Source organism: Crocuta crocuta, unplaced genomic scaffold (assembly GCF_008692635.1).
Source record: "Crocuta crocuta isolate KB4526 unplaced genomic scaffold, BGI_CrCroc_1.0 scaffold431, whole genome shotgun sequence".
Lineage (NCBI taxonomy): Eukaryota > Metazoa > Chordata > Mammalia > Carnivora > Hyaenidae > Crocuta > Crocuta crocuta.
In genome coordinates this window covers 2,276,928-2,343,235 of record NW_027528859.1, presented here as the reverse complement: position 1 = coordinate 2,343,235, position 66,308 = coordinate 2,276,928, and the positions used below count along the sequence as shown (strand labels likewise).

At 41.2% G+C, this 66,308-nt stretch overlaps 2 protein-coding genes across 7 annotated transcripts in view; both read right to left on the bottom strand.

The window, feature by feature from the left end:
* Positions 1 to 5,621: 5,621 nt before the first annotated feature.
* Positions 5,622 to 49,572, bottom strand: TRMO (tRNA methyltransferase O). Of its 6 annotated transcripts, none has more exons than XM_077756120.1 (7): positions 49,361 to 49,572; positions 45,249 to 45,423; positions 42,569 to 42,726; positions 38,854 to 39,507; positions 35,518 to 35,773; positions 12,844 to 12,889; positions 5,622 to 5,853 (listed from the first exon to the last, which is right to left on the bottom strand). In XM_077756120.1, exons 1-6 carry the CDS (start codon positions 49,434 to 49,436, stop codon positions 12,871 to 12,873), a joined length of 1,338 nt encoding a protein of 445 aa, XP_077612246.1. In that variant the 5' UTR covers positions 49,437 to 49,572; the 3' UTR covers positions 5,622 to 5,853; positions 12,844 to 12,870. The 6 variants fall into 6 exon arrangements, with proteins under 6 accessions (XP_077612246.1, XP_077612243.1, XP_077612245.1 ...); XM_077756117.1 differs by having other exon boundaries at positions 38,845 to 39,507; positions 49,361 to 49,571; XM_077756119.1 differs by lacking the exon at positions 5,622 to 5,853 and adding an exon at positions 7,630 to 7,651 and having other exon boundaries at positions 38,845 to 39,507; positions 49,361 to 49,571.
* A 4,820-nt stretch (positions 49,573 to 54,392) lies between these two features.
* The window catches only part of HEMGN (hemogen), an 18,758-nt gene continuing 6,842 nt past the window's right edge, over positions 54,393 to 66,308 (bottom strand). Inside the window, exons 3-6 of the mRNA XM_077756116.1 lie at positions 65,078 to 65,202; positions 63,232 to 63,325; positions 57,472 to 58,739; positions 54,393 to 54,565 (exon numbers count right to left, since the gene is read on the bottom strand). Of these exons, the coding sequence (XP_077612242.1) occupies positions 54,459 to 54,565; positions 57,472 to 58,739; positions 63,232 to 63,325; positions 65,078 to 65,156 (1,548 nt within the window). The 5' untranslated portion in view covers positions 65,157 to 65,202 and the 3' untranslated portion in view covers positions 54,393 to 54,458. The remainder of the gene's footprint in view (positions 54,566 to 57,471; positions 58,740 to 63,231; positions 63,326 to 65,077; positions 65,203 to 66,308) is intronic.

Below are 66,308 nucleotides of genomic sequence, written 5' to 3'. Positions count from 1 at the left end.
GTAACCAAAAAAAAAAAAAAAAAAAAAATGTCTGTGATGAAAAGCAATTCAGACAGGGCATGTCTCCCAAAGAATGGGGCTGGAGCCCAGACTGAGGAAGGTGGCAGGAGCCCAGATTGAGGAAGGGGGCAGGAGCCCAGATTGAGGAATGGGGCTGGGGCCCAGGATCACATACCAACTCATTGGGAGAGCCAGGACTCTCATCTCAGTGATCATATGAGTTCTCGATAATAGAAATATTGTGAGTATGTATAGAGCTTCCATAGAGCTAAAGAAAGAGCATGTGACTTACTCACAATCTCATAGCTTTAAGTGTCCAAGCTAGACTAGAATCTATGCCTCCCCCAAGGGAGATTGCATTTGATTATCATCTTAATAAACGGCAATGTGGAGATGGAAGTAATCAGATGGGGGTGTGTTAAAAGCAGGGATTGGGAGTTGGGGTGGAGTGCACCTTGGAAGATTTCCCTGTTAGGGCCTCCTATGGATGAACGGGTAAACTGGGCTGGGACTGATTAAATAAATAGCTTAGAACTACCTACAAGGGCAGCAGTGTGGCTGGTGCTTCTCATCCTAAACTGAGCAATGGCCTAAGTTAAAAACTGAACCAAATTAAAAATGGGGCAGACGGGGGGGTCACGAAGGGTAGGAGTTCCTCAATGAGTTTGGTGCGCGGTCTCTCCCCATCCCTGCCCTCTCTCCAGCATCTTCTCTCCTGAGCTGAGGCCAAAGCCAGCCTTTGCAGAGCTCCTCAAATAGCCTTCACTACTCTACCTCAGGAGAGGAAGCCTGCTTCCTTAAGAATTCCCTGAGCCCCTCTGCTCGCGTCACAACCCCTCTTCCGTGAGCTGAGGCTCAGATTTCCAGCTCAGCCCAGGGTTAACCAGGTGCAGAAGCACAGAGTCTGGGAGGCCCAGGGATCAACTGTCAGCCCCTCCCAGGGTGAGGAAGAGACTGGGAAGCCAGAATCAGGGTGGATCTCAGCCCTGATTTAGAGCCCTGGCTTATCTTGCTATCTGAGAAGTGGAGTGGCTTCTCCCTGGAGTGTGGGCAGAGCCAAGCCCCATGGTGTTCCAGGCATGGAGACACTCACTCAGCAATCAGAGATAAAGTGTGAGAACCAGAGCCTCACAGGGCCTAATTCTCAGCTCTACCCCTTCCCAGAAGCCAGCAGGGGCCTCCCCATACTGCCCTCCCCCCAACCAACTTCACTTCCTGATGTCAGACTTTAGTTCTTTGAGAAAAGGCTTCTTGAAGTCTACAGCAGAAAGCCCAAACTCCTCATCTGGCACTCAGGACCCTTTATGATTCCTACACCACCCCCTTCCCAGCCACCCCTCCCATAGCTGTCCTTCCTGCACCTCTCGGCTTCAGCCAATGCGCCACCTCACTGTTCCCTAGACACGTCTATGTGTTCCTGTCGCCGTGCATTTGTTACCTCTTAGCCCCATGCCACCTCGGGACTTCCAAGGCTACCAACCCAATAGGAGCCTCCGTTATCTCTCTCTTCAATCACAGTACCAGCCTCCTGCTCCATCTACTGCTTCCCTCAGACATTTCCCTTCCAGCAGCCAACATGTGACACAGCTCAAACATCAACAGATTATGTCACTCTCTCACAGAGGTCTGGACCTCAGGACCAGGGACTGAGAGTAGGAGCATGGCATGTCCATGAGCAGCCCTGGGAAAGGTTTCTTACACTGTGGGAAAATTACGTTTAATATGAGCATTTTCAAAATTTCCCCCTCCCATGTAACACTTTCCTTTTACTCTACACTTTCATCAAAGCTTTATACAACTACTCAACCTTATGTGAAGTGTGGTCTGCCCACATTTTTCTATGCAACGGTGCTCAAAGAAAGAATAATATCCTATCGTGGGGACTGGGCACAGGGGTCTTGATGATGGAGCTGAGAGCCATCAGATGGACCATGTTGAGGACAACATATAGGGGAAACTCTGGACAGAAATAAAACAGTACATCCTCTTTCTGCCATATTCAAGAAGATGTACCAGGCACAGCTAGTCATCTACCCAGCTACTTCCCCCTTCTTTGCTCATAAGACCCTGATTTTGTCCAGGTTCCAGTTGGTCATATGTTTTAGGGGAAGACTTACCCCTTGGAGTACCCATGGGCACAATGTCGGACTTGGCTAAGGAAACCATAGTGATAATTCCATCACTCCTGCTAGAAATTACTTAGAAATGGCCACAGAATACTTTCCAAGCCAATGAGATATCCAGAAAAGTATGCTGATGGCTTCTGAGAAACATGTCTTTGTTCTTAAAAAGAGACAAGGGAAGATAAACAGTCCTTTTCTTTCTCTGAATATTGTTTGAGTGTGACTCCTGGAAGTGTGGTAGCCACACTGGACCTGGGAGGTGTCAGCCTAAGAGAATAAACCAACCTGCCAAGGATGGCAGAGCAGAAAGATGGGAAGAATCTAGGTGCCTGATGACATCACTGAGCTGCTGAACTAACGCTGGAATGATTCATTATAGCTTTGGGCACCTATTGCTGGAAATAAGAAATGTCCTCCAAGCTTAAGCTGCTTTTCTTTGGGCTTTTGTGTCACTTGCAGCCAAATGCATACTAACTGGCACAGACGGTGACCTTTAATGGACAGGGGGGGAAAAACTGATTCCTAGTTTATTTCCTTTGCTATTTTTATAAACTTGCAGCTGAAAGGTTGTCTAGTCCCACCCTCATTTTATAGAAGGAGAAACCAAGGATCAGGGAAGGTAACTTTCTATGGTTGTGCAGTGAGCTAACATCTTAGACCCTATCCAAGGCTCTCTCATTGCTGTTCCCCAGCTTCAAGTGGCTCTGCAGGGGTAGGGCAGACTATTTGTAATCCTGATATTATCAAAGAGTGACTGTGTTCAGAGTGTACCAAGCACTTCCATGTATGTCATCCTTTAGGTCCTCACAACAGTCTTGGGAGGCAACAGGTTTCAGCTGCATTTTTTCAGATGAGGCTAAGGAGGTCCCAAGAGGAGAGAATAAGCTCAAGGTCACGCGACCTTGGCATGGGAGGGACTCAACCAATGTAACGAAATCTACAGCAAAACAAATCAGATGTCTGAGGATTCTTCCTTCCTGGATCTGGCAATCAGGAAGACTTGCCTGTTGGCTTTGACCAGAGCTCCAGGGAAAGCCTCTCTCTTTGGGCCCCTGAGTGGGGCGGATCCCCCAGAGGACCCTGACTTATCTCTACAGGGTGTGTGAGGCTTAAAGATAATGTCTGTGAGGTGTGTTGGATCTGGTTGCTTCTGATTCTACAGAGGAGGATGGTTAGTGCTAAAGCTGAAGGGGACTGTTGCTTACAATGAGCCCCACCATGGCAGGCAGTGCCTCCCGTCCCCCAAGCCAAGACTTACCCTCCCAGCTCCGCCACCATTGGTCCCACCAAGGCGCAGGCTGCAGGAACAGGCCCGTAGTTTACGGAACACCTGGGAGAGGCTGTGGGCAGCTGGGTAATTTCCAAATTAATTGTAGGAGAAACCTAACAAAACAATCTACAGCCTAAGCGTCCTGGGAGCGTTGCCGTGAGACTGACAGCCTGGAATCCAGCAAGTACAATGCTGCCCGACCACAGACAGGAGGGCCCTTCCTCCTTGGGGGGAGGAGGGCTGACTTCCTTCCAACAGGGGCCCGTCTGGGCCTGCAGCTGGCCCGATAGGAGAGCAAAACCCCAGAACTGAAACAGTCTTTTCACCCAAATCCTAAACTACAATTAACATAAACAGCTTTCCTAAAACATTAGTGCCAGGTTGACTGGCCCCATAAGTTATATGCCCTGGCAGAAACCTTGCTTCTTAGCAAGGCACTTTTAGGTTTCATTTTGAAAATTTCCTCCTGAATTCATCCTCAGGAAAGCTGGGCTGCCCTCCACTGCCCCCTGTACTCTCTACACACATGCAGGAAATGAACTCAGAGTCTATGGTGTAGTATTAATAACAGTCAAATCTGACCAAGTTTGGTACCTTCCTGTTTTCTGAGAGATTGCCTGCTTTTGTCAGAAAAGTACTGGTTCAAGTCCTGGCTCCAGCACCTAGGCAGGTCTCAGTCTCACCTTCCCTAACAGAAAATGGACACAACACTGCCCTCCCTCTCTAATGCCAATCACAATGGCTAATATTTAGTGAGCTATGTGGCGGGCACTGTTTGCTGCTTTTGGGTTTCCACAGACTCCCCTGGGAGATAGAGACCGTGAACTAGGAAATGGTGGGAGCAGAGTCTGAAGCCAGGCGGTCAGACACCAGAGCTTCTGAGTGATAACACTTTGCATCATAAGGCTCCTGGTTCTGAGAGAGGCACTAGGGTAGAAGTCAAAAGACTCATGGCCTCACCCGTCCACAGCCACCAACTTTGCATGTGATCTTGGGTAGTGTCTTGTCTTTAGTAGTCTCACGCATACCCTGGGTAGACGTGTATGGCTGGGAGCAATCAGGTGGCCTCCTGTGTCCCTTTAGCATAGCATTTGGTTAGTCTGAGTCCCCATTTCCTGAATATGAAATGAGGCTGGAAATGCATAATGTGAAAGTTTTTGGTAATTGTAGTGTGAAAGTTTATTTCCAAAGCCTTTCAGGTCATTAGTTCATAAAGCCCTGAAAGAACCCCAAAGTGAGTGATATGGGGGGCAGAGGGTTAGTGCACTGATTTTTATAGCACGGAGAACTGAAGCCCAAAGAGAAGTCACTGGCAAGTAGGGTGGATCCGACACTAGACTTGTGACATCAGGCTCTGATCTGGTGCTCTTGCTGTTACACTATGAATTTCTGCAAATGAATGGATACCCAGCACATTACTGGCCCAGGTATAATGCTGTGCCTGTCATTGTGCCTTGCCTGCAGTGGTTGCTCACAGCATACAGACTTGAGAAAGTGGCTTGGCAGCAAGGAGGATGAAAGTCAACTCCCACCTTGGTACTCAGCCTGGGTCTAGGGAGGCTTAGGGCTAGCACCTACCCAGATCTGGGCCCAATATTATACGTTAATCAGATCCAGAGTGCCTGACCCAGAGTCAGACCCATGTATAGCCTGAATACCCAAGCCGCTGCCCTCTGTCCACAACCTTCCAGATGGAGTACTGATGGTTATCTCAGGTTTAATGTGCCTCATACCCCATCTGTCCCTCCTACCTGTTCCATATAGTTGTGCAGTGTGGCAGCTTCTGACAAGGCTCCTAATGATCCCATCGCCCAGTATTCACAGGCTGTGTAATCTCTCTCCACTTCAATAAATGTGGGTTGGCCCTAGTGTCTTGCGTCTAATGAACAGGATACGGCAAAAATGATAGGAGGTCCCTTCCATGATTAGGTTACAAAAAGCTGTGACTTTGTCTTGCTATCACTCTCTCTCTCTCCCTTCCTCTCTCTCTCTCTTTTGCTCTAATGAAGCAAATGGCCATGTTGTAAAATGAAGGATGGGGCGGCCCAGATGGTAAGGAACTGAGGAACTTATGAGGAACTGAGACTTTAGTCCTATAGTAAAGAACTGCCAGCAAACAGAATCATGGTGAGTGAGCTAGGAAGTGGGTCCTTCTTAGTCAAAACTTGAGATAACTGCAGGCTTGTGAGTGATCCTGAAGAAGAAGGCCAGAGAAACTGTGAGATGATAAATGCAATTAATTGTTTTAGGCCACTAAGTTCTGGGGTAACTTGTTAATGCAGCAGTAGATAACTGATATATGGGAAGTGATATGACCATGAACCAAGGAACACTAGCAGGCTCTAGAAGTTAGAAGAGACAAATAACAGATCCTCCCCTGGAGCCTCCAGGAGGAATAAATCTTGCCAACAACTTGATTTTATTCCAGTGAAACTGATTTTGGACTTCTGATCTCCAGAACTGTAAGAGAATAAATATATGGTTACCAAGTTTGTGGTGACTTGGTTTAGCAGCCATAAGAAATTAATATAGCTGTCTATAAGAAACTCACTTCTAATACAGCAATATAGGCAAGTTGAAAATAAAAGATCAAAAATATATATCATGCAAACATTAATAGAAATCCAAACCAAAACAGAGGGCTATATTAATATCATGTAAAGTAGACTTCAGAGCAAAGATTACTAGGGACAGAGAGGGATATTACATAATGACAATAAGGTAAATCCAGCAAGAACACTTAGACATCCTAAATGAGTATACACCAAATAACAGAATTACAAAATATGTGAAGCAATTTTTTAGAGCTGAAAAGAGAAAGAGACAAATTCACAACTAGAATTGGAGACTTCAACATCCCTCTCTCCGTTATTGGTAGAAAAATTAGACAGAAAAACAGAAGGATATAGTGCAATCCAACAATACCACAACAGGGTCTAATTAACATTTGTAGTACACTCCACCCAGCATCGGTAGAATACGCATGCTCTTCAAATGTNTTAAAAAAAAAAAAAAAAAAACTCTACAAGAGAAGTGAAATCACATAGAATGAGCTCTCTAAAGTTCTCTGAGAAAGATATCAGGAATATCTCTAAATACTTGGAAACTACACAGCATCTAAAAACTCAGTGGCTGAGCCTGGCTGGCTCACTTGGTAGAGCATGCAACTCTTGATCTTGGGGTTATGAGTTCGATCCCCACATTGGGTATAAGAGATTGAAAAACAAAACAAACAACAAAAAACCAAAAATCTCAATGGGTAAAAGAGAAAGTCTCAGGGAATTTCTTTTCTAAACAAGAAAGTGAATGAAAATGAATGTACAATATATAAAAAGCTATAGGACACAGCAAAAGCAGTGCTGACAGGAAAATTTATAGCACTAAATATACATTGGAAAAAAAGAAACATCTCAAATCAATAACCCTAAGCTCCCACCTCAAGAAAGTAGACAGAGAAGAACAAAATAAACCCAAAGTAAGTAGAAGGAAGGCAGTAATAAATATAAGAGAAGAAATCACTGAAATTGAAAACAAAAACAGTAGACAAAAATAAAGGAAACAAAGAGCATAAAAAAAAAAACAGACAAACCTCTAGCAAAACTGATCAGGGAAAAATAGAGAAGAGACAAATCACCAATATCAGGGATTAAGCAAATGATATAATTACAAACCCCACAGATATCAAAAAGATAAGCGAATTCTACAAATAATGCAAAACACATAAATTTGACAACTTAGATAAAATAGACCAATTCCTCAAAAGATTAAAACTAGATCATTTTAATAGCCTTATAAAGGAAACTAAATTTTTAATTTTTCAAACTTCTGAAAAATTTCCAGGCCCAGATGATTTCACTGGAAGGAATTCCACCAAATTGTTAAAGAATTAATACCAATTACATAATCTCTTCCAAGAAACAGAAGAGAAAGAAATAAGTTCTAATTCATTCTATGAAGCTAGTATTACCCAAATACCAAAATCAATACTGTGGTTTCTCTTCAGATCGCATAAACCTTTTGCCTTTTACCAAATACCAAAATCACATAAAGGTGTGTGTGTGTGTGTGTGTGTGTGTGTAAACAATAGATCACAATTCCTTATAAATGTAGACAGAAAAGTCTTTAATAAAATATTAGCAAATAGAATTCAGTGATATGTGAAAAAAAATTACACACCATGACCATGCAGTTTATTTCAGAGATGAAAAGCTAGTTCATCAGTCAAAAATTAATCACTGTAGTCCACTATATTGACAGGCTAAAGAAGAAAAAAATCACAAAACCTTATCAATCAATGCAGAAAAGACATTTGATAAAATTAACATCCATTTATGATAAAAACTCTCAGAAAAGTAGGAAGAGAAGGGAACTTCCTCAACTTAATAAAGAATATCTACCAAAAACCTACAGATAACATTATACTTAATGATGAAATAATGACTATTTCTTTTTGTTTGTTTGTTTTTAATAGTTTATTGTCAAGTTGGTTTCTATATAACACCCAGTGCTCATCCCCACAAGTGCCCTCCTCCATGCTTCCAGAGATCAAGATCACAACAAAGATGTCCAGTCTTAGTGCCCTTGTTCAACATAGTACTAGAAGTTTTATGGCAAGAAAATGAAATAAGAAGCATACAGATTGGAAAAGAAAAAAATTAAACTGTTCCTGTTTTCAGATGACATGATTATTTACTTTGAAAAACCCAAGGATTCTACAAAAAAAAAAAAAAAAAAGGAAGGAAGGAACTCTCTTAGAACTGAGTCCAGCAAGGTCACAAGATATAATATAAACATACCAAAAAATATATTTCTATGTACTAACAATGAAAATGTGGACATCAAAATAAAAAATGCAATGACTCAAAAAATTTAGACGTAAAGCTGACAAAACACGTACAGAACTTCTATGCTGAAAACTCCAAAATTCTGATGAAAGAAATCAAAGAAAATCTAAATAAAAACATACCATGTTCATGGTTTGAAAACTCAGCATATGAATCTGTCAATTCTCTCAAAATAGATTTATAGATTTAATGTAATTCTGTCAAAATCCCAGCAAGAGCTTTTGTTGATATAGACAAGATTCTTCTAAAATTTTGCAAAGGCTATGGAACTAGAATAGTTCAAAGATTTTGAAAAAAGAATAAAGTAGATCTTAATCAGTTGGAGCTAGTATAACAAAATACTGTAGACTGGGCAGCTTATGAACAATAAAAATTTATTGCTGACAGTTTTGGAAGCTGGAAGTCTGAGATCAGGCTGCCACCATGGTTGGGTTCTGGTGAGAGCCCTCTTCCAGTTTGCAAATTGACAACTACTCATTGTATCCTCCTTATGTGGTATAAAGAGATTGAGAATGCTCTTTGGGGTCTTTTCATAAGAGCACTAATCTCATTCATAAGGGCTCCACCCTCATGGCCTAATTACCCTTCAAAGCTGCCACCTCCTAATACCCTCATATTGGGAGATAGGATTTCAACATATGAATTTTCAGAGGACTTAAAAATGTAGTCCATTGCAAAGTGAGAGGACTCATTTACCCAATTTCAAGACTTCTTATATACTCTAGTAATCAAGACAGTGTGGTGTTAGTAGAGGGAAAGACACATAGATCAATGAAGAAAAAAAACAGAGAAACCCAAATTATACCCCCACAAATATCACCAAGTGATTTTTTACAAAGGTGCAAAAGCAATTCAATAGAGGAAAGACAGCCTTTTAAACAAATGGTGCTGGAGCAATTGGACACCCAAAAGCAATAAAACAAAACAACAACAAAAAACCCCCACTTCAATCCAAGTCTTATACTTTATATTAAAATTAACTTAAAATGGAAAGTGCTCTGAAACAGAAAATGTGAAACTCTAAAACTTTTAGAAAAAAAGATAGGAGAAAAATCATTGGGATGTATGACTAGGCAGACAAAAGGTTCTTAAACTTGGCACCAAAAGCAAAATCTATTAAAAGAAAAAAAAATCACTAAATAGGACTTTAGTAAAATAAGTTTAAAACATTTGTCTGTGAAAGACTCTGTTAAAAGGAAAAAAAGACAAGCTACAAAGTTGAAGAAAATGTTTTCGAGCCACGTATTTGACAGAAGATTTAGATCTAGAATATATAGACCACTTTCAAAACTCAACAGTAAGAAAAAAAATCCAACTAGAAAAGGGACAAAAGAAATATTGCACCAAGGATGATATACAGATGGCAAATAAGCACAGGAAAAGATGTTCAACATCATTAGCCAGTAGGGAAGTGCAAATTGAAACCACAGCGATATATCACTGCGCACTTATCACAATGACTAAAATAAGGCAAAGAATGACAACACCAAATACTGGTAAGGAGTCAGAGAACCTGGATCACTCCTTTATTTTTTCATTTTTATTTAATTTATTTTTTCTTAATTTACATCCAAGTTAACATATGGTGCAACAATGATTTCAGGAGCAGATTCCTTAATGCCCCTTACCCATGTAGCCCATCCCCCCTCCCACAACCCCGCCAGTAGGTTTATTCCTTAGCAATAAAAAGGAATTAATAATCAATATACATAAGAACTTGAAAGAATCTCTAGGGAATCATGCTGAGTGGGAAGAAAAGCTGATTCCAACAGATTATGCACTGTGTAATTCCATTTATGTAACATTTTTGAAATGAAAAATTACTGTAGTAGAGAACAGCTTAGTGCCGCCAAGGGTTAAAGTCAGGGTGAAAGTGGGAGTAAAGTGGATATAAATATAAAAGCAAAACATGAAAGATCCTTGTGGTGTTTGAAGTGTTCTGCATCTTGACTAAATGAACTTCGCTATCCTGGTTATGTTATAATACTGTTGCTTTAGAAGATGTTACTATTGGGGGAATTGGGTAAAGGGTACACAGGATCTCTGTATTACTTCTTATAGGTGCATATGAATCTGGGGTACCTGGTGGCTCAGTCAGCTAAGAAACTGACTCAGGTCATGATTTCACAGTTCATGAGTTCGAACTCCACGTTGGGCTCTGTACTAACAGTGTGAAGCTTGCTTGGGATTCTCTCTCTCCCTCACTCTCTGCCCCTCCCCCACTTGCTCTCCCTGTCTCTCAAAATAAATAAACTTTTTAAAAAAGCTTACAAGTTCACATGCTTTTAAGTTTTTCTTTCTTTTTTTAAAATATAATTTATTGTCAAATTGGCTTACATACAACACCCAGTGCTCATCCTAACAAGTGCCCTCCTCAATGCCCATCACCCATTTTCCCCTCTCCCCCACCCTCCCATCCACTCTCAGTTTGTTCTCTGTATTTAAGAGTATCTTGCAGTTTGTCTCCCTCTCTCTGTTTGTAACTATTTTTTTAAGTTTATTTATTTATTTTGAGAGAGAGAGAAAGCACAAGTGGGGAAAGAGCAGAGAGAGATAGAATCCCAAGAAGACTCCACACCACCAATGCAGAGCCTAATATGGGGCTTGAATCCACAAGCCGCAAGATCATGGCCTGAGCCAAAGTCGGACACTGAACTGACTCAGCCACGCAGGTGCCCCTAAAAGTATTAAGGTTTAAGGTTAATAAAATAATCCTTGTGCCTGCAATAATATCAAAATATATTTCATGGCAAAAAAGAAAAAACCCTCTGAGTGATATGTGGAAACTAATTTGACAATAAACTATTTGTAAAAAAAAGAAAAAAGAAAAAAGAAAAAACCTTCACAAGAAATAAGGTAGGTTACCTCGTAATAACACTTTCCAATCACCAGGAAGATAATTCTAAACTTATATGCATCTAACAACATAACTTTAAAACATAGAGCAAAAGCTTACAAAACTAAAAGGGATTTTAACAAATACACTACACCATCACAGAGAACACATCTCTCTCAATAATCAAAGATAAAGCAAATAAAAGTATCGATAAGGATAAAGGAATATTTGAACAACTCAGTTAATAAACCCAAGATCATTCATGAAATACAGCATCCAACAAAAGAAGAAAATTCATTCCTTGTTTTCACACTTGACACATTTACAAATACTGACCAGGTGCAAACCCACAGAACAAGTCTCAAAGGTGACCACAATGTATCTAAGTTAAGATTCAATAACAAAAAAAAATAATTAAAGAGCCCTGCGTGTTCGGAAAATTTAAAACAATTCAAGACAACTCCAAGAAGAAATCTTATAGAAATAGAAAAATATTTAAGATCAAACCATAACGAAAATATCACATATCAAAACCTGAGGGTTGGACCTGATGCAGTATGTTAAGGGAAAATTAGAGCCTTAATATTTATCTTAAAAAGAAAGAATTAAAAATTAATTAGGTAGGGAGAAGAAGGGGGGAAATGGTGGGGGAAAGGGAGAGAGGCAAACCATGAGAGACTCTTGAATGCTGACAAAAACTGAGAACTGATGGATGTAGGGGGGAGGGGGGATGGGCATGGAGGAGGGCACTTGTGGGGATGAGCACTGGGTGTTATGTGGAAACTAATTTGACAATAAACTATTTGTAAAAAAAAAAATTAAAAATTAAAAAAAAATTAACTAGTAAGCATGCTAACATTAAAAATTAAAAATTATAACAATAATAAATCCAAAAAGTAGAAGATAAAGAGGAGGAAAATTAATAAAATATAAAAATACAATAAAGAGATATCAACAAAAATAAAATCCATATGTTTAAAATCCATATGTTTGAAAAGCTTAATAAAATAGACAAACTTCTGACGAGAGAAAGAGATTGAGAGAGGGAGAGAAGGCTCGAATAAATACAATTAGTTAAGGAAAAGAGGACATAAACACAGATGCAGCATGTGTGCACCAGAAGATGTATACAAGAATATTTACACCAATATGTTTGTGGTACCAAACTAAAAAACCCACAAATGTCCTTCAAAGTGCATAAGTAAGGGGGCCTGGGTGGCTTAGTCGGTTAAGCGTCCGACTTTCACTTAGGTCATGATCTCGCGGTTCGTGGGTTCGAGCCCCGCGTCGGGTTCTGTGCTGACTGCCAGCTCAGAGGCTGGAGCCTGTTTCAGAGTCTGTGACTCCCTCTCTCTCTGACCCTCCCCTGCTCATGCTGTCTCTCTCTCTCTCTCCTAGAAATAAATAAAACATTAAAAAAATTTTTAAAAAGTGCATAAATAAATTATACTCATATAATTCAATAATACTTGGAAGTAAAAATGTATGAACTACACCTGCAAACATCAAAATGGATGAATCCAAAAAACAAAATGTCGAGCATGAAAAAGAAAAGTCACAGATGAACACATGCCTTATGATTCCATTTGCAAAAAGTGCTAAAGGGATGAAACTAAGTAATACCTTTCTAATTTAGGAATTCTACATATAGGAGTAATATTAGAAATATTTGCTGACTATTCAGGCAAGAGTCACAGGCACCAACCAATCAGAGTGGACACCCAGCCAACCAAAACAGACACCAGCTGTAAACAATGGGAGATGCTTTACCTGAGCAACAGGCTAAATGTCAGTCCTCTACACCATCACAGGATAACTACAAAGAAATACAGGAGGATTTATTAGCACAAAACTCTTGTTAGTAGTTATCTTGGACTGGGAGGAATTAGGAAACGATAGGGGAGAGGAATCCCAAGGGATCTATGATAATGTTCTGATCTCTTGTGTTGGGTGGTTGGTTCAAGGATGCTCATTTGGTGATGCTGCTGCTGCTGATGATGTAAAAGGAGGAGGAGGAGAAAGATTGTACCAACTCCTTTTATATGGATGATATGTTTCACTAGAATCTTTTTTTTTAATAACACTGGATTTAGGCTCAGAAATCTTGGGTTTCACATCTATATAAGTTTCTTACTAACTAAAACTCAAAGGTTGTGACCTAACCACAACCACCTAACTACCTACCACCTACGGTAACAGCCTCAAACCTGGCGTCCTGAGTCCAGAGCTCACTCTTCTACACCTGATTCCACTGCAGAGCTTCCTTTAAGCTTCATTCTCTTGAACATGAATGGTTTGTCAACTGTAAAGCTGTTGTACTCAGGCTTCCAGGGGGTACGACCCCAGGGTCACCATGCACACAACTGTTGATGGAACTAGTATCCCCTTGCGAGCAATGCAAGTGTGCTCCTTGGGGTTGTGTAACTTGGTGCTACTAGCTCACTGGTTCTCCAGGAGAACTTCTGGAAGAAGAAATTTGCCATTGGGTTCAGGACAAAAAGATTGTCTATGCCAACAAAATTATTACACAGGAATTTAAAAAGTTAAGATTTCCAAATCCAAACCAACCTCCAACACCCAGGCCACTTTTTTATAACAACTATTGTCATGGCCCTAAATTTACCTTTTACAAAGCATCTTCACACCCATTATCTCAGGTCCACTCAGTCAGTGCTTCCCCTGACATAATTCACATCTAGAATTGGGGCTGGTCTCTTTTGGCTTTGGTAAGCTGCTCAGTGATGTTCCCTGGGTGCCTCTCTCTTCCTGCATGTCTCTTGGGGCAGTCCAATCTGTAACCTACTCACATCCAACCTCCCCCAAGGCCCTCACGGAACCTCCCCAGTAGAAATGGATCTTTGTTACCCCATAATAGCACAACCTTGGGTATCTGTCTCTATACATTTGAAGCATCTAGTAGATTTATCTCCTTACTCTTTTGTTCTTAGGATTCCAGTTTTTCAACCTTGGCACTATTGAGATTTGGGTCCAGACAGTATTTTATTATAAGGACTCCCTATGCATTGTAGGAAATTCCCCAGTATCTCTGGCCTCTACCTACTAGATAACAATACCTACCCCCTTCTTCCCCACCCCTATCCCATTGCGACAGCCAAAAACATCTCCAAACATTACTAAATATCCACTAAGGGTTAAATCGTCCCTTGTGGTGAACCACTGCCCTGGGCTATGGGCACGCTGAGGACAGAGCAGTGACTTACACACTTATTCACTGTATCCCTGTCTAATGTTGTCCTGGCACATAGGCACTTAGCAGTATAGAAAAATCACCTAGCATGTGCCAGATATAGTCTGGCGTATGTCAGTGTTGACTACCCTCTGGTCATTCAAGGCCACATCTTCATGCAACTAATACTAGTATTAACTTGATATTTTCCTTTACATTGACTCATTTTATCTCAAATCAGCCGCCCAACATAGTACCTACATATAGTAAGCACAGCACCTGATACAAAGTGGGTGCTTAGTAATATTTGCGAACTATAAGTGAATTTCACTTTTTAGCTCTTAGTATCAGCTTCACAGGAAGAAACTGATTTCTTGATGGCCTATCTAGTCAGTTAGGGATCTCTGTCTTCTGTAACAAATAAACCCCAGAATTTAAAATTTTTAACACAATGCGATTTTACTGACAACGGTCCACCCAGGGTGTTCCCAGCTACCAGGTGACTCTCCATGTGGCAAGTGACACGCACCACTTACACTCACCTTCCACTAGTGAGGACCACTCCCAAGGCCCCAGCTCAGTGCAAAGGGGCCTGGAAAACAGAGTCACTGGCTGGCCAGCTTCATGCCAGTGATGCCTCAATGCTGCGGAACTAGGTGCTCTGTTTTAGTGGGTAGCTAGCTGGCCCTGCCTCAGCTCATGTAAGGCATTGTCACTTCACTTCTCAGATACTACTTTCTCCTCCATAATGTCCCCTCCACAGCATCCTATCATCCAAGCCAGCTAACTATGCCTCTGATGTGGCCAAGAAGGAACAGTAGGGAAATTCATGTAGACAATGGATTCAGGAATCAACATACTCATCCCACCCTTTCCACCATTTGCCATTAGACAAATGGTAAAACCGAGAGAGAAGAAAAAGGTCTACTCAGGATTACCCACCAAGTCAGGGGCAGTACAAGACTCTGAGTTGTCTGCACCAGGCTGGCAGCAACGAGGCCCATTCACCCAGCTTCAATAGAAGCAGCCCAGGAATTAGTGCTGATGTCTATGCCCCACTCTGGAGTTCCTGACACCTCTTCTTGGATCTAGGCCCTTTCAAAAGGAGCATTTCAAATAGGAGCCATCAACACTTACAGAGGGTGGGTCTTAATCCACAGAGGATCATTAGCTTTACCCAAGTGATGGGACATCCATCACCACCTCCCATTCTTCTACCAATTATCTATCTGCTAATTATCTGGGATTAAGAATTGACACGGAGCGACATGGTCATTAACCACATATTTGCACGGCTTATTCATGTTAGTGGGGCTGCTTGGTCTCACCGAGTCTAATTGGACCTGCCCACAACGCTGCACAACACATTTACATCTACTTGGCTGTCAGCAGCCAATGAAGGACTGCAGGATGTGTTTACTTCCAAAGGGACTTGGCTCTTGGCAAAAGCTTTTCTGCAGGCACGCTGGGTGTCTTGGCTTTCTGGCAATACGGACTGCAACTTAACTCAGAGCACACATTCAATTACTTGTCAAGCATATGTTAGCTCAAGCACTGTCGCAGACACGACACTGGCCCCAAGATATTTCAAAAAGATGAATGAGACACTGTTCCTACCACCTGGAAGCTTTGTCTTCAGTCAAGGAAACCCATGCAAGCAGAGGAAGCAAGAGCCGTGAGAGAAGGAAAGCAGAACGCCATGGGAGTGCAACACCGGGGAAGATCTGTTTGGTCTGAGAAATCAGGGGAGGCCTCACAGAAGAGGTGGCATTTTCAGCAAAAAGCCACATAGAGAAAGGAATTCTAGGTGGAAGGAGCTGCAAAAGCAAGGGTACAGAGATGTGTGAGGAGATTAAGGAGTGACCTAGTGTGGACGGCACACATGCCGCAGATGGGAAGGAGGTGGCCTGGCAGACTGGGGTCAGGACATGGGAGGGAAGGAGGTGCCTAGCAGACTGGGTCATACCATTGAGAATATTGAGTGTTCTGCTAAGGTCTGAAAATGTTTCCTCTGAGTACCAGGAACATGGAAGCAATTTTGTTCTGGTGTGTATGTGTGGGTGGGCATGTTTTAGTAAAAAATTTTTTTGAAAAATAGCATACATACAGAAAATTGTAAACATTCTCCCAAACTGACCACACCTATGCAAACATCACCCAGCTAAAGAAACAAATCATTACTAAAACTCCCCAAATCAGGGCCCCTGGGTAGCATAGTTGGTTAAGCGTACAACTCCAGCTCAGGTCATGATCTCAAGGTTTGTGAGTTCGAGCCCCGTGTTGGGCTCTGTGCTGACAGCTCAGAGCCTGGAGCCTGCTTCGGATTCTGTGTCTCCCTCCCTCTCCCTGTTCCTCTCCCACTTGCACTCTGTTTTGCTGTCTCTCTCTCAAAAATAAATAAAGAATAAAAAATATTTTTAAAAACCTCCCCCTTTCAGGGAGAAAGAGAAAGCACTACTCTGACTTGAACATCATAAATTAGTTTTCCCTATTTTCTTGCATTTGGCTTCTTTTACTAAACACAATGTTTTCAAAACTCATCCATGTTGCTATACATAAATGTAGTTTTTCCTTTACCATTGCTAATATTCCATTGTATAAATGTATCATAATTATCTTTTTAAATTTTTTCAATGTTTTATTTATTTCTGAGAGAGAGAGAGAGACAGCATGAGCAGGGGAGGGTCAGAGAGAGAGGGAGACACAGAATCCGAAACAGGCTCCAGGCTCTGAGCTGTCAGCACAGAGCCCCATGTGGGGCTCAAACTCACGAACTGTGAGATCATGACCTGAGCCGAAGTCGGACGCTTAGCCAAACTGAGCCACCCAGGCGCCCCAAATGTATCATAATTATTAACAAGCATTGCGTAGTTTCCAGATAGGGGCTGTAAGTCTTCTTGTGCATGTCTTTTGGTGTTTTCATGGAGGCACATTTGTTAGCTACCTATCTAGCAGTAGAATTGCAGGTCATAGGGAATGCAGGTATCTGTATGAATAGACACTGTTAGTTTCCCAAAGCCGTTTTGTCCATTTGCACTCCCACCAGGAACGCGCAGAGTTCTGGTTGTTCTATACCCTCACCAACACTTGATATTGTCGGCCTTTGTATGTCTTAGGCTAGTTTGTTTGGAGGGGAGTGACACGATCCTACCTAGGCTGAAGGATGTTCACTCTGGCAGCAGCATAGTGTGGTGGTTAGAAAAGAGGGAGCTGGCACAAGTGGACCAGTCATGAAGCTCGACTGTAAGGTCCAGGAGAGAGGGGTAATGAAATAAGTGGCAACAGAACTGGGGAAAACAAAACAAAACAAAAAAAAACCCAGCTGACTAAAAGAGGCACTGAAGGGGTGGAATACAAGAACAAGAACACAAGGTAAAAGTGGACTTAAGAGGGAGATGGAAGGTTTTTGCATGAGGTGACTGGCTAGGTAAAGGGCGTCAGGTTTGAAGTCAGGAGAAAACAACCTAATTTGGGACACACTGTGTTTGCAAGGTAGGACAAAAGGGAGATGTCCAATAAACTGTTGGTTAGATGAGTCTGTTGCTAAGGGATGAGGTCAAGGCTGGCGACACTGAGTTAGGATGTATCATCACAGAGGTAGGGGTTGNGGGGGGGGGGGGGGGTTGCATGAAATGAAGAGAGGAGGGCTGAAGACCAGCCGCCTACCTTCAGGGGATGAGCAGAGGAAGAAGAACAAGAGACAACATCGCTTCCCTCTGAAATGCTGGCAGGGGCTGTGAAGTGTGAGTCAGGCCCTTTGAGCACCAGCAGCAGTCTGGGGTCCGTCTCACTAGCCACAGTTTTCTCCTGAATGAATTTGCATCACTAACTTCAAAACTGCATTGTGAAATCCGCATCAGATTGCGTACCTCTGGCAGCATCCTGGGGACAATGAGACTCATAGCATCCTGGGGCTGGGAGTCCTCTCCACCTCTACCACATCTCTGCCAATTAGTTATCCAGCACTCCAGGCAGGGAGCTCATACTTCCCACGGCAGCCATTCCACTGTTGAGCAAGTGAGGAGATAAGAAAACCTTTTCTTACAAATGCAATCTCACCAGGTTCAAGTCAAAGGGAAAAATAAAGCTACACTCTAATGATGATGACCCTGGGTAGTATAAGATGCAAAAACTCTTGAGTTCTGGAAAATCTGTTTCTGTTCATGTATCCACCAGCATCTTCCTGCTAGGGTTGGGGTCATGGCGTTTGACTCCCTCCCAGGAAGTTACAGTGATTTCACTACCATTTGCACACTGGATGGGAATGTGCTCATCCGCTTCAGGCATTCTTCTGGCTTCATCAAGCAGTGAGTACTGCCCTGGAATTTGGCCAGTCTCTCAGGACTCAAGCAGTGCATGCCACAGCACAGATCCGCCAGGCTGGACACGCGGGAAGAATGAGCGGCTGAGTCGAGCGAGCCCACTGCAAGCAAGGTGGGCACAATGCCATTCTGTTCCACATATTTTTTCTAAATATGTATCTGCACCTGGCCCTGTGGGGGTCTCTGGAGAAGATGAAGCAAGACAGACATGATTAAAACATGGCTCCCATCCTGGGGGAAATTGGTGGAAGAAACAGACATGCAAAAGAGAAAGGTGGATGAAACCTTTTTTTTTTTTTTTTTTTGCTTTATTTTTATAAGTTGCCAGAACACCCACTTAAGCAGCCTCTGTAGGGTCTGAATTATGGAAATATGGATTCTGGAAAAGACATCAAGGAAAAATGCCCTTGAACCTCAATGGAAAGGGTCTTATCAACCACTGTTAAAACTGACATAGCGGGGTGCCTGGGTGGCTCAGCTGGTTAAGCTCTGACTTTGGCTCAGGTCATGATCTCACAGTTTGTGGATTCAAGTCCCACATTGCGTTCTGTGCTGACAGCTCAGAGCTTGGGGCCTATTCAGGGTATGGGATATGGTCATGGGATACACCACTTAACATCACATATTGCACCCGCAGGAGCTAGCCTCATAGAATGCTGAAATGCCCTTCTAAAGGCACAAGGTACCACCTCTGAGGCAACATCCTGAAAGGATAGAGAGCCATCCTTCAGGATGTAGTATATTCATTAAATCAGAGACCCCTATATGGTGGTGTGACCCCACTAGGAAGGACAGATGGCCTGGGAACCAAGGGGTGGAAGCAGCACTGGCCCTACTAACCCAATGACCTTCAGTCCCAATGACCTTCTGTAAGACTGTGTGCTTTCTGTCCCACAACTTTGGGCTCTGCAGGGTCTCACTTCCATGAATCTGGTTAGTTTATCATGAGTCTTCAGTTGGACTTCTTTTTTTTTTTTTTTTCCAGTTGGATTTCTTGATTGGAACTTATTGTTTTATTAGAAAATTAGTTGATTTGCAGAAATTGATTGCATTTTTATAGACCAATATTGAAGGAACAGAAAGAAATCAAGAAACTGATCCCATCCACAATTGAACAAAAAAACCATTAAATGCCTAGGACTAAACCTAACCAAAGATATAGGAGATCTGTATGATGAAAAGTATAGAAAACTTATGAAGGAAATTGAAGAAGACACAAAGAAATGGAAAAACATTCCATGCTCATGGATCGGAAGAATAAATATTGTTAAAAGGTCATTACTACCCAAANAAATGGATCAAGAAGATGTGGTTTATCTATACGATGGAATACTACATGGCAATGAGAAAGAATGAAATCTGGCCATGTGTAGCAACATGGATGGACCTTGAGGGTGTTATGATGAGCAAAATAAGTCAGGCAGAAAAGGACAGATACCATATGTTTCCACGTATAGGTAGATTAGGAGGAACTTAACGGAGGAGAAGGGGAAAACTAGTTGGGGAGAGGGAGGGAGGCAAACCATGAGAGACTCTTGAATGCTGAGAACAAACTGAGGGCTGATGGGGGTGGGGGAGAGGGGAAGGGGGTTAATGGGCATGGAAGAGGGCACTTGTTGGATGAGCAATGGGTGTTATATGGAAACCAACTTGACAATAAAATATTTAAGAATGAATGAAAGAATGAATAAATAAATAAATAAATATTTTAAAAAAGAAAATTATTTGATTTGCTCATCTTCATTGTGGTGATGATTGCACTGGCATATGTATATGGCATAACTCATCAAATTACACAATTTTTAAAGATTATTTTGAGAGAGAGAGCATGCACACATATGTGTGCGTGTGTGTAGGAGAGGCAGAGAGAGGAGGAGAGAGAGAATCCCAAGCAGGCTCCAGCAGTGTCAGTGCTAAGGACCCTGACACAGGGCTCGATCCCACAAACTGTGAGATCATGACCTGAGCCGAAATCAAGAGTTGATTTCCGATAACCGACTGAACCACCCAGGTGTCCCTAAGTTGTACATTTGAAGTAATTTACATAAAAAAAACTGTAAAAAGAGAGATGCCTGGCTGACTCAGTTAGTAGCGTGTGCAACTCTTGATCTCAGGGTTGTGAGTTCAAGCCGCACATTGGGTGCAGAGATCACTTAAACATAAAATCTTTTTTAAAATCTGTAAAAAGAAAAAAAAATGGAATAGTTATGTGAAAGACATAATCTCAAAAATATTAAGATTTCAATAGGGATTTTGGTAAAAATATAGAACGTAGGTAAGAAAAATCAAGAAACCCTTCATAGGGGAAGTATAGACACGATTCAAACTTGACCAAATATATTTTTGTAATAACTTCAAATGCTCTCTTTAAAAGCGGAACTACCTTAGGGGTGCCTGGGTGGCTCAGTCAGTTGAGCATTGGACTTCGCCTCAGGTCATGATCTCCCAGCATGGAGCCTGCTATGGATTCTCTGCCTCCCTCTCTCTCTGCCCCTTCCCTCCTCTCTCTCTCTCTCTCTCTCAAAAATAAGTAAATGTTAAAAATAAGGTTGGACTACCTTAAGGAGAAGTCATCTCCTACTCCTCAGGTCAGGATGGGTTTGGTTGTGCAGGCTGGGGCAAAGCCTTGGAAGAGGGGATTGCTCTGTAAAATGAGGGGAAAGAATCACCATGCTGGGAAGAGGGGAGGCACCTGGGAGAGAGGGGAAAGGGTCAGCAGGGCGGGATGCTGCATGGGTGGAGGATGGAGGGTTGAGAGGATGGAGAGTTGAGAGCCTTTAGGGGCACAGCAACACAAAAGGGACTTTGGGAGGAAAAGAATTAATAGAGAGGATTTTGAAGTTGTTTGCCATGGTGTGTGCTATGGGCCTCTTTCTCTCTGGTCACTTCTGCACAGTCTTTAGCAAAGGCTGCATTGCTCACTAGCTCTTTTATGTGAAAGGGGATCCTTTTGGGAGTTCTAAAGGGGGCCGGGGATGAGTTGTACACCTGTCTTGATGCAAGGCAAGAACAGGTTGTGCAACGAAGCTGGAGTTAAAGGCTCCCAAGTGAATGAGCAAAAATTTCTTTTTTAGGCCTTTAGAAATGACTTTAGGCCCTCCAAGGCTGTAGATCAAGCTGAGATCTCCAAGGGGTAAAGAAGGACCCAGTTAATATCCAGGTTCAAGGTGAGGGGAATAGGGAGGGAATAGCATGAGGAGGTATACATCTGACATGATGAAAAGATGCTGGAGAATAGGAGGGCACAGAGGAGGGAGGGAGGGTTTAGAAAGAGCTGGAGGTTTGAGGGGTCTGCTGGGCCGAGAGGCTAGGAATTCACCTTATACCTTGTCCCCCCTCAAACCACTACCCTGGAGAAACTGACAACCAGCCTCCAGCACAGATCTAGTCTCCCCACCCCCCCATCCCTCTTTTCTAAATCTCACTTTCCTAAATCAATTATGTTGGCCTAGAGAGACAACTGAGATGGAAACTCTCAGAAAAGAAGAATCACCCTTGTGGGAAGGAAAGGGCTGGAGTAGAGACAGGGGCTTCTATCCAACACCCACAGACCACCATTCCGGGTGCAGTACAGAGGTTCTGGGGAAACCCTAGTCATGCAATTTAGGGACCACAAACTGAATTATTCAGAGTTCAGAGAACCTGCAGAACAGAGTCCTCAACCTTCGTTCACCAGTCTTGGCTCAGCCTTTCCTATGTGTTACAACTAATCTGGATAGCAGTGCTGAGCCTCTGAAAGTTTTTAATCAGGTGCTGTCCTCATGGAGCAGAATTCTACCTTCTAGAGCAAATCCCATTTGAGATTTTGGACCCTTCCTCAGGAGAGGCCTTCCAATTGAAGAAAATCAACTGAGGACCCTACAGAAAAGACCTTTCTCTGAGGTTTAAAAAAAAAAAGAAAATAGAAAATACTTTTATCCACTTTACAAATGAATAAAAGAGAAGGAATGCCGAGCTCCATTAATGCACCGTAGAAAAGTTATCCATGAATAATGATCTGCCTAGAGAGAAAAGAGGAAGAATTGAGTCCAAGCCCCTCATTTGTTTCTTGTCTTTCAACATCAAGGCAGGGGTAAGAAGAAGTGCCAAGAGGGAGCATTTGCAGGTAAGTTTCTGCCAGAACAGTCCAGAGCTCTCAAGAGTTTGACTTAGTCTCTCCTTTCCATGAGACTCACTCAGGTCTACAGTCTCTGAGAATGTCAGCTGCGAGAGCCCATCTCTCTCTGAAAACAAAGCTTTCAGCAGGGGAACTCAGAGGAAGGAGTCAGAACCTAGAATATTTTGGGGTTCTCTGCTAGGCCCACCCAAGGGAATGAAAGAATGAGGGAGTTGGCCAGTGGGTCTTGTCCACTAGGTGGCGGTGTGAGGTGCAGTGGTAGGACTCTCTGGATTTAGGTCCTGATTTGGGACAAACTGTTTAACTTTCCTAAGGCTCATATTCCTGTGGAGATACGCTTGGCCTGCATCCTTCACAGCGTAGTTGTGAGGATCTGATGGGACAAAGTGTAAAGCACTATTCCATACTGGAGCCTGTCCATTTTCACTGACTTATCTTGTATACTAATGCTTGGGGCTCTCAGAGCCTAGTGTCCCAAGACCATTTTACTCAGCCTCCTAGAAGATCCCTTTGCTCCTCCCTTCACCACATGTGACCATTTCTCCTGGTGTCCCAGGTTGGACAGGTTGCCAGAAAGAAGGTCATGTGACAAGGAACCTGCTTGCTCTTTGGAAAAGCAGGTATTAATGAATCTCTTCTCCTTTTTTCTTGTACCTCTGTTCCTAGCATGGCCCATGTGATTCCAGGACCCCATTGCAGCTGAACTTGCATGGAAGGGTGAATCTATAGGGAAGGGCATGTGACAGAAACCCCCTGGTTGAGAAATGAAAGAAGTGTTGTGCAAGGATATAGGGGAATGTGACTTCTGCCAGGCCTGCTGGGTCCCCCATCCCCATTCTGCTCCCAGCTGCAACTTGTACCTCTTGTCTTGTGGAACCATCTGGGCTAACTTCTTAATGGGGACAGCAAGATCCCCGCTGGAAGGATCGATAGAGTGACTGTAGAAGCTGATCTTCTGATGTTTGGGGAGTTTGGGGAAGATGCTGCTCCCTCTGGGTCCACTTTGGTTTCCACATCTCCTCTGCCCGAGGCCTCCCCTCTCTCACAGGCGTCTCTGGGGGATTCTGCAAGCAGTTGCATTGAGGTGGTAGCCTCTTCCCCTCAGCCCTGGTATCTAGGAGCTCCTGAATACACAAGTCACAAAGGGACTGAGTTTCCAGATTATGGACGGGAAAGAATAGGAGGAAGGGTAGTTCCCAAACAATTGAAGCACATCAATGAATTCTTCTGGGACTGCTTTAGTCTCTTCCTGACACACAGGATGCTGAAGACTCTCAACCCTTGTGAAGGAACAGATAAACCAGAGCAATTGCATCGTCTTCAGTTCCCAATCCCCCAACACTGAAGGTGGGGCTGGGGGGAGAAGGCTCTTGGCAGCAGAAATGGAACCCAGCTCTTCCAGGGTCTCCCCTCTCTGCATGAGTCCTTGGGGCTAGTGTCCTGGTCTCTGGAGAGGGTTTATCCCCAACTAGCATCTCCCTGTCTTATTTAGTGTATTCCCTAATGGGTCCAGTTCAAATACAGGCTAAAGAATCCCCACTGACCTGGGGCACCCCAGGCCCTCTTCGACTTTTCTCCCACTCTCTCAGTCCCTATTAGGGCCTGTGGAGTGTCCTTTCCTAGATACCAGGATGAAGTACAGTCACTCATCCCAAGGGAAATTAAATCCCTGGGTTGGCACTTATTGTAGAAGCAGCTGGAACATTTGTGATGTCTGCCCTCTTGTAGTCCAAAGATCTCAAGAAATTTTTAATCCTCCAACTCCCAACACTCCAATGGGGCCTCTTGGTCTTAAGTACCAGGTTCTGCCTTTGCTGGAGAATTTCCTAGCAATGAGATCTGGGGCAACTGCAGCACCACCTTTGAAAACTTCATCCAGCAGTGAGCCCATGTGGCACAAATACAGCCTCAGGGCAAATTAGCAGGGACTTCTCCAACAAAGGGCAAATGTGGACCTTTACAGCCCTCTATCATAGGTGCCAAAGCAGCAGGGAAGGATCTAGGCCAGAGGACAGTGAGGCATCCAGGAAGCTGCCATGTGAGGGGCCTGGCAAAGTGCCAGCTAGGGAGTGCTATGCAAAGACTCTGTAACATAGCCCAAGGAAGGCCCCCTCCCCAAATAATCTAGTATTTAGAAAGCTACCCCATGAGGAGCCTAGGGTCTGATTATGAGGAGACAAAGTGACTTCATATGTCACTCAGGGAATGACTCATTAAGAGCAACTGGAAAACACCCTAAAGATTCACTTGGACAAAAAGTTGGGTAGATATCTCTGGCAGGAGCCCTTGTAGGTGTATGTCATTCAAGGCTTGTTGCCAACTGCCCCCTCCTGTAAAGTACTATAACCAATAGGAAACTGGCAATTTGGCACCTTCAATGAATCAAAACACTGCCTGAATTCCTTCTGAAAGCTTTCCTTCCTTGATTTAGGCATTAGATAAGCACTAGAAGCCCAGGTTATATGGTTTGGAGTACAGCAGAGGTAGAACTTACCTCTCAAGGTCCTTAAGTCCATTAAACTGTTGATAGAGACCAAAACATAGTTTCCCTGGTCTGCTTTCCCTCTCAGCCACACGTGTTTCAGGGATGACTAAGACAAGGTTGCTTGCTTATTAGCTCTTTGAAACAGGGGCGCCTGGGTGGCTCAGTCGGTTAAGCGTCTGACTTTGGCTCAGATCATGATCTCACAGTTCGTGGGTTCGAGCCCCACGTCAGCTGTGCTGACAGCTCAGAGCCTGGAGCCTGTTTTGGATTCTGTATCTCCCCCTCTCTCTGACCCTCTGCTGCTCATGCTGTCTCTCTCAGAAATAAATAAAACATTAAAAATTTTTGAAAGAAACCATTGGGCAAGTCAGGAGACAAGCTGATCACAAAAAAATTCCCTGAATATTTCTTTCCCTGCCCTCTCAGCTGTGAGCAAGGAAGACAGAAGGTCCTGAGATGTTGGTCATGGTTCACACAAGACCTCCAGTCCAAGGAGAAGACAAACTTTCACCCATCATAGACAAATCGTGGCACAATGTGACTGTACGGGGGACAAGAAAGGCAGTCCAGAGTCACTCCCAGTCAAATGATGGCAGGATACAACCTGTGAGTGGAGTTGTATACCATCAGACTCCTACCTTGGAGAAGCAGTGTCCCAGAGGCAGAGAACAGAGGAAGAGTATTTGGAGGGAATCACCGCAGAACAGAGTATCTCCTTGGAGTTTCCACTTTAGGAAAAAGCTACTGGAGATTAAATTAGGGATTCCTTCAAGGGTCAAATAGTCCAGAGAGATAGTGAAGTCCAAGAAGACTCCAGCTCCGATGTCACAAGTGGAAGATGTTCTGAGAATCAGTGAACTGAGAGATGCTCAGAAACTGAACAAGTAGTCAAGGGGCTTCAGTGACCAAGTATTGCCCCCACACTCCAAATGTTGGCTGCCCAAGATATGGAACAGGCAAGCCTTAAAGAGCAGATTGCTGATGGATTGAGGCTCATATTGGAGGTAGGCTGCAGAGCCAGCCTCAGGGCTTTCCCACTGAAGTGCCCCTTGCCTTAGGTAGCCAGCCTACTTCATTTCCTTCAATCTTTAAATCAATTGGAGGAGTTGACCCTTAATGATACTGTGTCTTCTGACTCACAAACCTTGTAGATATCTCCATTTCTTCAATATCCCTCAGCAGTGTCCTATAATTTTGTGTACAGACATTACACATAATTCAAAACATTTTATCCCTATGTATTTTGTAATTTTATCTAAATGGTATTTTTATTTAAACTTCTAATTGCTCATGGCTTATAGAGATAAAATTTATTTTTGTTTTTTGACCTTATATTCCATGACTTTGTTAAACTCACTTATTAGCTCTAGTGGCTTTTTTTGTTGACTTAGAGTTTCCTTCATAGATGTGTTTTCTGTAAATAAGGAAAATTATATTTCTTCTTTTTGATCTGTATGCCTTTCCTTTTTCTTGCCTTACTGCATTTAGTTCCTCCAGTACAATATTGAATAGAAGTGGTATGTATAGATACCTCGTTCTGATCTCAAGAGTGGAAAACATTCAGCCCTTCAGCATTATGATGTGGGCTGCGGGTGTTTTATAGATGCCCTTTTGTCAAACTGAGGAACTTCCCTTCTATTCTTAGTTTTGAGGGGGTTTTTTGTTTTTGTTTTTGTTTTGAACCAGGAATGGATATTAGATTTGGTCAAATGTTTTTCTGCATCTACTGAAACCATCTTTTTTCTTAGTTTGTAAATATGGTGAATTACATTGATTGCTTGTTTAAAATGTTACACCAACCCCATATTCCTGAGATGAATCTTACCCAGTCATGATGTATTATCCCTTAATATATTGTTGGATTAAATTTTCTAAAAATTTGTTTAGAACTTTTGGCAACTATATTCATGAGAGATATTGGCTGTAGTTTTATTTCTTGTAATAGTTTTGTTTGGTTTTGGTATCAAAGTAATTTGGGGCTCACAAAACGAGTTGAAAAATATTCCCTTTCATATTTTTTTTTAGAATTTTTCTTCCTTAAACATTTGATAGAATTCACCAGTGAAGCCCTCAGCACCTGAAGTTTTCTGTGTGAGAAGGTTTTTAATTATAATTTCAGTTTGATAGAAGGGTTATTCTTTGTTAAGCAGATTGCTACTTGGTAGCTTTCATATTTTTTGTTCATTTCATTTAAAATGTATTGACATAAAGTTCATAATATTCCATTTAAATAATCTGAAAAGGGGCGCCTGGGTGGCTTAGTCGGTTAAGCGTCCGACTTTCGCTTAGGTCATGATCTCGCGGTTCGTGGGTTCGAGCCCCGCGTCGGGCTCTGTGCTGACTGCCAGCTCGGAGCCTGGAGCCTGTTTCAGTCTGTGACTCCCTCTCTCTCTGACCCTCCCCTGCTCACGCTGTCTGTCTCTCTCTCTCCTAGAAATAAAATAAAACATTAAAAAAAAAATTAAAAAAAAATAATCTGAAGAATCTATAGAGGTGTCACCTCTCATTCCTGATATTATTAATTGGTGTCTTCTTTATTTTTTTTAATTATTTTAATGTTTTATTTATTTCTAGGAGAGAGAGAGAGAGACAGCCCCATTGTCTTCTTTTTTTTCTAATCAGTCTGGCCAGAAGTTTATCAAATTTTTGATCTGAAAGAACCAGCTTTAGGTTTTCCTCTTTTTTGTTTCCTATTTCATTGATTTCTGCTTTTACCTTTATTATTTTCCTTCTTCTGCTTATTTGGGCTTATTTTCTTTTTTTGCTTTCATTTATTGGGATTTTAGCAGGCAACAGAAACAAATGCATGGGTTCACTCTATATTTATCCAGAAATCAGAGATGTGATTCCAGAGAGGTGGTAAACTCTGTTTCAGTTTGGTTTTCTGGCTTTTTCATTTTTCTAATGGAATTGTCATTTGTAGATTCTCTCAGTATTTAAGACGTCAGTATCTAAGAATGCTAGTTTTGGGGAGCCTGGGTGGCTTAGTCGGTTAAGCGTCCGACTTTCGCTTAGGTAATGATCTCACGGTTCGTCAGTTTGAGCCCCGCGTCGGGCTCTGTGCTGACTGCCAGCTCGGAGCCTGGAGCCTGTTTCAGAGTCTGTGACTCCCTCTCTCTCTGACCCTCCCCTGCTCACGCTGTCTCTCTCTCTCCCCTAGAAATAAATAAAACATTAAAAAAAAAAAAAAAAAGCAGCAGCAGCAGCCATGTGTGGCCTTAAAAAAAAAGGAATGCTGGTTTTGCAGTTTGACTCAGGTTTTCTCTACTAAGTCTTCCCCCTTCCTAGCTATGTGGTCTTATAAAGTAATTAAATGTCTTTGAGCCTCAGTTTGCTCATATGTACAATGGAAAAAATAGTAGTATCTTTCCATTATTTATCTGCTCTTTCATTATTATTATCACAAAAATCTATACTACTGTAAAGACCCTTTCAGCATCTTGGGACTTTTTTCATGTTAATCCCTCCTGTTAGATAAATCAGCTTTCTTCTGGTCCCCTCAAGACTGTGGTACACATACAGAAGCTAGCTTTTGCTTTGTAACAAATTACCCTAAAATTTGTGCTTGAAATAACATTTTCCCTGTTTCTATGTATTGGCTGGGCACTTTTTCTGGTCTAGGACAACTCAGATCTAGGCGATGTAGGGACAAACTTCATTTGTATGTGTGGTGACGAGTTCAGTGTCAGCTGGGACTCGGGCATAACTAGAGAATCATCCAGCCGGTTAACCTGGGCTTGTTCACGTGGCAGTACAAGGGTTCCCCAGAGGAAGAGGAGAGGGGTAAGCCCTGCCGACCAAGCTCCTCCCACCTCATGACCCAGGGGCTATTCTGTGCTTGGCGTCACTAATTTTATGTCAACTGTTTTCCCTTTACAGTCATTTGCAAGCACTCTATACTCATGTTGTCTGACTATATTAAAGGTATCTTTCAATGTGACCTTTTATCTTGGCAAAGATAGGACATTAGGCAAAGAACTAAGAAAAATCAGTTGTTCTTTTTTTATTATTATTAAAGGGTTTTGTTTTGTTTTGTTTTTTTTAGTTTATTTACTTATTTAGGGAGAGAAAAAATGCGAGCGAGTTGGGCAAGGGCAGGGAGACAGAGAGAGACTCCCAGGCAGGGAGTCCTGATAGGAGTCAAGCGGTCCTGATATCACGGGTCCCTGAGGTCCCCTGGATAACCTGCCTCACCCCTCTGGGACTCGGTTCTGCCTTGGCTCTGCCAGTTCTCCCAGACCTCAACTCCACCCCAACCCAGGCAGAGCCTGAGCCTCCAAATAAGTTGACAACCCTACTCCATTCCTGACCCAGAATGGCTCTGCTCTGCCACCTGCCAACAGGCCAGCCTGCCCCTCCTCCTACTCTGCCCCATCTCCACCTCAGCACAGCGCCCTTACCCAGTGGGCACAGCTGATCCCCAGCTCCAAGCTTCTCCTTTCTTGCTGACCGAGCTTCCATTCTGACAGTGAGTAAGGGCCAGCTCTGGGGACGCAGGAAGAGCAATCCCCACCAGTCAGTCTGTGAGCTCACTAAATAAAACATGTAGACAGAGACAGTGGGTGGAGCTGACGAGTGAATGGATCCTACAAGCAGAGACCTATCCCATAGTCCAGACTGGATGAAGTGCGCAGGCTTGGTGAGTGCTGGGTTAAGGTGCTCACCATGGCTTAGCTCTATGCCAGCAACAGCATCCACACAGGTGCCTAGAGGCACAATGCCTTATCCAAAACCCTGTCTCTGGAAGAACAAAAGACGTCAGTGTACCCTTGGGGACAAGCTGTCCAGGTTCCGCCAGTTTGCCTGCCCCAAAGTGGCTCAGCTCCACAGCTGATGTGTGACCTGGGCGGTTTCTGGTTTTGTGATCCATATGTGATGCTCCAGGAAAAAGTAAAAATGTCTGTACCTGCATTTACCAGATTTGGGGGCGGGAGCGGGTCATACAGTTATGTGTTTAGCTGTATAAATCTAACTTACTTAAGTTAGGACATTTTACTCTCCTTATGCTCCACGTATAAAAATAATGTGTATTCATGATTAGAAAAAGCCCACAACATACTGAAGAGAATGAGTTTCCTTCCCCAATGAGCTCCCAGAGACCAATCCTCAGAGACAACCACTGTTGGCATATTTTTATTTATCCCTCCAGAAACGTTCTACATGTGTGTAAACATGGAACTTCATTTTATGCATATAAATAGAATATTTTAAAACATACATGGTATTTATGTCATATTTGTAAGTTTTCTCACATGGCTGTATGACTAGATCCTTTCAAAAACATAGATAATCCCTGATGTAGAAGCACGTAATAGCCCCAAAACTTAATTTGGGCCAAACAATAAGTATTTTCAGCTCTGCAGGCCACAGTCTCTGTCACATCTTCTTGTTTTGTTTTTGTTTACAATCTTTTTAAAATGTAAAGACCACTCTTAGCTCTTACTTAGGCTGTTATATAAAAACAGGATGTGAGCCAAACCTGGCCTTCGGATTATAGTTTGCTGACCCCCGTTGTAAATAGCAGTTAGGTACCAAACTTAGCTCTCAGAAGCTAAACTGACCCACAATGGGTTGCTAAGATGCCTAAAGAGAATATACTTCAAATTGCTTTGTAAACCGTAATCTCTCTACCAATGTGAAGAATTATTAGACTGTTCTGCAGTGTTTAGCATGTGGGTAAATTTTTAAAATAAAACCTGTTAACACTGAATAAAAAAGGTTCATGTATCTTGCATTGCATGATTTAGCGAAGAACCTGAACAGGACTCTCAGGTGAGCTGCCCAGCAGCAGCTGGGAGGAGAGGACACTACAGTACATCCAATCCTCCCTTTTTTGTCAGCACAACACAAACACACATCGACTCAAAACTGACTGGTTAGTGTGATGTGAGAGTTCACTGGACAAGCGGCCCCCTCCATCAAAAAACAGAGTGGATCACTGAATTTTTACCTCCTGCGTACATCAAAAAGGCTTTTCTTGGCCCTGTTCACGGTCACATGCACTGACCTAAACCTTGAATTCTCTGAGTTGCACCCGCTAGAACCTACAAAGGTGGAGAAGGGGCAGAGTAGAAGAGAGCGGATGCTGGAGAGTCATTTGGTGACTACCTACATTGAGAGACTTATTATTATTTTTTAATGTTTATTTATTTTTGAAAGAGAGAAGGCCACGTGCAGGCAGGGGAAGGCCAGAGAGAAAGGAAGACAGAATCCCAAGCAAGCTCTGCACAGCTGTCAGCACAGAGCCCGACACGGAGCTCAAACTCCCAAACTGTGAGACCATGATCTGAGTTGAAATCAAGAGTCGAACCTTAACTGACTGAGCCACCCAGGTGCCCCCGGGGCCTTATCTGAACAATAACAAAAAACCCTGTTATATTTCATTGAGCTTTAATCCTTATGACTTGCTTCTTCTTTGTCAAAGAGGTAAAACTTACCTTAATCATTTTATACCATGACTATAATTTTATTTTCTTATAAAAGAAATGCAGATATGTAAGTGATGAATCACTAAATTCTACACCTGAAACCAAATTTGCCATACATGTTAATTAACTAGAACTTAAATAAAAACTTGAACAGAAAGGAAAAGGAAAAAGCAAAGAAATATAGAGATTTTCCTGAAGTATCTGGGCTGGAATCAGGAAAGAAGGTAGAAGAGAAAGGACACTGGAGAGGATCATGTGTGAGAAAGGGGTTGACCTGCTGACTGCACACACAGGTAGGGAAGGCTCATGTGCAATCCCAGAAGGGAAGGCCAGGTGGAAGGTAGACACTGCCCTGGGCATGTGGCTTAATGTCACCTGGCTCCTTAAGGTAGGGCATTTTGTGATACCTCCCTTACCAAAATATCCTATAACTTGCTAACGGGAGTCCTTTAAAAAAATTCTGGGGGAACCTGGGTGGCTCAGTCAGTTAAGTGTCCAACTCTTGATCTCAGCTCAGATCTTAATCCCAGGGTCATGAGTTCAAGCCCTGTGTTGGGCTCCATGCTGAGTGTGAAGTCTACTTACTAAAAAAAAAAAAACAAAAAAAAACCCCTGTAATAAAAACAGAAAACAGAGGCCATCCACACACATTGTATTTTAAGGACCACTTGGTTCCCTTGAGTCTGCTTATCCAGGCAGGTAAGCCAGAAAGGGTGTCAATATTAACAGGCACAATAAAAATATTACCTAAGTTTGTAGACCACTGAAGAGTTCAGAAAATACTTCCCCAAGCATTATCCTCGGAACAACTCTGAAGAGGGTGGAGTTTTGGAGGTGGGTGTAGTGATCTGCTCTAGGTCACAAAGCTTGCACAGGGCAGAGCAGAAAACAGCACTTGAAGTTTCTGAGGCCAAACTCAGCGTTCTCCACATCTCCCATGCTGCTTCCCAGGAGGTCCTACAGAGATCTGGAATGGGCATTTCTACTCTCATTCCTCCCCATTCTTAATTTAGTGGTTGGATTCCCATGAACATCACTCTAAGTGTCCTACACTTAACTAAGCACATGAAATTGCTGACCCTCAAATAAACCAGCAGGGTTTGCTGAGCATCTGCATCTGCAAGTGGGAGGCAGCAGAGCCATGCTGGGAAGGAAGCCAACTCTGGGGCCAGACTGGATGGGCTGAAATCTTCAGTGCATGGCTAACCAGCTGTGTGAGCTTAAGCATGTTACTTAACCTCTGCTCAATGTATGAAAAGCATGTAGCCTGGTGCCAAGGACACGATAGATGTTTAGTAACTGATACAGATTTCATTATTATTGAGTCTTCATCTACCTTCTTTGGGACCCTATCACAAAAAGAAAACTATCAACAAGAGGTTGATTTGTACCTTTAACTCCATTTTCTTCTCAAAGAAAAGACCCCTTCAAAGAAAAAAGTCACAAATACATTAAGAGCATGAATACCATGTATATGCAAGCTCATGGGTTTGGCTAATGAGTCTGTGTGGTTGTGAACAGCCTCCACATGCTGAAATAACCCATGCTAGCCCTTAAGCCAAGCTATGATTTAAACATTTAGGGGTACCTGGGTAGCTCAGTTGGTTAAGCGTCCGACTTTGGCTCAGGTCATGATCTCACAGTTCGTGGGTTCGAGCCCTACATCGGGCTCTGTGCTGACAGCTAGCTCAGAGCCTGAAGCCTGCTTCAGATTCTGTGTCTCCCTCTCTCTCTGACCCTCCCCTGCTCACCCTGTCTCTCTCTCTCTCAGAAATAAATTTTTTAAAAAATTATAAAAATTAAAAAAAAAATTTAATAAATGGCACACATCCTCTAATCTCTTCCTAGAAGTGATAGACAAGTATCAGTATTTCTTGTGGAAATTACTGTTCAGGAAAGCTGGGGTAAGTGGGCGGAAAGTCAAAATTACCTAAACAGCTCGAACAACTGGAATTTATCTCCAGGCTAGTGAAATGAAAATAATCAGTTATCAAGGGCTCCCCCTACAGGCACCAAACAGCAAATCTAAAATTTAAGGTAGATAACAGCCTTGTACCTCTTTCTTCTGGAGAAGTTCCCACAATGAAAAGGAATATAAGACTTACTTCAAACTATTTCTCTTCTGAAGGATGGAAGTTTGTGACTTGGAGATCCAAATTTCCTGACAACAGAACACTGAAAATACATACCTGGAGACAAAAGCTCACACGGGGGATTCAAAGATCGGGGTGGGGAGAGGCTTAACATCATGTTACATGGGAAGGAGCTGAAGGAAATGAGGGTGGCTCAGCCAAGACACAGGACTGAGGGGCAGGGAGCCAGATGATATCTGACAGGCTAAGACAAGGGCGCTACTGGCCTTATGTTATGTGGCCCCACTAGTCAGTGGCTCTAAGAGAACAGACTTTATCTCCTAGAAAGGAAGAGCATTTTAATAATGAGCACTATCATACATATTCCTGAGAATTATATTAAAGTCTCAAACAACTGAACAGTCCTCTTGCTAGAAGGCTGGTTGTTACCATCCTCACACTATTTTTTCAATATTAAATATCAACATTCTGTGCCTCAAGCCCTGATTTAATCTCAAAATAATTTTAAGAGAAAAGGCATCAAAATCCAAAATAAAGGGTAGATTATACCAATGTCAACCTCCTGGTTTTATCATTATACTACAGTTTATGTAAGATGTTACTACGGGAAGCAGCTAGGTGAAGGGTACACGTGGCTTCTATACTATTTTTGCAACTTCCTGTGAATCTGTAATTTTCTCAAAATAAAGTGCTTTTAAAAATCAAATTAAAGATACTTCCCCAAGAGGTTCTAAGTGACCTCAAAGGCAATTCAGTCTGGCTCAAGAGTGCAGTGTCATCAGCCACAAATGACTCTGTGCAAGTATCTACAGGCAGCAGGGCTCATTTCAAAACCATGATCAATCAGCTATTAAGATTTACAGTTGTGATTAGGAAAGCTTGTCATGTTGACAGGTGTCTAATTTGGCTATGCAGATCATAAATCTTCAGTTATCTGGGATCAACATCGTTAACACCACCTATAGGCAATATATTCCTACAACCGCTTCCTACGTGGTGCTGCACAGGAACCATGTACAAACTTAATTACTATATTTATCTAACTGTAATAAGTTAATGTGCTTATGTCTTCTTCCTCTCCTAACTATGACTTGCAACAAGAGCTGCGTCTTGTTTTTACCTCCTTTTATCACCAAAACTTAACCCACGGTAGCTTTTCAGCAAATACTCATGGAATAAGTAAGAAATAAGCCAGTAATTAAGTTATTTTCTTGGACTTCTGGGTCCAAGACATCCAGAGAAACCTCAGAGTCCCTATTTTAGAATCAGGATTAAATACACACATGCTACATATATAACTATGTGTATGGGTCAAAGTCTCTGATACACAGGGGTTTAATCTCTAACGTTCTTTATAACCACTTATTTTCTGTTTCCTAAAACACCGTTAACTCAGTTTGACTTAGAAAAAAATAGGGGGTCAAGCTATTCCAGACAAGAAAACCAATATGAATTGTTGAACAGATCCCCTTAGCTTGTGAGTTCCTGCTAGAATGATCTCTGCCCAGTTTTACCAAGTGTCAAGAACAATCAACTTCTTTGAGAACTCACTGACACATCATCACTTTTGGATTCTTCAATATTAACTAATTGAAAAGCGTATGGCAATTTCTCTAAATTTTACATCTTTCACTTTATTAAAATACAAATTTCAAATAAATATTCTGAACATCCCAAATCAATCAAAGCAATGAGATAACAAAGTGTTGCTTCTTTTTGCAAAGAGAGCACATCGTCAGCTTATACAGATAATCCAACAGCCACATCCAAAGTCAATTAGGCTGTCTTAAACACATGATAGAGGCTACTTACGATCCCATAGACACCAAGGACTCTGTAGGGTCAGTCATTTGAACAGGCTCTGAAGCTGGCTTGATCCTTAGAACCTCTGCAAAGCCATCACCAAACCAGCAAGTGACATGCGCTATGTCTACAGTAAAGTAGAAAAGGCGGTCCTGGCAGAGCTTCCGTCGATATACAGACCGAGGGTCAGCTGACAACACAGCCTCAATGGCATGCCTTGCTTCCTCTACTGATTGAAAATATTTAAATGAAGACTGACTGCCATCTGCAATGAGAAGAATACAACTTAATGCTGAACACCATGCTGGTCAAATTTCATTACAGCGAACTTTAATGTGGAGTTTGGTTGGTTCCTTGACTATCACTTGAAATGAACTGGGTTTGGAAATCTATTCAGTCATTACAGAGAATGTCACTTTCAAGTATATTTGCTAGTATTAAACTTATGCATGCTCCCAACTTTCATTTGCTAAACAAAATCTTCTATGCTCAACATAGACTCTAATTCAATTCCTTGTCATTTTCTCAGAAAGGCAGCATGGTCAGGGAAATGCACGGGCAGTTCCAGCATTCTCAGAGAGCCACAAGAGAGAGGACTAAACCCGCATGTACACAGAGCTCCAGCTACAGGTAAGAGAGGGTGCCTCAGACAGCTGGGGTCACAGCTCCACTTAAAAGTAACACCACAAGGGCGCCTGGGCGGCTCAGTCGGTTGAATGTCCGACTTCAGTTCAGGTCATGATCTCGCAGTTCCCAAGTTTGAGCCCACACTGGGCTTGCTACTGTCAGCACAGAGCCTGGTTTGGATCCTCTGTCCCCTTCTCTCTGCCCCTGTCGTGCTTGCACTCTCTCTCTTAAAAATAAACATTAAAAAAAAAAAGTAACACCACATTCCCTAAGGAACAAGGACATGACAAAACAGGTACACTGAGAAAGTTGAACACCATCATTAGGGAACAGGCCACCCCATGCCACCCAGGTTTATATTTCAGGTAAACAGTTGTGTACCTGGCAAGTGGCAAAACTTCCTACATTTATCTAATTGTGGATGTATTCTAATTTTTAAAAATACAGTATGTACAAAAGTTAAATAAAAAATTAACTGTGACTTAACTTTTAATAGCTACAATATAACATATATCCAAATGAAGGCTGGGCCCTTCCAGGAAGGAAGGAAGGGTGCTGACCCTGTTCAAAATATTGTCTGGAGTAGTGGTAGATCTTTATTCTTCTGAAAGTAAATTCAATTTTTAGACAACAGGCAAAAATCACTCTGGGCTATATCTAATAAGTAAGTTTGTAAGTAAAGCCATGAATTTCAATTTTTGGTGAAAAACCAAGGACCAACCAATTCAACTGCTGATCACATAGAATCCTTAAAAACAAACAAACAAAAAAAACAAGGACCAATTATGCAGTGCTAAGATTCTTTCATTGCATGGCTCATAAAAGTACTCCAAGCCCACTCAAAAAAGAGGAGCTTCCAAAACATCACACTCTTTAGTAACAGTGTAACTGGCAAAAGCTCCAGGCCTTTGGTTGTTCATCTGCCATCTCACTTCTCTGCCTACTAAACCTTCCAAGTTTAGTTCAAACACTTTTTCCTCCAGGAAGCCTTCCCAGATTTCCTCTCTGCTTCCCAGGTCACAATCCTTCTCTGCCTCATGTGTCCACAGCACTCCATTCCAGCACCAATCCCACCTCCCCCCACCACACACACACACACACACACACACACACACACACACCAGTGCCATTCAATGTTTTCTCTTTTCTAGACTATAAACTTCCTGAGGTCATTTCTTATTTCTGTACTGGCTCCAAATTCTGTTCTAAATCAATCCTTGTTACATTTCACAATTTCTCTTTTTAATGATTTTTTAAAACAGTAAAGCATAGGGGCACCTGGGTGGCTCAGTCGGTTAAACGTTCGACTTAGGCTCAGGTCATGATCTCGCGGTTCGTGGGTTCGAGCCCCATGTCGGGCTCTGTGCTGACAGCCAGCTCAGAGCCTGGAGCCTGTTTCAACTTCTGTACCTCCCTCTCTCTCTGACCCTCCCCTGTTCATGCTGTCTTCCTCTCTCAGAAATAAATAAAACATTAAAAAAAATTTTAAGTAAAAAAATAAAACAGTAAGGCATATTGTAACCTCTCAAGACACATAGCACTATAGTTTGAAAAAGATAAAACTTTCCCAAGTATGAAGCATTCACTGATAACTGCAGGCTTATCAAAGGGTAAGTATATATAGAAAGTATCTTCTAGGCAGCACTGCTTTCTTCGTTCTATCACAAAATCCTTTTAAAACTGACCTTCCTCCTCCCATCAACTGTATACAATGATGAAACAATTTTCATAAACAGAATTTTTTTTAAGTTTTTTTGTTCATTTATTTTGAGAGAGAGAGTAAGCATGAGAGGGGCAGAGACACATGGTGGGTAGAGAATATCCCAAGCAGGCTCTGTGCTCATGAGATCATGACCCAAGTCGAAATCAAGAGCCAAATGCTTAACCAACTGAGCTACCCAGGCGCGCCATAGACAGAACTTTTTAAATAAAGAGGTCAATTTAATAATCAAATGCTTTGTTTAAGCACAAAGCATTTGGAAAGAATGAGAAACACACCTGGAGTGGCAGATGAAATCGGACATACCCTTAGCAACTTAACTGGCTACTTCTTACTGGGATCACTGTAGCCACCTCTTAACAGCCCCTTCCTTCACTCTAGATTGCTGCTTGGGATCTGCTGTGGACTGGGGAAACCAGATTGCAATGTTTGCTAAAAACCAGGTATTAAAGTAAACAAGCTCCACATAAAAGCCCTGTGGCCTCTCTTCTACAGTAAAGGGTTATGTCTTTAGTGCTGGGACTTTATGGGAACAATTACTGTGCTACGAGACTTTCCCTCTCACTCTTGGGCTCTGTGCCAGAGGTAGAGCTATCAGCCACCTGATAGAATAAGATGGGATATTTCTCTAGTCAGACAGTAAAACAGATAAAAACACGTTAATTGACGTAAGTATAGAATAAGCACAATTTAGTTTCTGGAGTCTGAAAACTCCAGGGACTACTCTAACAGACTGATAAGAGGCCTTAAATCACGAGCCACCTCATGAGGCAGCAGCCATTCTCAGAAACACTTTACTGAGTGTCTGGGACTCACTGTACTGAACAAAGTGGCTGAACGGAAGTCATCAGATGGTGGTGTTGCCCAAATATTATTTTATACTCCTACATTTCTATGACCAGCCATCCTGACAAATATGCTGTATGACTGCCCTCAGAAATACCAAATTTGACTAAAGCTCTCACCAAGAAGTAAGGAACAGAAAGTACCTGGCTCACCTCCTGAACTGAGGTGCTCAAGATCCATCTCTGCATGAGGAGTAAACCGCACATCCAGGGTGGCCACGGGGGCCTCTCTCACCCAGGCAGGGACCACGCTGCAGCAGGCTGCATCAGTCCTGGGCGGGCAGCGAAGGGCCCCACGCTGGACCTCTGCACTACTTCCTGGTGCAATTACTGCTTCTTTCCCTCTCCTTAGCCTCCTTGCTGTATCTTCCTCTGAAAAGCTCTTCTCCAGGAAATATGGGCCAATTTGCTCTTCAGCCACGCTCGGACTCTGATCACTTGTGGATTTGACACCCAAATCTCCCACTCTCTCTCCATGCTTAGGGGAGTTTCGCCGGATTTTTGATGAGTTGTCCCGTTTCATATAGTTTTCTCCTGAAGTTCTATCTTCGGGACATTTAAGTTTCTCCTTAGGGTGGCTACAGGGCGGTGGCTTATCACACCTTGAGAGCTGCTGCTGGTCACAGCTGTCAGTCTTGCCACCAGACTGGGACAAGTTTGGATGCTTATGTTGCGTATTCTGTAAATTAAAGTCCTGTAGAGGTTCAATCAAGTTTTGTGGCGAGTCATACTCAGCTATGTAGGGCTTTATGTCCAGGACAGGTGTGCCATGAATCATGTCAATTCCGGAAAGGTAGATGGCGCCACCTATAACGTGAAAAACACCTCCTCTTAGAGATAGTAACAATGAAGAATAGTGCAAACAATTAAAAACTAACACCATCTCCTTATGCCTCACCAAGCTTACTCACAATTCTCTTACACGCCAGGCTCTTTGATACCTGGTACTGATACACCCTTTTCATCCTACCTGGAAACCCATCCTCTTCTTTACTTGTCAAACTCCTACATGCTCTTTAAGGCTCTTTTATAACATCTCGTCTACAAAGTCTTTCTGGCTCTTCTGGACAGAAGCGTTCTTTCCTCTGGGTTCCACAGAGAGGCCTATGTACAAACCTCTACTACAGCTATTTTCACATGGTCTGGCAATGACCTAGTTAGAGTCTCTCTGGACAGTAGGCCCTTGAGCGCTGACTCATCTTTGCATCACTGGGGCTTCTAAACTCTGTTCCAGGCACAGCAGAGTCCTCAATGTATCTTTGAGTGTGACCTGATATCACTCTGGTGACTATGTTACATTGTCTGGCTCCTGTGCCTGCTAGCAGATTCGCTGGAGATACTCTCCTCGTAGGCCTGATGAAGCACGCAGCCACACGGGGAAAGCCCATGTGGCAAGGCACTGCAGGAGCCTCTAGGAGCTGAAGGCAGCCACCTGGCAACAACCAGCAAGAAATTGGGGCTCTCGATCCCACAACCATAAGGAAGTGAATCCTGCCAACAACATGAGTGAGCCCAGGAGCAAATTCTTCCAGAGCTGAGCCTCCAGGTAAGAACTTATCCCAGATGACACCTTATTTGCAGCCTGGTTAAGACTCTAAGCAGAGGACTGGCTAAGCTGTTCATATACTTCTAATTATTATGAAACGCAAAAATATTCCAGAGATAATAAATGTTTAAACTGATAAGTGTGTGGTACTTTGTTACAGAGCAATAGAAGCCTAATACTCAAACAATTAAGCAGAACATAAGTCACCACTACCAAATATTAAGGACTGGTCTTTTGTTATCTCACTTATACAGTCGCATGTCCAGTTCCTGCTACTGGTGCAGAGCCTACTAACATGATCCTTGAGAAACTGGCCAGATGAGAATAAAACAATTGCATGTGATCACATTCCATTTAAGAATCTATCTCCATTTAAGAAAAACATGACCAACAAAGGACACTGATTTCTACAACATGCTCACTGTGAATGAGCCTGCAACTTTGGAACGAGGACTTTGGACTTCCTAAGTGATGGATTATGCCTAACAATGTCTGCAGAAGGAAGAAAGACATTGCAGCATAGGTAAAAATGCATGGGATTTAGAGTCAATCACTTGGCTGGATGCCATTAGGAAAATTATCAAACATCAAAGAGCCTCGGTTCCTTCATCCATAGAAGACTGCTACCCTATCAAACTCAAAGAGACACGGAACATAACATGAACCCTCTTTACAAACTGTAAAGCACCACACAAATACTAGTAGTCACCATAACATTTGTTAAGAATGTCTAAAAAAAAAGAAAAAAAAGAATGTCTACGGTGCTACTGTATTTGCCTTTTACATTTCTAATTTGGTCTCCCATGTTAAAATTTTAAGTTCTTCTGCAGTGTAGGGATTTTTATCTGATTTGTTTGCCACTATACCCTTAGCACCTAGGACAATGCCTGGCACATGTATAATGCTCAGAAAATATGTGTGGGTTGCATGAATGATCACAAATATTCCAGTACTACTACCCAAGCTGGCTAGCCATCACAAATTGATAAAGCTCAAGTTGAACTGGCTACAGAATATTCCTGGAAAACCTACATAAGGCCTAGCTGAATACAATCCAGGGGAGGAAGTTCAAGTTCTTGGGAAAAAAACAAAATAACTGGTCTTACCTATTTAATACTGTGCAGCCTAAAAACTACTCTTAAGAGCTTTTGTCTCATAAGATCCTAAAAAAATACTACGGAGTTCCAGAGACTGCTCCTCAGCCCATTTTACAGACAAGCAAACTAAGGCCCGGAATGGTCTCCTGACTTCCAGTCTACCTATTTCATCTTTTGCCTCTCTGACAAATGTGCTTATTAGGTCAGAGTGACTCAAGAACAGAATGCTTTACTAACAAACAAAACAAAGATACACACCAAAACTCAAAAATACAGAGAATAAATTGGTGGCTGCCAGAGAAAAGAGGGTAGGGAGATGGGTGAAATGGCTGAAACAGATCAAGAGGTACAAACTTCCAACTGTAAAATAAATAAGTCAGGGAGATGTAATGTACAGCATGGTGACTACAGTCAATAATACTGTACTATATATTTTAAAGTTGCTGACAGTAGATCTTGGAAGTTCACATCATAAGAAAAGCATTTTTGTAATTCTGTATGGTGACAAATGGTAGACTTATTAGGATGATCACTTCACAATGTATATAAATATTGAATTATATTATACACTTGAAACTAACAAAGTATGTCATTTATACTTTAATAATAATAATAAAAAAAGAATAGGATGCTTCCAAAAAATGTATGGTCCAGTAACTAAGCTACATATGAACACAGAGTTAAAACTAATATGATATTCTACACAGGAACTTCCACAATCTGGCAGGTATTAAATGTTAAAGTGAGATTCATCACAAAGCCTTTGCCACACATGAGAGTTAAGAGCTGTACTACAGCCACGATGCATGTCCACTTCTTCAAAGGTGCAAGGAAGAATTAACACAGCACCACCCTATGTGTTTACCATATCTCCACATACAACCAGTCACTTGTATTAATTCTGAAAGTGACCAATTATTTTTGAATAGTTTTGTATTTAATGTATTCCAAGTCAGAGAAAATTATGGAATCTTTCATTATTTTAAAATAACATAATAGCTCCTGACATATGTGATAATATAATCAGACTCTGAGCATCCTACGAGCACTGATTTCTAAGTGTAACATTCTTTGCGTCATTGTCGTCTTCAATGTCTGGCAGTTCTCAGGTGCTAGCACGCTTGGTACTCATCTGAATAACAGGTAGTGGTCAATACTACATTGGCTTTAGAACACATCTTTTGGGTAGGGATAAAAAGATCAAAGTAGGAAGGAAATGTGTTACCTTCTACCTTTTCCAGCTTGGCCAGAGTCAATCCTATTGCATTGGGACGATGAGGGCTCCTAGTGGAGAAAACTCCAGTCTTTGCGCCATTCAGCCTAGGAGGCTGCACTTTTGCCTTACAGCTCAAATGACCATTCTTGTGAAAAACAAACAAAATCCTATTGAAAACAAACAAAACCAGAGTAAAAACAGAACACAAATTAGTGTATCATAATTATTTGAGGGGAAAAATCTTTAACTCCACAAATTAGAAATGAACGAATGTTCTTAATGGTATTAAAATGTAATCGATGGGGGAAAAAACACCATTCTTATTCCCTGAAGGGAAGCAGAGTTTCATCTCCATATCCGTGCCTCTAACACAATTATTGGCATATGGTAGGAACTTAAAAAATGTTTCTCAAGGGCCTAAATAAGCAAAATTTATGGAGTAAATGTCTGCTGTTTGCCAGGCAGTATGCTAGACAATTTTATACTCATTTCATAATTCTCTAAACAAGCATAAGATTTGTAATTTATCCCCATTTTAAGAATAAGAAAATTATGGGGCACCTGGGTGGCTCAGTCAGTTAAGTGTCATACTTTGGCTCAGGTCATGACCTCACGGTTCATGGGTTCAAACCCACATGGGGCTCTGTGCTAACAGCTAGCTCAGAGCCTGGAACCCACTTTAATTCTGTGTCTCCCTCTCTCTCTGTCCCTCCCCAACTCACATTCTGTCTGTCTCTCTCAAAAATAAATAAAACACTAAAACAAAAAAAGCATGTCTTAAAAAAAAAAAAAGAATGAGGAAACTGAGGCTCAGAAATGTTAAATAACTTGACTAGTTCTTCCTAAACAAGACACAAAAGCAGGAAGCCATGAAAAGAAATAACAGATTCGAATTTATTAGATCCTTAAATTTATGACTACACAACGTCATCTCAGGAAAAAATGTTTACTATCTGTAAAATGGACATTGGGTTAATATCTGTGGTATATAACCTGTTCCTAAATATCACAAAGAAAAGAACAACTCATTATAAGAAATTAAGCAAAGAACATGAAAAGACAATTCACAGAAGAGTAAGAAATAGCAGCAACCCATAAGAAAAGATGTTGAACCTACTAATTCAGAAACTGAACTGAAAAATAAAATCCTGTTTTTCCCTGTCAGGCAAAAATGTAAAAAAGCTGGTAACATATAGCATCAGCACGAACGTAGAGGAAAAGGTCATTTTTATACATCTCTGATATATGTTAAGCTTTTTAAAGTGCAACTTGGCAATAGCTCTCCAAAATTATAAATATGCACCCCTGCTGGCTCAATATATCCATTTTTTTCTTTCATAATTTATTGTCAAGTTGATTTCCATATAACACCCAGTGCTCATCCCAACAAGTGCCCTCCTCCATCAATATATCCGTTTCTGATATCCTATTTGTAAAAATAGACAAGTGTCAAGAATTGTGTCTAAGAAGGTTTGTTACAGCATTACTGTAATACCAAAATAACTACCCATTAGCAAGAGAGTGGTCTATTCCTGGTATACCTATATTTTCCATCAAAGCGAAAAGGATAAATCTCTATGTACTGTCATGATACATACTGTTAAACGAAGAAAACATATTCCATTGTTTAAAACAAACACCCACTCCCAATGTGTATGTATATGCTTCTATGTGTATTAAAAAAGGAAAAGGTCTGGTAGGATACACACCAAGCTGTTAACAGTAATAATCTCTGAAGAGTGTAAAGGGGTGAGGACGAGAGAAGAGAAAAATAGGAGGGATACAGAGAAATCTCTTTATATAGCTCCAGACCTATTTTTTTAAAAATCAGCAATGTTTTTAACTTAATTAATTCAACCAACATCATACAAACTAGGTCAGACACTTATGTTTTTACTCTATTCATATCTCCAAATTAATATGAAAAATAAACCATTTCAGAATAAATACCTAATTTTAGTTCTTCACCGTAAAATTAGACCAAGCCATACTGGTGACGCTGGAGTGAGAAGAATGGACAGACACAGAATTCCAAGTGACAGTAACACCAGTATAACACAGGTCCTAATATAGGTAATACTTTATTATTTAAAGTATCCAGATTTCTAAAGCTCTTTTGTCTTTGAGGAAGAACAGACCTAATTCTTCATGGGTCTAGAGCAGAGTCTGCAAAGTTTTTCTGTAAGAGTCAAACAGTAAACATTTGAGGGTCTGCAGGCCAAAAAGTCTCTGTTGTAACTATTCAACTCTGCCGCTACACCACAAAAGCAGCTACACACAATGCATACATGAATGGGAGTGGTTGTGTTCCCATAAACTTATTTACAAAGATAGGTGGGAGATAGATTTGGTCCACGGGCTATAGCTTGCTGACCCCTGGTCCAGAAGACAATAGGTACCCACAGGCAGAATCAAGAAGGTCTGTAGAATTCAGCTCAACAGAAGGCATTTATCACAGTCAGAACCAACTGCAAATGGATCATGCTCCCCTCCCTGCCCCGTGGATTCCAAGCTTCCCTGAGGTTGCCCAGGTTATACAGACAATTACGTGCGAGAATATGGTACGGGAATTCCTTGCAATAGGAAGGATGGTCTGGATGGCAGACTCCAAGACTGCCTTCAACTGGAGGACTTTACTCAAGGGCAAGTTCTGGCCCAAAGAACCACTTCTAACTATAAGACAACTTACCAAACATGAGAAAACTGTTCTAAGCCCATCAAGGAATGTTCAGGATTATTAAAGATGCTCTTTCGAATTCTCAAACAAGCCCGCGAAAGGCTACAAACAGATGGCTGCCTTGGAGTACCATTCTTGGCTGAGAAACATGATTCCAAGTAGCCAACTGGCTCAGTTAAAAGATTCCCTACAGAAGAAAATCAGGTAGGAAATCATTAGTCAAAATATCAAATAAAGATGTAGGAAAACATGTTTTCTTTAATGTACTGATTTCATAGTTTTAACATCTACCAAGTGTTAATGCAACTATTAAAAATGATTCATATAGTATCATGAATACATATAAATATCCTCATTATTACATATACATTATTATATCCCTTTGGATGATGCACCAGAAAGAGTGCAGGTCTAAGAAAAAAAGACAGGAAGCATTTTTAAATGTTCTACTGTGACCATAAATCAAATTCTATGATACCATTTACTAAGGTGTGCGACTGGTCAGGGCTAAAATGGTATTTACAACAGAGGGAATAACACACACAAAGTTAAATGAGAACTTTAACTTCCAGCACATGCAGGAACAAGCTAGTTTGTTTGGCTGGAGTAGGAAAGATAAGGCAAAGAACAATGAAAGATAAAGAGACAGAGGTTGTATACAGGTATCCACTTGCTTTCAAAAGTCTGCATTAAGCCACTGAGCATTTACGACAGACCTACATTAGTACCTGCTTTTGCTAATCAAAAGATATCTAATGTCTGCTTTTACCAAAAAGCAAGAAATGAAAATACTGTTCAGTATTTATTTTGCAGAGAGCTGTTACAGATGCAGGGAGGGTGCACCTCAAGCTGTGAGATCAGCCCCACCCAGGTCTTTCCCCAGGAACTACTCAGCATCTCAGCATTAAGACACCAGATCTTTGAACTTTGTGAGCATCTGTGGTTATCTTGATTTATTTTGTGCATCCACTAGCAAGATGTGTTCTAAGGTAACAAAAAAGCCTAAGAGAGATTATTTTTTGCATTGGGGAATGCTCAAGTATTTTCCATCTAAATGTTTCCCATATAAATTAATGGTAACTACTCTGCATTATGTCATTTCAGCTTATCAAACATTTCATAAGAATGCTCTTCTTTTGGATAGTGAGGAAAACATGTCCTAACAGGAATGCATTCAATTAAAAACAGAACATACGAAACAAAGTAGTTTACACAATAAAGGGAGTGCATGGGATCATACTACTAAAATGTCTAGACACAGGGTAGATTTCAGGTTAGGCTTGTCCAGTAGCTCTCTGCCCGTTTAGAATGGAAGTTCCCTATGGGCAGGAGTTGTTCTCTTGTTTACTATGGTGTTCACTGTCTATATTGCATGCAAGGGGGTAGATACTCAAAAAATTCATGTTACATGGGAAAAAGGATTGTTTAAGTCTAACCTGATTAAAATAGAAAGTTAAAAAGCGAAAGAACATAATCCCATTTATGAAAGATTGTTTATACACTCACCTATTTAATATGTACATGTATGCTGAGAAAGCCATTTGGAAGGATAGTCACGAAAATGTTAACATTCTGGTAAAATGGATGTGATAACATGTAAAATGGATAGTGAGATTTTTGGATTATTTTTATATTTGACTTTGTAATTTGTGTAATATTTGAAATTTTTACAATAATCAGACCCCCCCCCCCTTTTGTTTCCCTAAGTAGCAACTCTTTTCAAAAGAAGGAAACTTGGCTAGGCAGTATCAACATAGGTTTAAAGTCCAAGGTATCCATGACTAATTTACAAATAACTATTTTTTTACAGTTCATGAAAGCTTTACTAGCTTCTTTTAAGAGATGATATAAAGACCCTCTAGACCATCATTTTATTTCCAGCTTCCATCACCAGCACAGGTGGTGAGATTGTAGGTCTGGTATTGTCCCTCATAGCACCTTTCACTTCTTTTCACTTATCACAACTATAGTATTGGCTACATATAAAATATTATATGTAACACATGACTAATTGAGCATATTATGAAATTTGTGTACTCACTACCCATCTCAAGAACGAGAGCTTTACCAACAAATTGTTATCTTTTTATGTTAATTTTCTCCTAGGGCACATCCATCCTTTCCTGCTGAGATAAACAAGTACCTAAATGGGGTCATTATCACTCACTTTTTTTTAATGCAACTTTTTAAAATATAACTTTTTCACATGCAAATGCATGCCTAGATAATGTTTCATTTATTCTGTCTTTTAACTCTATAAAAACTGGTATTAAACTGTTATCTTCTCAGACTTATTTTTTCTTCTCTCAATATTATGATTCTAAGACACTTCCGTACTGTGTATGTTTTTGAGGGCTTTAATTTTTTTTCCAAGTATGTACATAGGCCTTCTTTTGTTTATTCATATCCATGTTCCTGTGGAATAAAGACAGTAAACACCTTAAAGATGAAGAAACTGAGGCCAAACAAGTCCTGGTGTTCCATTAAAATGTCATAAAGAAAAATGGCCAAAAAACCACCCCGAACCTAATAAGTTGGGGGTCCCTGTGCCCAGTTTTCATTTGTTTAACAAACACTTCCCAGGTGTATACAATTGCCAGACACTGAGTTAAGTTAGGGTAAAAGAAACAAGAACTCTTATCATAGTGTAATTAATAGTTGTGAAGAATCTCACAATATTTCAAAATCATGGGAAAATATTTAAAGCACCTAGTATAACACCAAGTGCTCAGCAAAGAGTAGTTTTCAAAGCTCTTACTTAGACCTTGCCCTCGTTTTTAACAATATTAATAACTGCATTAATTGTGTAATAAAAGAAAAACCAACAAGTTATTAATGCAGAGTTTCTGTACACAAGGTAATTCTGGTGTTGACAACTTGCCTGGACTTTTAAATTACCCTTACTGTAATTCATGTCCCCAACACAGGTCCCTCCCCGGGTTAAAATACACCAATCCTCTAGACTCTGCGTTCCTTAATTGTCTGCTACCCTCTTTTTTTAATTTATTTATTTTGAGAGAGGGTGNCCCCAATAGAGGGCTCCAACTCACCAACCATGAGATCATGTCCTAAGCCAAAATCAAGATTCAGAAGCTCCACCAACTGAGCTACTTTAGGCACCTCGCTACCCTCTAAACTTTCCACTTTTCACCATTAACAGACTTTANTGTGTAGATCTCTGAGCCCTGCTCCTTCCTGCCTGTCAAAACATTAGACCCGTAACTTGGCACTGTACACCAGCTTTTTTAAATGAGCACAACCTCTGACCAAGTAGCAGTACTTTTAGCAAGTTTCATCTAAGTTAAACATTTGTAACATGCACAAAGACTTTAGTGTTAAGAACTTTCTTCAGAACAATGAAAACTAGCAGTACCCTAAATGCCCAGCAATAGGGAACTGTTAGTTACAACACACCTCTAAAGCAAAATAATGTGCAATCCCTTAAAATTATTAATGGTCACAGGCTTATATGAAGCTTAAGTTTTACAAAGAAGTTATAAAACAGTGGGGTCACGTATCAATTCATTTTTCTCGCGTGCATGCACTGAAGGAAGTATGGTAGGTAGGCACCAAGATATTATAAGTGGTTTCCCTGGATGATGGTGGCTTTGATTTTCTTCCATTGGCTTCTTCTAATTTCTAAAAGTTATATTCTGCTCTCTATGATGAAAAGAAAATAAACCTACGCCCATCCTTCCAGGCCCAGTTTAAAAAGGTTTCCCGTCTCTGTGCCCTGGAACTTTCCCGTCTCCCTCCTCACTTCCTACAGCACAGGATGCCTCTCTTTTGCGGTTATTCATTAGTTCCCAGCGTTCACATCCTCTCTCCCACAGGAGCAAGAACTCCCGGAGAGAAAGGCCTTTACCCCGCACGTGGCTGTTCCCAGCCATCATGCCTAGACCACGCCAACCACAGCTACCAAGAACAGATCGAGAGATGACATCATCCTGCTCGCCTCGTCAAAATCACGTGGTCGCTGGTGCACGTGATCCGTGGCTCTGCAAGAAGCGCAATGACGCACTTCGGTTCAAGTTCTCGCATTTTACGTCCCTCTCTGCACTAAAGTCGAAGGCCTGCGCCTAGACCTCTTTGGGGTGCGGAACCGCCGGTCTCTTAAAAGTTACCTGTTTCCAAAGCCGGTTTCACGCACCCGCACGGGGTCGCTGTGGCCTCAGGCCCAATCTCCTCCAAGACGCGCATGGCTACTTTATCCCGAGGTGTCGACCCGACTCGACAGACTTTCCGCTTCCGGTGTCCGAGCCTAGTGCCTGCGCAGAAGCCGCGCTGGCGAGCGGTGCGGGTTTGGGGCCCGGCGCATGCGCGGGGAGGGGCGGTGGCGAGCTCACTGCGGATGGCGCTGGTGGACCCTGTAAGGCTTCGGTTGGCGCGCTGAAACCATTGCCCGGCCTCAGTTCCTTTCCCGGGTCCCGGCGTCCCTTGGCTGTAGCGGACCCGCTGCGATTCCCCGCCAGTCAGCGACTGCGAGTTCCAGTGCTTGCCAGTGGGGACATTCGATGACGATATACACACTAAGATGTCTCTCTCGAAATATTAATAAACAACCTACGTCTCCAACGAATGACACTGATTTTTAAAAAAGGGTGGAGATATATGCAGTTACCACATTAGCGTAATTATCGGATGTTAGGAAATGTTAGAAATTCGTGGTAGGAATGCACAGATGATTATACTTCTGTATACTCAATTTTTCCACAATATAAACGATATATTGTCAGCAAGGAACCCCAAGTAAACCTTATTTAAAGTCTAATGGATGGGGAGCCTCGCACTGGAATAGGGGATAAGTGGGGACTTTTTTTGTACTCGGTACTTTGCGGGAATTATTGAAGCGAGAATGAAATTGAGAGTCAAATGCCATGTACCTGGGAGAGATTGTAATCGTTGTTTCTGGACAGCTCTGAAAAAGGCCAACAAGAATCACGTTTTCATCCCATGCGATGACCAGTTATCCTTGCAGCGATACTATCCTTTTCCCTACTTAATTGTAACGTCATCTCTCACCTATATCAAGTTTCTCTGTGTATGTAATTCTGTATCTGGGCTTTTTTATCCTGTTTGTGGTGGGGGGTAGAACAAATATTCAAAAGCATGCAAATCCATAGATTTTAAACGCACAACCGTGAAAAGCTGTCGCTAAACCTTTTCATGTATTATGGAATAATAGATCACTAGTAGAAAATACCCAGCAGGAGCCAAAGGCTTAAAGAGAAGGTTGTGGTTTAAAACACACACACACACACACACACACACACACTTAAAATTGATCACATTCATAAATGTGTGTTCGGTCCTCTGTCCATGAAAATTTGGAAAAGAATGCCATTTATCTGTTTCCAGCAGAAATGCTGTTAATCTGTGTGGCTGCAGAAACAAGTTTGAGAACATTAAGCTATATATACTCTGTGAAACTGGCATGGTAATAGCTGCGTTTGCCACTAGATGGTGGTATTGAAAGTGATAGTCTTGCTTAATTTGTGGACAGACTAGTGTGGAAAATGAAAGGTATTTGCCCTCCTGGCCTTAGATATCATTATCCAGTGATAATCACGCAAAAAAAATAAATAAGTAAATAAAAGCATTACCAGCTGTGACAAGTACTGAGATGCAAAGCAGATTTCGAAACACTGATGTAGATTGCTACATCTAAATTTCAAATGTAAAATTTCTCTTTCTGGAAAATAGGAATTTAAATATGTAGCACTTTTATTATATGATTTGAGTTTTTTATTATCTAGAGTTATGATTATTTGTAGTTTATAAGACAACCTTTTGGGGCACCTGGGTGGCCCGGTTGGTTAAACATCTGACTCCATCTGACTCATGATTTTGGCTCCGGTCATGATCCCAAGGTTTGGGAGTTAGAGCCCTCAGTCGGGCTCTAAGTGGATGGTACAGAGTCTGCTTAGGATTCTCTCTCTCTCTCTCTCTCTCCCCCCCCATCCCCTCCTCAAAATAAATAAATAAAAATAAAAGCTTTATAAGGCAACCTTTTCTTTGGAGGTAAGATCTAGGAATCTGCCTTTAAAAGAAGGAAATGCTTCCAATACAGGTGGTCATGAGCCTACACTTACAGAAACACTTCCCCTTGCAATGGTTCTTAATCTTTCACTGGGGTAAAGGATCCCTGAAAAGCAATGAAGACTTTGGGACTTCTCATGCATCATTTTAGAGTTAGTAGCATGGGTTTCATGGATTTTTAAGAACCACCATTGTACCTACCATGAGAGGGGGGTAGTACAAAGTAGGGCTTAGATGGTTGAAAACTTTTGATTCTGTGACCTCACCGTGTTAAGCCAAGAAGAAAACTAGAAAATGTTTAGATGCACACTGGTGTTTGAATAAGAATAGTGAGAAAGCAGAGACTGTGTCTCTACAGGGAGTGGGGTAAGAGGGCAAGCAGAAGGGGTCCTAAAAGGTAAAAAGAGAAGCTCCCTCTCCTTCTAATGTACTATGTTCTTCATTCCCTCTACTTCCTCCTCTCACCTTTATGCCCCTGTGCCTGGTACATATGCAAATCTCTTATGGTTCATCTTAATGCAACACTATTAGAGCATGAAACTTCCGTTTACTCTTTAATGTTGACCTACTCTGGCAGATGAAATTAAGATTAAGATTTCCTAAGATTAGGGGCGCCTGGGTGGCTTAGTCGGTTAAGCGTCCGACTTTCGCTTGGGTCATGATCTCGCGGTTCGTGGGTTCGAGCCCCGCGTCGGGCTCTGTGCTGACTGCCAGCTCAGAGCCTGGAGCCTGTTTCAGTCTGTGACTCCCTCTCTCTCTGACCCTCCCCTGCTCACACTGTCTCTCTCTCTCTCCTAGAAAAAAAAAAAATTAAAAAAAAAAGTAAAGTGTTAAAGATTTCCTAAGATTAGACCCAACACGAAAAGTACCGAGGAAGTTAGATGTGACTTTAGGTGAGTACCCAGCCTCTCTGAGGTTATTCCCACATCTATAAAACTGGAATGATAATCACTGCCCCGCCCATTTCATACACTCTTGTGCAAATCGGTTAAGTGTATGTGAAAGTATAAATTCTGAAGTGCCATCCAGATGTAAAAGACTATTATATGGTTATTCTGCCTTCAATATGTCACTTGCGTAGTATAATGGAGTATGAGTAATCATTGTATGATGCATATGTCCCAAGAGGAAAAAATGTACTGTTTGTGGGGGAATGTGTGCTAACAGGAAGGAAAGAGCATTGTAACCTCCTAGGATACCAGTGGTCCTCAACTGTAGCTGCACAAGGATCACCTGGAGGGCTTTTTAAATATTTTAATGCGATGCCGTATCCTAGATTGGATCCTGAAGCTGAAAAAGAACACTAGTAGAAAAACTAATGAAATACAAATAATGGCAATGTCACCGGTTTTAATTTCTTAAGTTTTGATAAAAGGGCCATGGCTACAGAACATGTTAACATTAGGATAAACTTGGTGAGAGGTATACAAAAACTTCTATCTTTAAACTTTTCTATGAGTTCTAAAATTATTCCTCAAAAAGCATTTACAACAAAAAAAAATGTTTTAATTAACATATCTATGCCTGGGTGTCATCCTAGACAGGCAAATCAGAATCCCTGGGGAGGAACAGCTGTAATTTTTAAATCTACCTCAGTGGTTCTGATAGATCCTGAGTGTGCAGAACCTCTGCCCTACACTACAAATGCTTGAGGGACTGGGATTCTGTCTCGTTCTTCCCTGTATAGCCTAGAACCTAGCACAGTGCCTGCGTGCCTACAGGACTTGTGCGATTGTGCCCTTGCTAAACTAAACCTTTACTCGCAAAAATCTCCTTTACTTGGAGTCTTGTACAGAGGGAAAACTGCAAACAACTTGCCCCCAACCCCCGCCAAACACTAGGGAGTTCTTCAGACATCTCCCCCCCTCCAGAAGAGTTCCTGTTCCTGCCCCCAGTCTCTTGTCATTTTCAGCTAATCCCGACCATCATCACCATCATCACCAGACAGATATTCTTAAAATACTAAAACTGCCACTCTGTTGTTCAAAAGTCCTACTTAGTTCCCCATTACCTAACATAGTCTTTGGTATGCAAATTTCTGTTCACTCTTAATAATATGAGATTTTTAGCCTCTTAACCTGCTATTCCACATGGACCCTGCATTAACTAGAGTCTGCAGGTAGTTCTCTTGAATATGTCTTGAATTCACCCTTCTCTGTGTCACATACAGTAATGCTGTGATCCTCACCTACAATACAAATCTTTTCCATCTTTCAAGGCTGCTTGGAGATGTAATTTTTTCACGTCACTCCNTTTATTTCTGAGAGAGAGAGAAAGAGAGACAGTGTGAGCAGGGGAGGGTCAGAGAGAGAGGGAGACACAGAATCCGAAGCAGGCTCCAGGCTCCAGGATCTGAGCTGTCAGCACAGAGCCCGACACGGGGCTCAAACCCATGAACCGTGAGATCATGACCTGAACCAAAGTCAGGGGCTCAACCAACTGAGCCAACCAGGCGCCCCTAGCTTTTACTATTTTCTTTTGTAGTTATTTATGTTCTGTTTTATTTCCCCATAAGACTAGATTAAACCCCTGATGGGTAAAGACTATATGCTATAAGTCTTCTAACCCTCACAGTGCTTACCACAATGCTCTCCACACGGCAAAGCATGTGATAATGATTTAATGTACATTTTGCACAAATACAATATTGAAAAGGGAAAAATAGAAAATCAAAATTCAAATACTCAAGTAAACTACATTCATTACTCATCACCTCAAAATATCTTTGAAGGAGTCCCAGAAGGACAAATCGTTAACGTTAACTTAAAAAGCCAGCTAAAGCCTGAATAAAATGTCAATGCCATTGTCACGTTGATAATTGAACAAAGTTTACAAGAAATTCCCAAATTTTAAGTGAACAGACAATACTCTCTCTACTTTTAAGAATTAGCTAAGGAAAAAAATAAATTAAAAAAACCAACCAAAGAAAGGTTTGTTCTTAAGGGGAAAAATCAGTTATTCACCACCCAATATACATAGACACGCACACACACAAACTAGCAGGATATCGTCTATGTGGTAGAGCCTGAAAAAAACACCTTAGTTCTCTTTTTCAACTGTGGCCTATATATGAAAAAAAAACACTTAAAATATTGAGTATTGTAGAGATCTACAATATTTTGAGAAAATCACACGAATATTAAGATGTGTATTTTGCTGGACAATTATGATGGTTGAGCATCGTTAAAACAAAACATAACTATAGACGTCATTTTCTGGATGAATCTCTTGAGGAATGTTTGGAATTGCTGGCATCTCTGGTTCTTCTGCCTTGGGTTTGTCTCTCATTTCTGTAAAATAAAACATGAAATTAGGTTCAATAAATGGTATTGGGATAATTGACTATCTAGATTAAAAAAAAACTCTACCTCACACCTTGCACAAAAGCAAATTTCAGATGAATTAAAGACTTAACTATTAAAATACCATAAATGTTGTAAACAATAAAATGTTCTTATAATCTTAGGATTAGAAAGGCCTTTCTAAGCAGGACATAGATCAGAAACTATAAAGGAAAAGAATGACAGGTTTGAATAACTAAAATTTAAAATTAAAATCTTGTCATGTAAGTGACAAAAACCCCTATAAATAAATTTGAACCACAAACAAATTGACAACTTATATGTAGGTAAAGGCTTAAATATTAGATAGAGATTTTCTAAATCAATCCAAAATGATCAAATTTAAAATGGAACAGGAATTCAAACAAGCAATTCTTAAAAGAAAAAATTCAGGGGCGCCTGCGTGGCTCAGTCAGTTGAGCGTTCAACTCTTGATTTCAGTTCAGGTCACGACCTCACACTTCATGAGATGAAGCCCCGTGTCAGGCTCTACGCTGACAGCACAGAGTCTGCTGGGGATTCTATCTCTCCTTCTCTCTTTCTTCCCCATTCTGGCTCATGCGTCCGTGCTTTCTCTCAAAATAAATAAATAAACATTTTTAAAGAAATAATTTTAGGGGAGCCCGGGTAGCTCAGTCGATTAAGCCTCTGACTTCAGCTCAGGTCATGATCTCACAGTTCGTGAGTTCAAGCCCGGCGTCGGGCTCTGTGCTGACAGCGCACAGCCTGGAGCCGGCTGCAGATTCTGTGTTTCCATCTCTCTCTGCCCCTCCCCTGCTCATGCTCTGTCTCTCTCAAAAATAATTGAACATGGGGGCGCCTGGGTGGCTCAGTCAGTTAAGTGTCCAACTTCGGCTTAGGTCATGATCTCATGGTTCATGGGTTCAAGCCCCGCGTCTGGCTCTGTGCTGACCGCCAACTCAGAGCCTGGAGCCTGTTTCAGATTCTGTATCTTCCCCTCTCTCTGACCCTCCTCTGCTCATTCTGTCTCTCTCTCTCTCTCTCAGAAATAAATGTTAAAAAGAATTTTAAAAATAAATCAACATTTTAAAAAATTTTTAAAAAGAAATAATTTTTAAAAAGAAAAAATTCAAATTTATAACAATCATGAAATGCAGATTCATAATAATGCTAATGTCTAGTAGCAGTCGTTATCAGAAAAGTGGAAATTAAAACAATTAGGTTGTTTGGTTTTTTTAAAACATAACACACAGGAAAAGATTTTAAATGTAATCATGTGCAGTATTGGGGGAAAAGTACTTCTATAAACTCTTGGTTTGTGTGGACTACTAAAACATTTTGGGAGGCTCATTTGACAGAATGTATCCAAACATTAAATCCAAGCATTAAATTAAGCTTCCAGTGCCTCAGTTTCCATATCTATAAAATGGGATAATATTATTTTTCTGGTAGGGTTTTTAACATTGAATAAAATAATTCACACAACAGGTTTTATGTTTTCTGGCACATAGAAAGTGCCAAATAAATGCTACTTCCAATGGTGTGCATTGAACATTGTTATAATAGTAAAACTTGGCAGTAACCTAAATGTTCATCATTTCAGAGACTGGTTGGATAAATTATTGTACATATAATACAATACTATACAATTGTTACAAAAGATGTCATTAAGATGGCCATGATATATACTGCATTGTGAAAAAATGCAGCTTACACACAATAGAATGTATTATACAATGTCATTTGTTAAAACAAAGGAAAACAACCTCCAGGATGAGGTTCAGAGGTAGGAGATGGTGTCAGAGGGGATTTACTCTATATCCACTTACATATTGCTTTAACTTATAACGAACATTTATAATTCATTACTATGAGCATTTTCTAATCAGTAAAACGGTATATACATCCATTTGTTTGGCAAGACAAAACCCCAAACAAGAAAAGCATGAACTAATTGCCCACATTAACTTTGGTGAGAATGAAACCTAGAACTGAGCCTTGCAGATAAGAAGTGCATCTCCAACAGAGGCTCCTGTCAGCCGAGGCAGCCTGCTTTTTACCTAATTTTTTCAAGGGATTTCCTCAAAACCTGTACCCATTGGAACCCAACTAACCCCATGTTTTTGCTGTACTTATCTTTTAGGAAAAAGAACAAATAGGCTACCAAAAGAACAAATACGGTCTGCTAGACTCAGCCCGTTTCTTATACTGTCTACGGTTTTGTACAAAGAGAATCGAGGTTCTCGGTTATGTCCCTGAGACAAAGGCCAAATTGAAGAAAGGTCACACTATTTTAAAAGTGTTATGCTTAGGAGAATGCTTTTCAGGAACAAATACTGACATAGAAAGGTTTTTTGGCAAACCTGATAAATCCTACCAAAACAAGTTCCCTTAGTAACAGGATCATATTTTGTACCTTTTTAACCCCCTTGGCACCTTGTACCCTTTACTTGCTTTAGTTTGCTGGGGAATTTTAATTCTCAAGAAACTTTATTTATCAAGCTTTCTTGTTAGTTTAAACTTAATCATTCTTCAAAATATTTTGCACGTAATTCATACTATATTGCGTTTATTTCATTTCACTGGCTAAAGCTTCCCAGAATGGATACTATGTCAAGTACCTAGTATACACACTTATATTGTCAATTATTTTCTTTTAATTCTTTGTAAATGTGCCAAACAGACACTGATTGAATGCAAAACATTCTTTACTTGAAACTAGCTAATGGCATGAATGATACCACTTGCGATAACAGGGGGTATCCTACAATTGTCAAGGAAGTCTATAAATTAGCACTCTGAAGGAGTGTAAATCTATGTTCATGCTCTAATTATAAATGGGGAATCCTATTAAGTGTCAATGTCACTGACTTGTCCCAATAAGCCATCCATACCTTGAGGAAAAGCATAAACATCCTCAGCATCCTCCTGGTGTCCTTTAGGATTCTCGCCTTGGGCCCCTCCTGTTCCTTGGTATGGTTCTGGAAAGCATTCTTTAGTCACATCCTTATTTTTATATGTGTTGGTGGACAGGTCCTCAGGCCCAGGTGTTTCTTGGTATATTTCAGGTGCATAGTCTTCAGGCTCCGGTGTTTCTTGGTATATTTCAGGTGAATATTCCTCATCAGCAGGTATTTCTTGGATTGTCTCATGAGAGGGTGCTTTAGGCACAGCAATTTCTTTATATGTTTCATGAGAGAAGCGTTCAGGTTCAACTGTTTCTTGGTGTGTTTTTATAGAAGGGTCTTTAGGCACAGCTATTTCTTCTGTTTTAGGCAAGAAGCTTTCAATCTCACCCATTCCTTGATCTGGTTCAGAATTGTGTTCCTCAGATTCAGCTCTTTTTTGGTGTGTTTCATGAGCATAGCCTTTAGGCACATCTGGTGTGGGGAATGCTTCAGGAGAGCACCCTTCCAGGTCAGCTCTGTCTTCAGTTTTAGAAGGAAGGACTTTGGCTACAGCTGTTTCTTGGCACATTTTAGGAGAGAGATCTTCAGGTTCAGTCATATCAGGGCACATTCTGAAAGGATGGCCTTGAAGTACAGCGATTTCTTGGCACATTTTAGGAGAGAAGTCTTCAGGTTTAGTCATATCAGGGCCCATTCTGGAAGAATGGCTTTGAAGTATGGCTGTTTCTTGGCACATTTTAGAAGAGAGGGCTTCAGGTTCAGCCATATCAGGGCACATTCTGAAAGGATGGTCTTGAAGTACAGCAATTTCTTGGCACATTTTAGGAGAGAGGTCTTCAGGTTTAGTCATATCAGGGCACACTCTGGAAGGGTGGCCTTGAAGTATGGCTGTTTCTTGGCACATTTTAGGAGAGAGGACTTCAGGGTCAGCCATATCTTGGCATGTTTCAGAAGGGTGGTTTTGTGTTGCTGTTTCTTGTAACTCAGAAGAATTTTCCTGATGTACAATGGTTTCTTGATCCATGGCAGAAAATTGTTTCTCGGGCACATCTTTTTTGGGAGAGGCTACCAGAGAGAGCGCTTCTGTTATAGTCCTAGGCGGTTCAGTTTCTTTCTCCGTAGGCGCCAGTGCTTTCTCCCCTGTGTCCTTTTTAAATTGTGACTGAGGCTCTGCCTTCAGGTCTGTGTTTTGTTGTCTCTTTCTGCCTCTTTTATTTCCTTTTCCTGTCCTTGGCTTCTTGCATTTTTTCTCTCTGTGAAAAATCAGAATTAGTGTCAGCAACGGGACTACAGGATTCAAATAGATGCTTAGTAATAAGAGCCTCTGGTCTTCCTGCTGCCTTGTTGCGTGACCATGAAAAAAATCACTTATTTCTCTAGGCCTCAACCTCCTTGTTTGTAAAATGAAGGGGCCAGTGCTAGATGCTCTTAGCTGTCAGGAGATGAGATGTCCCTCAGAGATGTTTTGCCTCTGACACTTTGCTCATAAGGAACCTTCTTGGTGAGTGTAGAGAGTATGTGTGTTTGAGAGCATATGCTTCAAGATTGGTTATGGAAAACGTATAATTGATGTTATAAACTAATAGATTGGTGCTGTGGTTTATACAGTAGTCTCTCTGGGTTCAGTCTGTATGTGTTAGTCCCACTACTCCCTGGGGAAACTGATACAATTGCATTTCTAGATCTGCAATCCAGGCACAACTCCTTGTCTGCACAGCCTGCAGACGGAAGATGTATATCTGATTGCTTATCTAATTCACTGTCTTGTGTAGGGAATGCTAAAAAGCAGCAATACATGTCAAACGAGGTGTACTGTAAGCTGGGTCAAAAGCTGCAAAAACATTTCTTGAGGTAAAGAAGGCCAGTGGAAAGGTACGAGTGGCCATATCATACCTACTCCAAATGAATAGCTAGATTCAGGATCTAAAAGATAAAAGGACATTCATGGAAATTTCGGCCAATGACAAATTGTTAGGTACTGCAACTATAACTAAATGCAGATGGCTAATACAGATGGGCTGGTGGTGGGGAGAAAAAGGTACTAAAAATAAACATTTCATCTTTTTTCTAAACCTACTGAAATTCTGTTCCATGTACCTGCTCTACAGAGCCTCCCCTTGCAGACCACAGGGCTGAAATGCTCTCCTTACTTAGGATTTATTATCAGGGCCTTGCTTTTAAGGTGAGAAACATAAGCTGCCTCATACCATTGTTACTTGTGGAGAAATATTCTTATAGTAAATATTTGTACTTCTTTTAGCAAACTAGATAAAACCGGTGTGTTTCTATCTTTGCAGTGTTCATAATTCCTTGCACACTTAAATGTATACCCTATTCCACCTTCGTTTCTGCTTGAAATTTCCAAAATTAAAATTTTTTTAAAGATTGCCCCACCAAAACCAGTTTGAAATCAATATTAAAAAGATATATATGAAATAAAACAGTCAAAAATTAGTATTAGAAATAATATATGAAAAATGTTATGTAAAAATGATGGGATGGCACCTCACTATTCTAGAGTATAATTCCAAGTAACAAAGGTAACAAGATAAATTATAAAGTCCTTATTGTCAGATTTTTAAAAGATGGTGTATGTGACTTTTTCAGGAAACACTTATTTGATTCTAGATATTGAACACTAAATAACTTGTCATGTGGATCACTATATGAGGGAATCTGAGTAATGTTCTATGTCCTTCCTGGTAGTTTTTCAGAAGATGCAAATATATCTATGTGGCCTAAAATTTAATCTGTACTCTGCCACTGATCAGCTATGTGATCATGGGCAAGTCACTTAAACTCTCTATGCCTTGGTTTCGTCATAGACAAAATGGAGTAAGTGGTATCTGTCCAACGTCATGTGGTCGTTTTAAGAATTGCATATAATAACTTAGAGGAATGAGTTATTCACATATAAATTACTATTCATATTAATATAGGAAACACTTAAAGTGCTTCTTAAGTGCCAGGCACTGTTTTCAGTAATTTACTTATTGTGTTATATAATCTTCACCTCAACTTACAAGGTAGATACCATTATTATCTCCACTTGGCATATGACAAAACTGAGATATGTTCTTGTCCAAGGTCAAATGGCTAGAAGTGAGGGAGCCACACGCTTCAACTGTAGTCATTCTGGCTTTAACAGCCAAGGCTCTTAACCATAACACTCTGCAACTTCTCTCTGGAACCACTAAGGTTTCGCTGCATGGTATGTTGTAGTAAGAACAGCCCTCAGTAGTACAGGATATGTCACAAGAGCATGGCCAGCCAGCTGCCAAGAGGCTCACCAAGGTGTCATCTTCTTCAGTGACTTTTTCAGCCTTGTACCCCCCACCCAGCAAGCCCAGAAATCCAATTCTGTCAGCATACTGAGACCATCTCCATTTATCTGGGCTAGAACCCATCAACCAGATCAAAATGACTGATTTATAAACCTAAAATCCAATTTTTAAGTGAATGGTGAGGAATGCAAAGTCACACAGCAGAGGATGTTTGGACTAACAGATGAATGTACTCTTTCTCTGCAGCAGGTATTTGAGAAGCCAAATAAGGATTAGAAGGCTGCTTGGAGAGTATGAAATTAGGGAATAGTAGGATATTCTTCCACAAGTCACCTGCCACAGGACTCAAGTACAGAAGTTTCTGCTATAACATAATATATGCATTCCCAAAAAACTTCACTTTCAGCACAACCCTACACTGAAAGTACAGCACTTATGGGAGAAGATAGTGTTAAGGCAAACAACTCAAGTCCTGTGCAACTTTTTAACACTCACAAAAACAATAATTGGTACTGGGGGAGATACCTTGAGTAGTCAGACAGGCAGCCTACTATGGCTGGAGGCTGTCTGGGGGGTAGCAAAAATATACAGAAGCAACAGTGTAAGTGCAGGCTTTCAGCTGCTGAGATACGTAAATGCTGGTGGTGCTCTGAGCCAGCACGGCTGCCACTGGGCTGGGCCCAGAAGGAAGTGCAACCTACGTGTGGCGCTGGTGGCGTTCTCTGGAGAAGGAGCCCTGGTAACGGCTGCAAAGGACCCTGCTTATGCAACAGCTAAGCTGACGATTCTAATTGTATTCTTTTTTGATTAGGAAAAATCACGAACCAATACAACTTCTACATTATACTGACATCATTCTCCTATTTACCAATCATATGTGAGGTGATTGGGGCTAGAGAAACATGTGTTATAGCAGAACAGAAGAGAAGATTCTCAGTCCCCAGAGGGATCGGTGCCCTTTCTTAAGAAAGGTGCTAAAATATCAATATTGTATGTTTTTTTTAATGTATACCTATTTTATCTTTGCCATTGAAAGAAACGTTTTTCGCAACAATGAAGAAATGCAAATCTAACTGCTAACCTAATAATGATAATAAAAGAGTGCTTAGATCAGTGGTTCTCAACTGGGGGCAATTTTGTCCCTTTAGCCCCCACGCCAAGAGACATTTGACAATGTCTGGAGACATTTTTGGTTGGCACAATGCAGGTGGGAGGGGTACTATTGGTTTCTAGATGGCAGAGATGCTGCTAAACGTCTCCAATGCACGCAACGGCCTCCCACACAACGAATTATCCTGTCCGCAGCATCAGTAATGCCCGGGTTGAGAAACCCAGGCTTAGATGAGTGTTGCACTCTGGCTCCTTGAGCTCCCCTTTTCTATCTCCAAGCACCTCCAAGTACCTCTGCTTTCATAGTCATGTTTTAAATGGATGCAGTTAGATGCTGCCTCACTTATAATCTTGGTCTTTCACTCTCTCCCTAAGATTATATACAGGTGACTTTCTTGGAGATTTAAAAGCTCCTAAGCTTGGGGCGCCTGGATGGCTCAGTCGGTTATGTCCAATTTCGGCTCAGGTTCCTGGGTTCGAGCCCCGCATCGGGCTCTGTGCTGACAGCAGCTCAGAGCCTGGAGCCTGTTTCGGATTCTGTGTCTTCCTGTCTCTCTGACCCTCCCCTGCTCATGATCTTTTCTCTCTGTCTCGGAAATAAATAAAACATTAAAAAAAAAAACCTCCTAAACTCTTCTGTCACTTACAGAAAGTGTTTTGGTTTATTCCACGGAGAGTTAATTATACTCATTCAATTAGGACTTTACTAATAGAAAGCTTGGAAAACTAACCAGGAACTCTCCTCAAATGTATCTCCTGCTTCCCACAAGATGCTTCTATGTTTATATTACCACAGCAGGAGAAAGAACACCAGGCCTCTATACAGTAGAATTCAACTGCCTGGTGCTTTAATTTAAAAAGAATGGGAGGGGCCCCTGGGTGGCTCAGTTGGTTAAGCGTCCGACTTCAGCTCAGGTCATGATCTCATGGTTCGTGGGTTTGAGTCCCACATTGGGCTCTGCACTGATAGCTAGCTTGGAGCCTGGAGCCTGCTTCAGATTCTGTGTCTCCCTCTCTCTCTGACCTTCCCCTGCTCACACTGTCTCTATCTCTCTCTCAAAAATAAATAAAATACTTTTAAAAATTTAAAAAAAAAAAGAAAGAATGGGGATAAAATTCTGTTCCTGCCACCTCACCACCTGTGTGATTTTAGGCAAGAGATTTAACCCTTTGGAGATTTCGTTTATTTTTTTATTATTATTATTATTATAATTGTAATAGGGATAACAGCTCCTGATTCATGGACTTGTTGGACAGATAAAATACAGTGCGTAAAAGCACTGAGCACTACTCAGCCCATAGCGTATGCTTGACAAATATCCATTCCTCTTCCCTTGCAATGATACCATACCCAAATTGCCATTGTGAAGTTTGCTTCTCTTGTGCTTCGTATCTTCTTTTCCTGAGTTGTTCTCTGTTTCGCAGACTCCAAGTTCCAATAGTTTCTGTAGGATCAAAATGGAAGTTATAGGAAATAGTGATAAATTGTGGCATTTATTAGCAAGAGCCCTATGGCAAGGTGGTAGACCACCCCCCCCCCCTTGCTGGGTGTCTGTTCTCCTTGCTTTTAGAGGACAAAGACCATATTTTATTCATCCTTATGCTCCAAAGAATGCCTAGGAGCAAACACTCAGTAAGCATTTTTTAATGAAAGGGTCAGTTTTTGTACCTGTGTGTGCTATCAACCCATCAATTTCTTCAAAATAATTTTACATATTGCACAAACATAAAAGAAAAAAAAGCAGCCATGTTCTGCCATCCTTAACATTATTTTCATTTTATTTCTCATATCTATCTAGTCTCCATATTACACAAGGCTGTAATGATAGCATGCCATAATTTTATCATTTATTAACCTAACATTATGTCAGAAATAGTTCCTATGATATAGTCCTCATAATTATAACTTTAATCAAGTTGATGTATTCCCATTTGCCCAGTCATTCCACACGTATTGGTTGTTGCCAATTTTATGGGTTGTTGGGGTTTGTTTGTTTGTTTGTTTTGCCACTGTAGCTCAAACTGTAATAATAGTCATGCATAGTCTTTTTTCCTTTTGAATTTTTTCCTTAGGATGATGTTTCTCGAAGTTCTTTGGGAAATTATTATCAAAAGAAAGACTCTGCTGCCATCTACGTTTGTGAAAAGCTAATGGATCTTCTTAGAGCCTGTAAAGTGATTACAAACTTGCACTGAGGGGTCCCCAAAGACAGAGCATGCCCCTTGGGCCACCACACCTTTTGTTCTTAGACAGAGTTCTTAATGATAAATTTGGATGGGAGGATATTATATCTCTATTTTACCAATGTCTAATTAAATTACCATTTCCTTCCATTATGAGTGTAGGTGACAAACCACAACAATTTTTGTGCAGTAAGTGACTTTGTCACCAAAAGAAATCACAGATTTTTTTACATATCACGTTACAGTTGTTGCAGACACCTAAAAATACAACTTAGTTGAGATGATATATTTGATCTGATACAATGCTTTTAGACCCTCCATGACTATAGGCTTGCTATGTAATGCATCTGTAAATAAGCCTATACATTACTGTATCACGATTTTTCCTTTTGATAACTGTATCTTACAATTGTGTCCTTCAGAATCTTATCTATTAATTTTATGTATTTAAAATATTTATTCTAAAAAGGGGTCCATAGGTTCATCAGAGTGCCAAAGGGATCCATGGCACAAAAAAGTTTGAGGGCCGTCTCAAGGCCCAGGGTTCTGCAAAACATTTTGAGGAATGCTGCTTTAGGACCAGACCCAAGGCTAAGATTAAGAAGTCAAAAGAATAAGCACTACTAAAGACCTGGCAATAGGCAGGCCAGATCTCTTTCCAAAAATTATACCACGTTTACACTACCATAGAACTATAGGGGTATAATGGTTGTTTTACCACAACCATTCAGTACTGGGTATTTTCATTAACTTTCACTGAAATATATTATTAATAATTTATTAGCTCCTTGGGTTTCTCTGGCTTATTAGAATCTTAATGTACTAGAAGTCACCTCAGAGGGTTATACAGCCCCAATCCTTCCCGTCCAAGGTTATATGAACATACTCAATTATGTGCTTTTGGGGGGCCAGAGCCATAAAAATTAGAAAAATAATCACAGCCCCAGTTCTTCCCAACTGTCACTAAGACATCTTAGTGGCCACTAGGGACCTCTTAAGATCTCTTTCATTACCTGGAACATGGTTCTCTTCTTGATGACGACCAGGTGTCTGGTGGAGCGTCAAGCGAGATTGGTCCTTTCCCGAATTCATCTTGCTGTAATACCTCCTGCTATTTGGTCTGACTTCCACAAGAAGCCTTTTTAAAAATATCAAAGCCACCAACAGTTAAACACACAGGCGCGTACACACGAGTTTACTTGTCACTTAACTTCCCGCCTAAAAGTTTTATCTAGTTGGACCACAGCTGCTGGCTACTTCTGCTTTCTTTATCAGACTGCACAGGTGTGAGTAGGGGGCATGGTTGGTCCGACTGTCCTCATCCTGTAGCACAGCTGCTAATTATACAGGGAGCCTCATGGTCGCAGCCTGGCATCGCGCAGCCTCCAGTAGAGCAGTCATTTATTTCTGTCTGTCAAGAAGTGCCTGAGTCTGCTGGCCCTTTTTTCATATGGAAATGGCATAGTGTAGAAAGTGCCCTAGCTCTGAGGTCTAACCGGTCCATGCCCTAGAATAAGTCACCTCCCCATTCTGTGACTCTTTCCTCATTTGCAGAGTGGGTACATAATTCCTGACTTGCCCACCTCAGAGTTCTTGTGAAAAAGTAAAAATCATAATGTGAAAGTTATGAAGATGTAAAATTAATCTTATGTTATTTTCCTGCATATGGCATTTTTTACCCAAATCTGTTGCAGAATTAATTTCACAGCTATACATGCTGTGAAATTTAGATAATAGACCCAAGGAGCCAAATTAGGAACTCAAAGCAAGTCTGAACCCTTTTCTGCTCACCTGATCATTCACAAATGCCTTAAGATAACTAGTGAAATCCACTGTTACTCATCCAGGGAAGGTCAAAAAGATTTCTCAATGAAAATATGACCATGTTATGCCACAGAAATTAAGTTGAAACCAAAGGAATTACCCCCATCCCCAACTGGTTTTCCCATTTGAGAAGGTAAAGAAGCACAGAGGACCATGGCTGTTCAAGCAGGGAAGGACCACTGAACACACCCTGATAGGAGCAGTCTTTTTGAGAAATGCATGATTAACACTATTCTAGAGTCATAGATTGGACTGAAGAGAGTTTGAATTCCAATGTTGCTTAGTTAGGCAAATTAGATAGTCTAGGGGCCAGTTTACCTAACTACATCATGGGGACAATATCGGTATCTATCTCGTGGTGTTATTGGGTGATTAAATCAAATAATCTGTACAAACATTTTATATATGCCTAGAATATTG

Excerpts from the sequence above, each read along its gene's own strand:
- TRMO (XM_077756117.1), bottom strand. The coding sequence starts at position 49,436 with ATGCGCGTCTTGGAGGAGATTGGGCCTGAGGCCACAGCGACCCCGTGC. Across the intron at positions 39,508-42,568 it reads CAAGCTGGAAAAGGTAGAAG|GTGGCGCCATCTACCTTTCC; the intron begins GTAACACATTTC and ends TTCACGTTATAG. Across the intron at positions 35,774-38,844 it reads CAGTTCAGGAGGTGAGCCAG|ATGGCAGTCAGTCTTCATTT; the intron begins GTACTTTCTGTT and ends TTCTCATTGCAG.